The 72,089-nt window shown below is 44.1% G+C and overlaps 3 protein-coding genes and 1 pseudogene across 8 annotated transcripts; 2 read left to right on the top strand and 2 right to left on the bottom strand.

Moving 5' to 3' along the window:
• The first annotated feature begins 97 nt into the window (after positions 1 to 97).
• LOC136503151 (pre-mRNA-splicing factor cwc22-like) lies at positions 98 to 1,744 on the top strand. The gene has a single exon (XM_066498320.1). It carries the CDS (start codon positions 98 to 100, stop codon positions 1,742 to 1,744), a length of 1,647 nt encoding a protein of 548 aa, XP_066354417.1.
• A 17,989-nt stretch (positions 1,745 to 19,733) lies between these two features.
• LOC136505072 (uncharacterized) lies at positions 19,734 to 26,971 on the bottom strand (annotated as a pseudogene).
• Positions 26,972 to 28,946: 1,975 nt separating this feature from the next.
• Positions 28,947 to 35,918, top strand: LOC136504442 (pentatricopeptide repeat-containing protein At5g65560-like). 6 transcript variants are annotated; one of them, XM_066499383.1, is made up of 6 exons: positions 28,947 to 32,015; positions 33,625 to 33,816; positions 34,020 to 34,124; positions 34,227 to 34,433; positions 34,598 to 34,893; positions 34,959 to 35,918. In XM_066499383.1, the coding sequence occupies exon 1, from the start codon at positions 29,040 to 29,042 to the stop codon at positions 32,007 to 32,009; it is 2,970 nt and encodes a 989-aa protein (XP_066355480.1). In that variant the 5' UTR covers positions 28,947 to 29,039; the 3' UTR covers positions 32,010 to 32,015; positions 33,625 to 33,816; positions 34,020 to 34,124; positions 34,227 to 34,433; positions 34,598 to 34,893; positions 34,959 to 35,918. The 6 variants fall into 6 exon arrangements, with proteins under 6 accessions (XP_066355480.1, XP_066355476.1, XP_066355479.1 ...); XM_066499379.1 differs by having other exon boundaries at positions 33,611 to 33,816; XM_066499382.1 differs by having other exon boundaries at positions 28,947 to 32,119.
• A 479-nt stretch (positions 35,919 to 36,397) lies between these two features.
• On the bottom strand, positions 36,398 to 43,243 carry LOC136504441 (glycine dehydrogenase (decarboxylating), mitochondrial-like). The gene is made up of 15 exons (XM_066499376.1): positions 41,700 to 43,243; positions 41,323 to 41,568; positions 41,133 to 41,210; positions 40,755 to 40,855; positions 40,468 to 40,663; positions 40,252 to 40,377; positions 39,981 to 40,166; positions 39,359 to 39,472; positions 38,753 to 38,905; positions 37,937 to 38,125; positions 37,766 to 37,843; positions 37,558 to 37,683; positions 37,361 to 37,459; positions 36,947 to 37,064; positions 36,398 to 36,843 (listed from the first exon to the last, which is right to left on the bottom strand). The coding sequence occupies exons 1-15, from the start codon at positions 42,909 to 42,911 to the stop codon at positions 36,746 to 36,748; spliced, it is 3,120 nt and encodes a 1,039-aa protein (XP_066355473.1). The 5' UTR covers positions 42,912 to 43,243; the 3' UTR covers positions 36,398 to 36,745.
• Positions 43,244 to 72,089: the final 28,846 nt, after the last annotated feature.

Below are 72,089 nucleotides of genomic sequence, written 5' to 3'. Positions count from 1 at the left end.
GGCAGATTTCCCTTCCTATTCCTATATATATCGGATGGAGGCTTGGAGCAAGTCGTAGCAATCTCATCTTGGTAAACACCAACAGGAGGAGGGGCACATGGAGCGCAGAGGCGACGCGAGCCGCAAGCGTCCGAGCACGGGCGACGAGGAACAGATCGCGCGCCCGTCAAGCAAGCGCCGCGGCGGCATCTACGTCCCTCCGTACCGGGCCATCGCTGAAGACGACGACGCCGGCGAGTTTGGCAGCGCCGAATACCAGCGCCGCAACTGGAATGCGCTGAGGAAGAGCATCACCGGCCTCGTCAACAAGGCCACCGCTGCCAACGTCCGGCACGTGGCGCCGGAGCTGCTTGCCGAGAACCTGGTGCGCGGGCGCGGCCTCCTCTGCCGCGCCCTCCTCAGGTCCCAGGCGGCCTGCCCGGACTTCACGGACGTCTTCGCCGCGCTCGCGGCGGTCGTGAACGCCAGGCTCCCCTGCGTCGGCCGGCTGCTCCTCGTCCGCCTCGTGCTCCGCGTCAGGCGCGCCCACGCCAGCGGCAACAGGCACCAGCTGGCGGCCGCGGCCGCGTTCGTGGCGCACCTGGTGAACCAGGGCGTGGCGCACGACCTGCTGGCGCTCGAGCTCCTCGCGCTGCTTCTCGATCGGCCGACGGACGGCACCGTGGAGGTCGCCGTGGGCTTCGCCAGGGAGTGCGGCGCCGCGCTCGGCGAGTCGTGCCCGCGAGGGCTCGACGCCGTGTTCGACAACCTGCGCGGCATCCTACACGACGGCGACATCGACAAACGCGTCCAGTTCATGATCGAGGATCTCTTTGCCATCCGGAAAGCGCGGTTCCGGGGTCACCCTCCCGTCCGGGCAGAGCTGGATCTCATCGAGGCAGACGACCAGGTGACTCATCAGGTGGAGCTCTCCTCGTCGCTCGAGCATGGTGATGAGCTCGATCCGGAGGTCCATCTTGACGTGTTTGAGCCCAGCCCTTCCTTCGCGCAAGACGAGGCAGCGTACGAGGACCTCAAGAGAACCATACTCGGATCAGCCGGAGACGAAAATCTGGATCAGGATCAGGATCAGTGCAGCGACGACGACGACGAAGCATCAGGTGACGAGTCCGCCGAAACCGAGCTGACCATCCGCGATGACACCGACACCGATCTAATCAACCTCCGGCGGACCATATACCTCACACTCATGTCGAGCGTCGGGTCCGAGGAAGCCGGGCACAAGCTCCTGTCCGTCGTGCGACCCGGCCAGGAGCTGGAGCTCTGCACCATGCTCGTCGAGTGCTGCAAGAAGGAGAAGTCGTACACGAGCTACTACGGCCGCCTCGCCCAGCGGCTGTGCGCCATCGACCGCGCGTACCAGGCCGGCTTCGAGGCCTGCTTCGCCGGGCAATACTCGGCAGCGCACCGCATGGCGACCGACGAGCTGCGCGCCTCCGCCAGGCTCTACGCGCACCTGCTGGCGGCCGACGCGCTCCCGTGGCACGCCATTCTTGGGCGCGTCAGGGTCACGGAGGACGACACCACGTCGTCGTCACGCATCTTCATCAAGATGCTGTTCCAGGACCTCGCGGAGCAGCTCGGGATACGGGCGCTTAGCAACAAGATGAACGGCGAGGACACCGCGGTGCGAGACGCCCTCTTCCCCAGAGACTGCGCCAAGAACACGCGCTTTGCCATTAATTTCTTCACCGCAATCGGCCTGGGAGGGGTCACCGAAGCCGCCAGGAAGCTCATTGTGTAGTGGTCTAGTGCAGCACCTTTTTACTACTTGTGGTCACTGTCTAATTCCAAATTCGTTGTGTAGAATATTCTGGTGGATCAAAGATTACGCCAAGAATTGACACGCTTTTCCAAATTGATGAATAAGATTAAGCCTTTGCATGCACTATCGAATTGCATCCAGTAGTGAGTCTCTTGAGTGGTTTTTATATCTCGATCATTTGCAAGTGATATCATTTGTTTTGTCCTGCTGTAGTAAGATTTCTCTTAGGTCCCGTTTGCATCATTCATTTGGAGCAGAAACCATAGAACTGGAATTGATTCCACAATCATGTTTGGCTTGCCACCCTCTAGAACTGAAATAGGAGATTCCATCCTGAATCTAGGCGTGAGCTAGTCTCTCCTAGCCTATATTCATCTTTGTACTATGTCATTTTTCTGGAAATGGAGCCCACTCCAACGCTATCGACCCTTGTCAAGTCGTGGTAGAGATATAGATTTTCATAAAAAAACATTTTGGATCTAGATTCTTGCAGGAAACGTTTATAACGGTGAACCAAAATCATTTCATAGAATCGTTTGGCTAGTAGGTTGGAATTTGATTAACGAAAAACTGTTTTTTTCAAAAAAAATTAAGAACTTTTTGTGGGCAAAGACCAACTTAAATACAATCCCTTTAAGCTTCTTGCACTAAAAATGAATTGCCTAAAAAATATACGATTGCTAGTATACAGGAGAAGTCAGAAACAGAATCATGCAAAACCACTCCATGGCCATTTCCCATGTGTAGGTAAAAAAAACAGAGAAACGTTTCAATTGTTTATGGACAGAAACCGTTTTGCTCTTTTTACCGTTTGGAAGTGATTCTAGTATTTCTAGATAGAATCTGAAACGTTTCGACCCATGTTGCTCTCCTCGAGCTATGAGGTCTTCCATCTTTCCTCTTCTGTCCCTTACCGACCGTTGCGCTGTAGTCGGTGAATCCATATAGAAAATGAGAATCCAATTTCTCCTATTTTTATTACTCCGTGATATAGAAATGGAAAAAAAATCTAGTTCTTCAAATTCTTAGCATCCAAATAGGGCATAAGAGCATCTCCAAGAGTACTCAATATTTTCTTCCTAAAAACATGAAGTTTTACAACTCTTAAAAAAGTATCAGAAGGCATAAAGAAGGCCATCTCCAAGAGTTTGTAATAATCCACTCCTAAAATATAGAAGATAATTTTACATAAAGATCATATACCATTTCTAAATTATCCTAACCACTTTTATATATTCTTTCTCTCTTGTATATTTGCATCAAGAACCATTTCCTACTCTTTATTCTTTCCACGACCTTCCACCTCTAGATTGGCCGATAAACACGCGCGGGAGAGAAGATATGCGCAGACTCGAAAGCGCGTAACTTTGCACGGAACATGTTGACTTTTCCTAAGTTCTAGAAGATTAGAAGGGTAGAGTAGGTGTTATTGGAGAGGGGTTTTTTCTCATCTTACTAAAAACCAAGGATTATGAGATGCTCTAAGTGCATCTCCAAGAGTTTCCTAAACCCTTTCCTAATCCTTGATTTTTAGAAAGATAAGAAAAAAATTCCTCTCCAACAACTCCTAATACTTCCTCCTAAAATTTACGCATTTGAAAAATCCACCCCGTTCCGTGTAACTTTGGGCGGCTCCTCCGTCACGCAGATACTGCTTTCCGTGCGTATCGGTCGGTCAATCTAAAGGTGGAAGGATGTGAGAAAGAATAAGGAGTAGAAAAATGTTTCTGATGTAAATGTACGATAGACAAAGAATATATAAAAGTGGTTACGATAATTTAGAAATGTTATAGGATTCCTGATATAAAATTGTCTTTTATTTTTTAGAAGTGGATTATTAGAAACTCTTAGAGACGACCTTCTCTTTTTCTTCCGATATCTTTTTAGAAGTTGTAAAACTATTTATTTTTAGAAGTAAAAAATAGGATACTTTTAAAGATGCTCTAAGAGTCTCCCGAAGCAAGCAATAATGTACAGTAAGAGTACGGTTGTAATTCGTTCGCTCACACTCCAAAATTTATAGATTTTGTTGGGATGTGATTGGGAAACAGATAAAAGAAACGTTTTTCTAAGTTTTAAAAGTTTCTATCAACAATTAGCTAAATATTGTAACTTTTCGTTGAAGAGAATAATTATTTTATACTTCCTCCGTTCCAAATTATTCGTTGGTTTGGCTTTCTAGATACGTAACTTTTATTATGTATGTAGACATATTGTATATCTAGGTGTAGGTGTGTAACAAAAGTTAAGTATTAAAAAAGCCAAAATGATCTATAATTCAGGACAAAGTGTGGTAGATTAAGGGCCTATTTGGATCCCCACCTCTAAACTTCAGAGCTAAAATCTTCAAATAGGTGGTCTAAAGTTAGCTGTAAACTTTAGCTCACATTATATTAGAGTTTTAGATCTCAAAAGTCAAAACTGAATTAAAGTGCTCTAAAGCTTTTAGAGCTCTAAAGTTTAGAGAATGGATCAAACAAGTCATGAAACAAGAGAACCATATGTTAGATAGATGCTTGAAATGCTTTATTTTGGTTTCTTAGAATAGATTGTTTGATTTATCTTTGCGTTAGGAAAACATTTGAATGAGTTTCTGTAACTTTTTGTTTTTTAAAAAAATGCTTTTTATTTCAGCTTCTGTTCAGCCTAGCTTTTCGGGCCGCGACCCTGAGTTCTTGGGCTTGCGCCTCCTGTTGTTTCTCGGAAAGGACCGTGGCCCATGACCTCGCGGAGCAGCTCGGGATACGGGCGCTTAGCAACAAGATGAACGACGAGGACACCAAGGTGCGAGACGCCCTCTTCCGCAGAGACTGCGCCAAGAACACGCGCTTTGCCATTAATTTCTTCACCGCAATCGGGCCTGGGAGGGGTCACCGAAGCCGCCAGGGAGCTCATTGTGTAGTACTAGTCATTTACTAATTTTTACTCTTGCGTTCACTGTCCAATTCCTTTATTTACCTCAGGTTTTTATTGCCATTACAAACAACAACACATGCACTCAAAATGCATGCAACACATGCACCCTCACACCTATAAACATATTCGAAGACAAGGCCGGTAAATCTTCAAGTTTGACAAAGTCACCATAGACGTCTCGCTGTTTACGGAAATGTCGCCTCGCTCCCACAGGAAGTCACCATAGACAAGCTTTGCTAGCGCCTGTGTCCGCATGAGTGCCGCTGCCGTCCGCATAAGCACGAGCATCAAGCGCCACCGCTAGCTGCGTACGAACGAGCTCCATCGGGCGCGCTACACCGCCCGCCCCTGGTGAGGGAGACTGCTGCCACCTCCACCATAGGGGACGGATGCCTGCTCGGCGGCTAGGAAGACCTCCGCCTCTGTATGCCCAGCTTGTTGCGGCCAGGTGTGGAGCTCACCCATGTGTAGTTCACTGCAGCCCGAGCGGAGCCCGCCCACGCGCACATCTCGCGCCCGCCTATCTAGTTCGCCATGGCCGGGGCGGAACTCACCCGCATGCAGCCCGCGACAGCCGGGATAGAACTCCGCACGTCGACGATGATCCATTATGCCAAGCAGCAAGGAGATATTTGCGCTAAAACTACATGTTGCAAGCGTCTATTCCAAGTGTTTCAAATATTTCAAAGGTATGTTGTAAGTGTTTTATATCGATGTTGCACAAGTAGATCGGGATATTGCACATGTTGCAATGGTGTTTTTAAGTGTATGTCCTAATTGTTTTATCTATTTCAGACGTATGTGCAAGTGCTTCATCTGGATGTTGCATATACATGCATGTTGTAAGCATATATTTCGTGTTTCAGATGTTTCATACTGTAAGGATCCTTGCTAAGCCTAGAGGGGGGGGGGGTTTGAATAGGCAATCTAAAAACTTAACACAAACTAAAACAAAATTTTCTTCCTTAGAATGTTCAGGTGCTTAGTCAATCTTTCAAGAGAAGCCAGAAGACCTTGTGTTTTGGCTTACAGAAGCACTTCCACAACCATTTTTATACCTGGTGTACATGTCTAACCAATCAAGAAGTTATATGTCTTCGATGCTAAGAAGTCTCCCCATAGTGATGTCCATCTATACTTTTCTGGCTGGTCAAGCAATCTTGGTACAACTTATAAACCACGCTAAAGGTATTTTCTTGGCCTATATAAACATGTAGGGTGCAATGCTTTTGTCCCTGGAAATCTCACAAGCGTATCAACACTAGACGAGCTCCAACGCCATCATGCGTGTTTAAGAGGAATCCATGCCGTTGACGTCGGAAGTAATTCAAATCACACACCAGTAGGGCCTTGGATGCCCGGGCTGCTACGGGCCAAAGAACACAGTGAGGATATCACTCTTTTGTGGTGAAGAACGAAGAGGTTTATAGGCAAACCACCAAAGGATAGTCAACGTGCTTACGTGACGAAGAACCGGCTAGTTTTCTGGTAAATTAGCAAAGAAACCACCGAAGCTCTCGCCCAAGAGGGACTCCGTCAGGGCAAGGACGTCGTTGGGTGGCCCTAGGTCGGCTAGCAAGCCTAGAGCGTCATCCTTGGTCGTCGGATCAAGGGATGAACAACATGGGGGTTGAGAATAGTTTAAAAGGATTGGAGTAGATGTAGTAGATTGATTTGTTTGTTGATTGGATAGATGGGAACTCAATCGGCCACGATCCTCTCATATATAGAGAGGGGGTGGTCTTATCCCAGTAGAAAAATCTCTCCAAGCCTTATTTTCCAAGTTTTTCACGAGTTTGGAACAGTTCGGATCGAAATCCAAAAGGCCAGATCCGAACAGGATTGTCTATTAGGTCTGTCGAAACTCCCAACGTGTGTCGGAAGTCTCGACTTGGGTCGAAACTCCTAACAATGGAGCACCTTTCCAAGGGCATAACTCCTTCATCCGGACACCAAATTAGACATTCCATATATGTTTTTTTAACCGTCTCGATGAGAGGAATGCAATGGTGAAGTCCATTTCACATTTTGACAACTTCAGAAAATAGACAATTTTGGTTGTCATATGCCCCCTGTTTTCAGGTGAATGATGCATGAACTTGAAAACACCTGTCAAAACAAAACCAAACAACGACTATACCCATCTCATCGGCTGCTTAGTCACTAAGGGCGATGTATACATCGGCCATTGCTTGGAGAGCACTTAGGCTTCTTGCCAAACACATGGAAAATACTTTTTCAAATACCTCCTATTGATTGCTCTTATGAAATGTTCACCTTGCAATGTCTCTAGCATATAAGAATTTCCAAATATGTCTTTGATCACTTTGTAAGGACCCTTCCAATTTGGTGACCACTTGCCAAACTGATTGCTCTTTGATCCAATTGGTAGTATAGTTTTCCACACTAATTCTCCCACTTGGAAGGATTTGCTCTTGACTTTCTTGTTGTATGCTTTGACGACTCCAGCTTTATCTTCCTCTATTTCCTTGAGAGCTTTTAATCTCACATCAGTTTCCTCAGCGATGTTATCCATCATCAAATCATGATACACAACAGCTCATAGATCATTTTGTTTAGCAAGCCTGTATGCATCCAAATTCACTTTGACAGGCAACACGACCTCTTGACCATGAGATTTTTTAACTTTTTGCCATGGTTACGAATTCCACTCCTTTGTTTTCTAGCTTTGTGCGCGCTCCTACACAATTGCCATCATAAACAGTAAACCGCATACGTTTTTGCCATTTTCGCTGACGTGGCACGACATCTCAGTGTGCAAGCGTGGAAGTTGATGTCTCCATTAGTCTACCTCCAACAGCGTCAACAGCCAGCCGTCAGCACTCTCTCTCTATTGAATGGGGCCCAGCTATCAGCATCTTGTCCAAGCTCCTGTCATGTGTACTGTTCATCTTCTTTATTGAGACATGGCGGTGGCCCACTGATTCTGGCCGGTGAGGTCTCCTTTGGCAGCGGGTAAGGGACTAGGGAGCATACTGGTGGGCAGGCGCGTACCTGGGCGCTCACAACATGACTTGAGGTGGCTCATGGTGCCTTGGCCACATGTGTGGCGGCCACCATGGTGATGACACCTGTGGCGATGCGTCCTCCAGCGGCAGACGAGGGCATAGTGGGGCTACGTGTCCAACCCGGGGCCTACACATACCTAGTGGTGGCTGTAGTTGGCCCTGTGGTGCCTAGAGGCCCACTAACCTCGTGCGTCGGTGGCTCGAGTTGAGTGGCCCGGCGGCAGCCCCTAGCAGCGCGATGCCATGGTAGGCGAGCGAGAAGGATGGAGGGTTGGCCCGTGATGCCGTGGCGACAGCGAAGGAGCTCGATGGGAAGCTGCTCCATCTTCGACCGCAAGCGACGATGGCAGGACTCCACGGCATCTAAGGCAGTGGCAGGTCATGGAGAAGGAAGAGGCAGGGTCGTCAGACCTCCGCGCATGCACGGGCTCCATGAGCATGCCCCAGAGCAAGCCGACGCTGGACCTCAGCGCGTGCACGAGCATGCCGACGGCGTCGTTAAGGAAGGTGAGGAGGAGGCAGGTGAGCGCGGAGCCGAGGAGTTGGGCAGACATGTAGAGAGAGGACTGAAACCGCTCTTGTGGCCCTGGCAAGTGTTGGCATTCCTTAGCGTCACTACTAAGAATATAGTTTTAAATCTATCCCTAGCAATAGTGCTAGGAATGCTCTTGGTATTTATTAACATGTCACTTGGTTGAAATACGTAGCCACCTATAATAAACCTATATCTCCTATAATAACTAGGTTGTCATCCCTAGTATGAATGTAAGAGATATGTTTGGATACTACCTAGAATAATACTAAGCAATTATTACTAATGCAAGTGACTAGAGAGAGAATATATATAAATATGAATATTAGGTATCTGCAAGCTCATAGATAATTATACCATTGTAGCATTTTACCCAAGAGTATTCTAGGGTTGTCGATTTATATTTTACCACTGGGAAGGGGTGGCTTATATAGGAATATGATGATTCACTTGCACATGCAATGGAGAGTTAACCATGTATGATCCATTTACTCATAACATGGATAAGTCATAATATAAATGATAATGAATGATAGATAACAAGTCATATATAATGTAATTCACTTAGAGCACTCCCCATCTAGGCATTAGCATAGACTAGGCAGAAATAGAGAAATATTCCTAAGTCATTCTAAATCATATGTCAAAGTATACTAAGATTAGTGCAACTACACCTAGCAATCATGGCAAGAATACTCTATATCTACACACAAGGGACATTACTAAGGAAGATCATGAACATAGCAAGTCTTCCTTCGGAACCGGGTCCTACTTTACCTATATTCGAGGAGTGGACTACAAAGAACTCAACAGGAGTGTCACTTCCACTATCTACCACATGACCCGGAATATAGGGTGCATTTATAGGCAAACAACGTATAAGCACCACGCTTACACAATGTCGACCACTCACCCATGAATTCAAAGATTGAGCGTTATATGATCTTATGCTTGAATATAAAGGCATTCTAACTATACTAGCATATAATCAAAGTAGACAATGAACAATATAATTGAGAACATAAACAATATATAGAGCAATGTCAAATCCATTGTAACTAGCAAATAAATACAGAAAGATACAAAGGAGAACTTATAGAAAGGCCTTGACAAGCCACACTCCTGACACGATCAGGAATCCAAGCGAAGCTTGCCTCCCTCTACTTCTAACCTATGTAGCTATGCCCTAGAATATGGTGGAGCTCTAAGGAAAACTAGGGTTTCTTGCTATGATGACTTGATCAAATGACTTCTATATGATGGGATGCCCTAATTCCAGGGGGTAGGGTTGTGCTTATATAGGCCGGTGGGATGAACCAGAGCCCTCAGATCAAACCGGCCTTGATCAACGGTGAATATGCAAACCCTAAGGCGGTGGAAGAACCAACGTAGAAGACGGTAGCTGACAGGTGGGGCCCAGGGTCGGCTGACCTAGGGTGGGGTCGGCCGACCCACCTCACTACCAGGTGGGCCCCAACTTTGGTGGCTCACCTTCTCGTGTCTTCTAGATTCTTCTCAACTTGGTTTCGCGGTAGAATATGCTTTTTATCCTGACATCCTTGATATCTTTCCTCCTTTTCCTGATAAACCCCTGCAGAAACACAGATTCACCAAAACCTATGGAATTCTATCAGTTTAAACCCTAATTCTATGTTGGAGATTGATTTATGCCCTTTTTCATGTTTGGGTGATGGTTTAAAATGAACAATAACTACCGTCAACAGCAAGGCAGCTCGTGTTCCTGTGGAGCTTGAGCATGTGGTCGCGATGCTTGCTGCCGACACATCATCCATGGTCGCATCCTGGGCAGACGGCGAGCTCAGTGGAGATGGAACCAACGAAGAAGAAGAAGGTGGCATTGATCTAGCAAACAGAGGCATCTAGGGACATCAAGTTCCACGCTAGCACGCTGAGATGTCGTGCCACATCAGCGAAAATGGCAAAAACATAGGTGATTTACTGTTTACGATGGCAGTTATGTAGGAGAGCGTATAAAGCTGGCAAACGAAGGAGTGTCATTCGTAACGATGGCAAAAAGTTAAAAATCCCCTTGACCATATACTAACTCAAAAGAAGTAACCTTTGTAGCACCATATCTTGAAATACGATGTGCCCATAGAGCCTCAAACAAAACTTCATGCCATCTTCTTGGATTCTCCCCAATCTTCTTTTTGATGAACTTTATCAAAGTCTTATTACTAGACTCAGCTTGGCCATTAGCTTGAGCATAGTATGGAGATGAGTTGATCAACTTGATCTTATATAATTCAGCAAATTCCCTCACCTCTTTGGACACAAAGATGTCCCTTGATCTATAGTTAATGTTTGAGGGATGTCAAATCTATGGATAATATGCTCAGTGATGAACTCAATTACCTCCTTATGTGTCATATTCTTCAAAGGAACTACTTCATTCCACTTAGTAAAGTAATCCATAGCAACCAATACAAATCAATGTCCCTTCGAAGATGGGGGTGTATTTGGCCAATAAAGTCTAACCCAACCATGAAAAGGCCATGGTTTGATGATAGGATGAAGCATAGCAGTAGGCACAAGCTGAATATTTCCAAACTTTTGGCACTCTTTGCAACAATCGGCCACCATAGTAGGCCAATAGAAACTGGCTCTATGCAATAACCACTTCATCTTTGGAGCCGATTGATGCATACCACAAATGCCTTCATGGACTTCTCTCATTACCACTCTTGCCTGATCTGACCCCAAGCACTTCAGTAGCAAGTCTTCGGCGATTCTTCGATAGAGTTCATCATTATGCAATACATATTTGAAAGTGCTCCACCGAACACTTTTATCAATTTTGGTACTTGGATCATGTAGATATCTCAACAAGGGAGTCATCCAATCTTCTAAATCGGTCCCAACATCACTAGAAGTTACATCAGGCCGATTTGATAGCTTCTTGAGCGAATTGACCGGGCTGATCATAGGCAAGTTGGCTGAGCCAATAGGGGCGGTCGGCTTAGCTGGTTTTGCCACAGCAGAAGAGTAGTCGGGTGAGCCGACTTGGCTAGTCCGCTTAGTCAACTGGTCTATACCTGCATTGGAAAAATTGAAATCTTCATGCATCGGTTGTTCTTGAATATGGAAGTTATGCCCACCAACATCATAGCCTGATGCTTGTTGAGCTAACATGTTGGCCTTTTGATTTTCATGCCTTGGAATATGCCGAATTCCGAATTCAGCAAAATAGTCAAGAATATTAAAGCAATCATTAATACAAGCTCTTAGTGATCCCTCTAAGCATTGAAATTCATCAGCAACTTGTTGCACCACTAGCAAAGAATCACCATATGCTTCAACATGTTTTACCTCCATGGAACGCAACATGGCCAAGCCAAATAAGAAAACTTCACATTCGGCTTAAATGTTGGTGTAGATATAATTTTAATCGGCTTGGTATCTCCAATAGCACTATTGTGAGAAATAACGATTATACCAACACCTTGACCTTATTTGCAAACCGATTAATCATATTGTCACATCCATGAAGTAAATCAAAATGCATATATCATGCCCCCCGATCCTTAAAGCCATCAAAGTTAATTCCATGGGGCTTTCTAATAGCACGATGGTTGCAAGCATTCATCAGCTATATTTCTATGCTAAGGGCGATATCAAAATATCGGCCATATGAATTCATCCACACGAGCATGGATAAATATTTCGGCTCTTGATCATCGATAATCAAAATAATTTGGCAACCCTCCATAACATAAAAGTCCACACCAAGGATCAAAATTAGAAGCTGAGGGATAACCATGCATACCAGGAGATGAATTCCACATAGGCATAGGTAGAGAGTATGGATGATGCCATGACCAATGACTTTGATAATTCGGCACAAACCTCCAACTTGATAATTGTTTCTTGAATCTCCTTCTTTCTTTTGCCTTTGTTGCACCACTTGCTTGAGCATCATCCTTCTGAGCTTGAATACTTCCTTTAGGAACCCATGCCAAGTCCTTTTCTTTCAGCTTCTCTGCACTAAGCTTCTATAATTTCTTTTCATTCCACTTTGGTAAACCGATTGAGCATATCAGTTTTATTTCTGTTTTGGATAGCAGCAGATCTTTCTTGATTTTGGGCACTGTCACCTTCTTTTGTTCAGATTTGGTACCTAGAGTATCAATAGATAATTTCCCCATGTCTTTGCCATCAATATCTTGATTTTTCAACAACGTAATCAGTATTCCATTAGTTGAATTTAAATCTGAACTTTTCTTCTTTCGGCCATCATACTTCACACGGTAAACTTGCTTGACCACTTTCTTCTTTGGTTGAGCTCCAGATTGATATTGATCAAAATGGTCTTTACAAGATGATGATCTCTCTAAATGTCTAGGAGCTGCATACTCTACATATTGTGGCTCAAACTATGGTGAAACATGTGCCTCTTGATCAAACCAGCCCCAAGATGAATAAGGATGAAAATATGTGGGTTCTCCTTGCTCAACGGAATCAATCAGCTTTTGCTATAGTTGGAGAGATTTCACCTGGCCCCTAGTGTCTCCTGGAACTGTGGTAACTTTATCGTCCTCTGAAATATCTTCTATTTGCATTTCATGGACAACAACCTTGTATTCACATGAGGGCTCCACATCTCTCTTGGGCATTGAAGCCTTGATCTTTGAGTGAATCGGCTAATGCAAGCTGATCCAAAACCTATTTGCCATCACGACCAATTGAATCCAATTGGTCCATTTGTTGAGCTTTAGAAAAATTTAATCGTCCTTTATCAATGGCCGATTAGATCACTCGATGAAACATATTGCAATCAGAAGTATTATGATCAAAAGAATTATGCCACTTGCAATATGTAAGCTCTTCTAAATTTTGAACAGATGTCAAAGCATTGTGATCAATGATTCTAATAAAATTATTCTTGAGCAAGATATCAAAGACATGATCACAAAAACTAAAGTCAAAGGTGTACTTTGATTTCCTTAGCCGATTCTTTTGTGGAGTCGGCTTTAATGATAGGCAAATGAATGGATCAGATTTGACATCAATACATTCGGCCACACCTTTGCAACTGCTTCTGAGAAGCTTTAGCTTTGACGAACTACCACTATCGTCCTTGCCATATGGAACAATGTGTTGGCCGATAGAATTTGAATTTATTTTATCACCTACAAATAAAATATCTTTCTTAATCGGTCTTTTACAACTATTAGCAAGGATATCTCTAGTAGATGTAAAAATTGAAATAGTATGACCGGGTTGGAATTTGAGCAAAATATTTGTGTTTTCTACATTGTTGATCATGTTGGAGTTCACGTCCTTGATTTGAATGATGTTACTCTTCATCTCTAGAGAACGATCAACAATAGGTGTCGAATCATCTAAAGATGCATCGGCGGCTGCCAAAACCAAGAAAGTCAACTTAGCCAACTGAAAGTCGGCTAGGCCGACTTGGGCACTAGCAGGGCAGTTGGCCTAGCCGACTAGGAAGTTAGCCTAGCCATCTTAGGGCAGGTGGCAGAGGTAATCGGCATGGTGAAAGGTCCTAAATGGTTAGAGGGGGGTGAATAACCTAATAAAAATTTCTACAACAACACTTAAAACAAATAGTTAGTCAATAAGATGGTGGAGCAAATTTTGCGCTAGCACTAACTTGGGGTTGCAAGCCACCTACCCAATTCTACTTTTTATGATCACTAGTATATCACACAAGTCTATATCACTAATAGAAACCTAGGTGATCAAACTAATGTAAGCAAGATAGATAAGCAATTAACTATCTAATCTTAACTACCACAAGCTCTAAGTATGTAAATACACAAGATGTACAAGAACATGATTGAGAGGTATACCAGCGAGGCAAGTGATCAATAAGCGAATACCATGAATACAAAGAGACAATTAAGACAATGATTTATCCCGAGGTTCACTTGCTTGCTGGCAAGCTAGTCCCCGTTGTGGCGATACACTCACTTGGAGGTTCACGCGCTAATTGGCATCACATGCCAAACCCTCGATAGGGTGCCACACAACCAACACAAGATGAGGATCACATAAGCCACGGGCAATCCACTAGAGTACCTTTTGGCTCTCCACCGAAAAAAGATCAAGAACCCCTCACAATCACCACGATTAGAGCTAAAGATAATCACCTTCCTCCACTTGACGATCCACCAATCATCGGACTATCTAGGTGTTGGCAAACACCAAGAGTAACAAGAACTCTACCAGCTCAAATCGCCCAACTAGTGCCACAAGATGCTAGAACACTAAACAATGGCACTCCAATCTCACTCAAGATGATGAAATCAAGTATGCAAGTGAGTGGAGTGATGTGCTCAGCTCTCAAAGGGTGTATGCAGCTATTAGAAGTGCCAAGAGAGTGGCCAAGGCTGGCCACACCCTCTATTTATAGGCCCATAAGCAAATAGAGTTGTTACCCTTTGGAGCACCTTTCTGCGAGGTCACCAGACATGTCGGTGTGGCATCAAACATGGGGTGGTGGTGCCCCTTCAACGATCATCACTAGCCGTTGGGGCATCGGACAAGCAGCGGTGGCACCGCCCTAGGGGTGGTGGTGCCCACCCCGGTTTTCCTTGCTCTTTGGAATAAAATGGTGGTGGCACCGGACACACATAGCGGTGCCAAGGGTGGTGCACCACCCTATGCACGGCAGTGCACACCAGATGCAGTGGTGACTGCTTTCTTCTTGGCTACTCTCGGCCAAGTCCAGGTGGGCACTACCCTAGGGGTGACATAGTGGCGGTGCCCCCTCCAAAACATGTCCCTCTTGGTTGCCACTACCGATCACTGCCACAGGGGTGGTGGTGCACCGTCACCAGGGTGTCGGTGCCCTTGGGGTAGCAACACAAGTCCGGCTACGCCTCCTTTTCTTCACCTTTCTCACCACCTTTGCAAATGTGCTAACACTTCAAGTGTTCCACCATCACGTGCAAGTGTGTTAGCATTTTCACAAACATTTTTCAAAGGTTAATCACTTCTCACCGAATATGTACTAGGTCTAAAATGCAATGCAAGTTTTTCAACACTTAGTGGCATTAGATGATCGAGTTGTCCGATAAGAGCTCCCCTCTTAATAGTACGACTGTCGGTGCGAAAAGTGGCCAACAAGTACATATTTGTAGTTTTGACATACGTTGTGATCGGACGTGGCCTAGCACTCAATGACACAGGGTTTATACTGGTTCAGGCAACGTGCCCTATGTTCAGTCTGAGTTGGTCGGAGACTTTATTCCTAAGCCTAGGTGCTCAAAGTTTGCTATGGGGTTACAAACGAATGGAATAAGATGGGGGTGCAAGAGGTCCGGTCGGACTCTGGACTGAAGGGCCAAGAGTGACGGGAGCTCCTACGTGCGCTAAGTATTGGAACATGTAGCTTTAGAGTTCTAGAGGAGTTGTTCGAGTGCTCTGAGTATCTAAAGCTAGTCGAGAGAGAGTCAAAATGAATTGTCCTTGTTGAGAGAGAGCGCATCCCCTTTTATAGATGAAGGGGACAGCCTTACAAGTTTTAAGAGAGAGAGAGAGAGTTTCTTAGTCTTGTTGCCCACATCGTCGGGTACAAGAAGGTCATCGGCGCCCGCAACACTGTTTATGTCAGACGTATGTGGCAAGCTTTACCATGTTTGCCTGGTATGGCAAAGGACGGTGCCCATAACACTGTAGGGTAAACATCGGTGCCCACAACACTGTTTGGGTTCTGACATGGCTGGAAGGTTGTAGAGCCACCAGAAGACATGCCTAGAAGGTTTTAGAGCACCCTTCTGGCGGTAATGTCTTGTAGGTGTGCAGGGTATAGTCCTTGGTTTCCCTTATCTGCTCCGCCTGACTCTTGGGTCCCCACCGAGCGGGCGTCCTCGATCGGTCATTCCTAGTTGACTTCGACTGCGCTGGTCGGAGAAGAGCCGTAAGCAGAGGTTCGGTGTATTCCAGTTGAAGAAGAGGGTTGGAGTCGGAAGCGAGCCAGGCCTTCCAGTCGGAGAAGCGGGTCGGAGTCAGAAGCGAGCTAGGCCTTCTGGCCAGAAGAAGCGGGTCGGAGTCGAGAGTCGGAAGCGAGTGTCGCCCTCTCCTTGCCCAGGCCTCTAGGTTAGAGAAACCGGGTCAGAGTCGGAAGCGAGCGTCGTCCCCTCATCAGCCAGGCCTCCCGATCGGAGAACTAGGTCGGAGTCAGAAGCGAGCGTCATTACCTCCTTGGCCAGGCCTTCCGGTCGGAGAGAGCGGGTCGCTGTTCTAGCCTGTCGTTAGGTAGCTGGGCCGGCCTAGGAGTTGTGTGTTGTTCGCAATGCCGTTCGCTGGGCCGGACTTTTGCTGGGAAGCAGGCCCATCGGGGACCCTAGGTTTATGAACCCGACAACGACCATCTATCCTAAATGTGATCACACTCGCTAAGTGTCTTGATCACTAAAATAAAATAGTTCCTACCACTTATACCTTTGTCTTGAGCCTTTTGTTTTTCTCTTTCTTCTTTTTCCAAGCCCGAGCATTTAATCACTTATGGTCACACCACCATCTTGATTATCTTTATCCTTGCTCATCACTTGGAATGTGCCACCTATCTCATAATCACTTAGATAAACTAGGTTAGCACTTAGGGTTTCATCAATTCACCAAAACCAAACTAGAGCTTTCACCTGGCCGATTGGGAAGTCGGCCTAGCTGAATCAGGGAAGGCAGCAATCAGCTCAATCGATTTTAAAGTTGGCTTAGCCGATTCTGAGTAGGCAAGCAACCCTCCTTTGTTGCTTGTAGGGGCTTGATCTCCATCATTGATGCGGTAATCACTAGATAAGTGTACAACCCCTTTAGCTCCTGAAAAATCAAGTCTAGCTATTTTCTTGCGCTTCTCATGCTTTTCTGTAGCAAGACTTGTTTCTTGATATGTGGCTGATTCAGAAAGGATATTATGTTGTTCGGCTTTTGTAGTCGAACCTTTGCTTCTATCCGAATCAATTCTTTCTTTCATGCCCACTAGCAATTCTATTTTAGCCGATGACTCGATTGTGATCAGCCTTTTCTCATTAGTCTTTCCAAAATATTCGTAGAATTGCTCCTCTAATTGAGACCATGAACCAATAGTACATCAGGGTAAAGATGTAAACCATGCAAAGGCAATACCGGCGAGGGATAAAGAAAAATTTCATACTCTCATATAGTCTTCTTTATCGACAAAACCTAGCTGTGAGAGATATATACTAATGTGTTCCATAGCGGTTTTATCATCTTCACCACTAAATTCATAAAAATCTGGTACCCACCATCCATCAGGAGTTTTTAAGTAATCAATGCATAACGGGTACAATATATGATACGCGGGCACCTTCCATTTAGAGGAGCCATATGGATTTCTAGTATGGGTTAAATCTTCATCGATTCAGCTTGATTTGAGAGTATCATATAAAGTCGAATCATGATTGCATGTGCACATAATGCTAAATTTTCATTGATTTGGCTATAATTATTAGCAATATGTGGAGCTGAATCATGAGAATTAGGACTCGAATGCCTTGCTAAAATTTCACTAATTCGGTTGTGGTCATGAGCAAAATACGAAGCCGAATTGTGGGCATTGATCTTTGCATAAGGTGCTGAATTTTTATTAATTCGGCTATGATTACTAGTAACACGTGAAGCCCAATCATGACTATTAGCACTTAAATACCTTGCTGAATTTTCATTAATTCAGCTCGAGTTGGGAGTAACATGTGAAGCCGAATTATAAATATTAACATTGGCATATGGTGCTAAATTTTGAGAGCAATTGACTAAATAATTAGCATTATCATAGCCAATTCTCTCATTCATCGGCATGTCATGTGGTGGAACCACATATTGTGAACTTATAGCCAATGAATAAGGATTTACATGTTGTATGTTGCTAGTAGCATCAAAACTCGAAGAATTTACGATTGACATTGGCTCTTGACCATAATATTCATAATCATGATGTGTATTATGAGGAGAATTAACAAAAGTATTAGCCGATGTAACATATCTAGTATCATTACAGCTAGCAACACCAATATGAGAGCTCATAGAACTTGCAAAATAACTATTGGAATCATAAGATGCATTTGCAAGTTGTACCTTAGGATGATTGTAGTAATATTGTGATGCAACACCTTGGTACTTCATGGTTTATAACTTAACTGCCTTGTTGAATTTTTCAATAAGCAGTGCAACTTGTTGCAAAGTCGCAAACGAGATCACAAGGGGTCAAAACCAGATGCGATCGGCCTTTTGGATCAGATGCAACGGTAATGACAAGCACAAAAAGATAGATCAACGAGGAGTAAGGCTAGGTTAGAGATATCAACTATAAGAGATAGTCGAACCAATCTTCCCAGCGAAGTCGCCAAAAAGTATGTTGACATCGGAAGTGATCCGAATCACACACCAGCAGGGCCTCGGACACCTGGGCCGCTACGGGCCAAAGAACGCAGTGAGGATGTCACTCTTTCATGGTGAAGAACGGAGAGGTTTACAAGCAAACCACCAAAGAATAATCAATGTGCTTGCGTGACGAAGAACCAGCTAGTTTCTAGGCAAACTAGCAAAGAAACCGTCAAAGCTCTCGCCAGGAAGGGACCCGTCAGGGCAAGGACGTCGCTGGGTTGCCCTAGGTCGGCTGGCAAGCCTAGGACGCCATTCTTGGTCGTCGGATCAAGGGATGAACAACATGGGGTTGGAGAAGAGGATAAAAGGGCGACAGGGCCTCTAACCTAGTGGTTAGAGCACCTCAGTAGCATCCAGTAGGTCTGGGTTTGACTCCCCGTCGGAGCGAATTAAAAGGGCCTGGAATAAAAAAATTAAAAAATAGGTTGGGATTTCCTTTGCTGACTTCGGTCAAAAAAAGAAGAAGGTAAAAGGGTTGGAGTAGAGGTAGTAGATTGATTTGTTCGTCGATTGGATCGATGGGAACTCAATCGGCCATGATCCCTCATATATATAGAGAGGGGGTGGTCTTATTCTAGTAGAAAACCTTTCCAAGACTTATTTTCTAAGTTTTTCACGAGTTTGGAACAGTTCAGATCGGAATCCGAAAGACCAGATCCGAACAGGATTTTCTGTTAGGTCTATCGAAAGTCTTGTCCGGACTCTCGACAGTTAGAAGTCTTGACTTGGGTCGGAACTCTCGACAATAGAGTACCTTTCCGGAGGCATAACTCCTTCATCCGGACTCGGAATTAGACATTCTATATATGTTTTTGACCGTCTCTACGAGAAGAACGTAATGGTGAAGTTCGTTCCACATTTTAACAAATTCACAAAATGACCAATTTTGGTTGTCAACACATGCTAAGTTATTCTACATCTTTATTGTATAAACTTGGGGTGCGTTTGGATCATATATTTTGTAGTAATTTTCGGACCTCCAAGGACACCAAAAATGGAAGGCGGCTGGCCTACTCTGTACAGTTCTAGTCAGGAAGGAAAAAGGGTATTTATGGTGTAATTTGTAAATGTGGCACAATAAGAAAACCCACAGCTTAAATGTTTATACACCAACGGTACCCTTAAGAAAATTGCTAGTGTAAATATACGATTTACATCGGCGGTCACTTAAGATAACAGTGTAAAATCAAATTTTTTTACACTGGCGGCAGTGCTAAAACAACAACCAGTATAATAAATCATATATTTATACTAGCGGTTCACTTAACACTGTTTAAAGAGACCCATGGGGATATACACACAAACAACTCAACCTTGGAAGACTTTAACGGATTCATATTATTCTCGTCTGAGGAGCATCAGAAGTTCAGAACCGCTAACACAAATATATACTGTACTCTGTAACTCGCTCAGGGAGTTGTTTGTGTCTATATCCTCTGATGAAAAACTTTGCCATGTAACACTCAACTTTACTTCCGTACCAAGCATTATATCATGTCACTCAAAGACAGATATTTCACCAGTCCAGCTACAAGAAGCAATCACATTTGGCATTACTGGGTGGTAAGCAACATCAGTGCATGCTTCTTTGAAGGCTTCTATTTTCCTTAAAAGCCTTGCGGACTTGTAATCATAAAAGTAAATACATCCATTGGATGAACCAGATGCAAGTTCTCTTCCGTTCAGGGAAAAGTTGCACTTTACAGGGAAACCCCACACTCCATGTCCTTCAAACCGCATATACTTGTTCAGCTTGAAGGGTGGCCTTGCTGAAAAAATAGCAATGTAGTTCCCATTGGATTGTGCAACAAAAGATGCTTCACGTGGGTGGTATCTTACACACGGGCATGTGAATGCTTCAGTGTAAACCTGTAATACACAAATGGTGAATTCTGTTAACTTCCATCCTGCTGGTAGGAGGCCAATCCCTGTTACTGAAAAATACGCTCCCTGGACTAACGACGGAAGAAATAGACTACAGCGTGATGTTTATCTAAAAAGAAAAAAGAAAAAAAGAAAAAAAAAAACAAGAAAAGGACCGAACATAGAAATTGAGCGTGATGTTTATCTATATAAAAAGTAAAGAAAAAGAAAGAAAAAAAGAAAAAAAAACAAGAAAAGGACCAAACATAGAAACTCTTCGTGGTTTAATATTAGGGTAAGATAAAATTTTACATTTCAGTCTTCAAAACGTGACTTTGATTGTTACTTATTATCTGTAACTTTACAACATTGTGACTTATAAAATTTAGTTTAAAATTAAATTTAACAACAAATATAGTAATGGCATTTTCATACATCCAACTTTGACAATTTTAAATATGTTGATGTTCCGATAATGTTTGACCACAGAGATTTGCCAACTTTAAATAAAACTGAAAGGAGATAGTACTACAAAGGCACAGATATAATATGGAACTAACAGTAATAGACTAATCATGTTGGTAATTTGGGGTACCTACTTCAGCAGATACAGCATGGGTTATGAAACAAAGAATTGTAAATTCATTTTTTTTTGCAAGAATTGGCAGAACAGATATTCAACAATGAGCAACTTGTAAATCTATACAAACAAACTGCTAAATTAGAAGTTCAGTGCAACATACGGTCACAACTTATGATGGTTTCTAGAATATGCTCTGATACAATGCTCCAGTCCCATTAGTGTTGCAGCATGATTAGACGGGTTTTACTTCTCTCATGAATATCCTGAAATACTATGTTCAACTTCTACATATCACAACAGATATATCCAAGTGGAAATTGTAAAAATATAATCTCTAACAGGGCTGATATAACAAAACAATAACCAGGTTTCAAATTTTGACCTTTTTTTAAAGTGTTGTACCACATGTTGACTGCATGCAAATAGAAGCAACATGTGAATAAGGTACTAACAAAGATGGCATCAGAACCACATACACTTACGGACTAATATAGAGCTATACGCCTATTACCTGGTTAGATAAAGGAACTTGTCGCATGACATCCCAAACAATTATAGTGTTCTCACTAATATTGCTTCTGGTTGTGTCAGTTGAAGAGATAAATTGTCTCCCATCAGCACTGAAGTCAATGTCAAGGATGGTTCCAAGGTTTCTATGAAATTCTTTTGTTACCAGACCACATCGAATATCCCAGAGTCTAAGGGAACCCTTGGACCCACCAGATAGGAAGATATCGGGGTTGCTTGGATTGAACTTGATAACCTCCACAGCTTGATCCTCCTTGAATACTTTCATTACTTTTCCCTCAACAACATCGACTAGCTGTACGGAACAATCAAGCCCTCCAGAAAGTAAAAAGGGCCTATGAAGGGACCACCTTACATCCTTTACAGCAGCAGTGTGATGTTTCAAAACACGAGCAGTGGTATTCCCTTTGTCCCATACGTTCCATACATGAACCGTGTGATCCATTCCAGCAGAAGCAAGAAGATGCCCTGCAGATACTTTTCTTTGTGAATGTCTACTGAGTGAGACTAATTTAAATAAAAGCTATGCAAAATCATCATGGGTATTTTGTACTGTATGTCAAAAGCAATATCTCAATTAACCAACCAACAAAATTTGAAGCTGGTGATTCTATGAAACAACTCATCTCATGCATTGGTACTTCCTATCAAGTCGACATGTGCACCATATTATTAATAGTGTTAGTTAAAAGTGAAGCACGAAGAATAACAAGGAAAATTCCATGAAGATATTGCCAATGTAATATTTCAAAAGCATCCCTATTTGACATCAAATTACCAAGAAACATGGATTGTAAGCATTTCCATAGAAGATTAGAAGTACAAAATCGAAGGTGAAGATAAGGGAACAGTGGAGGTGATATATCTTGGTTTGCAAAAGATCAGAATTTCAGAATGGTCAGTTCAGTCCTGATAGCCTTCTCTAAAGAGTTAATATAAACATTCAAAAGAAAAAAGGTGAAAATTCCCTACATGACAACCTTTTGTAGTTTTCTTATAGACTTACAATATTACCGTGTACCTTCACAGCATCATCATCCGTACTGTGAGTTTAGATGGCTCAGTGCTAATCTACTAGGGCCAGTAGCCAGATTGTTGAGAACATTGAGAATGCCAGAAGAACATGTCAAACATGTTAGTAGAGAAATCCATGTTTGTAGAGTGGAAGGACAACCCAGTGCAACGTCTAAGATTGCCATTTTCTTGTAGAATAGGGGAAAAAACTTCTCATAGCCAAAATTTATAGATAATACTCTGCCAGTTTCAATTTTAATGTTGGTAACAACATCAATACCAGCACAGCACCGGGCACCCACTTTGTTTCCTGGTTACTATAAGAGAAGTAGAGAAACGTATCATGTTGAACCACCTTATTGTATCTCAAATTGCATACCCCAAATCCCCATGACGGTTGTAAAACCAATGCATTGTCTTGATTAGAAGAGGGAGAATTCTGCGTTCTCTTAATATCCTAATGCACGACCCTAGAGAATGGCTAACTCATAAAGATCTAAGAACATTTGCTCATTAATAACATAAGTCAAACAGAATAGTAAAGATCGTGGAAGCAGAACTATGTAAGAATAATTACTAACCATGACTTGGTGACCAATCTACACAGTTGATTGCCTTAGTGTGACCCTTCAAACAAACTGAGAGCTTCAAAGGGAAACTTGTGCTTGGTCCAGGCTTTGGTTGGCATCGCAAGGAATGCAAAATGTCCAGCTCGTAGATTTGTATAGGTGATAGAGCCATCTGTAACAACATGTTCACTGTTACAGAAATACAGAAGGTAGAAAATGGGCTGCTCAAGCAACATATAAAAATACTACTAAAGTACAGATGTGTCACTCCCTAAACTAGTTCCTCGTGAAATCATCATGATAACAGAAAACAGGACCATTGAAACAAAGCACTTCGGTTTTCTCACACAACAATTGGATATTACGAAACAAGCTTTTTATCAGCCTTTATCCGAGACCCCTGAACATTGTTCTTCAAACAGTTTAAACCATTTCAGACATCTAATCATGGAAGATTAAATTCATCCTGGGATCCACTACACTATTACAAATCAATTTATCAGAACTAATCACATAAAACTATCCTGAACCCAGCCAGCAGTCTGGTGAAGCTGGTGTCTTCCCATGGGAGCAGCTAACCAGCAACCCGGGACGAATTTTATGCTAGGATAATCACCATCTTTGAATCTGCTGCAATGGGGGCCCAAAAAACTCACCTGCGCAATCAAACTCCGTACTCGTCAGCTGGGGCAGGGGTGATCCAGATTCTACATGTGCCTGTGATGAAGCCAGGAGAGCACGCTCCCTCTTGGAAATGTACCTGCCACTGGATGGAGATGCCAACGGCGTCGCTGCGTTGAGCAGGGGCTGTTGCGGGAAGGAGTGGGTTGGAGGGAGGTATTGGTGAGATTCCCACCGCGGCCGCTTCAGGGGAGGTGGAGCGAAGGAGGCGGACCCAGTGGCAACCGGTGCGGAGGAGGGTGGGCCAGTAGCATCCTCATCATCAGAGGTAGCGCCGTATGCAGTGGAGAGGAGATCCATCTGCAGTCAGGGTTTTGAGTATTCCCTCTGTCCAAGACTGCAGGGGTGTTCGGCAAGCTGGCTCCAATAGCCAAGCTAGCAGCAGCTGCAACCAGCCACAGCAGACAGACAATGGCTTTTTTCACCTTCATCAATTTAAACGTGACAGGAACAAACGGTCAAATGGAGGCAATTCAATATTGCTGCATTAACGTCTTAGCAGACCAAAAGCAGATGATTCACAATGGCAGCAGAATTATTAATTTGTTGATATTGTAACTCGAGATGAAAGGTCCATGCATCAGGTCTTGCAATGATGGTTTCCAGTTATGGAAAATTTATGCACTCAAGGGTCGATGACCTCTTAGCGAGCAGGAAAGCTCATGTTATTTAAACAGAAGGTAATTCAATTCAGGTTTGTTAAATAGCAAAAGGGTTTATAAATTGAATAATGGATCTGAAATTATGGTAGGCAGTTTTAGCATAAGGTATCCACATTCGTAGTTTAACATACATTTTAAATCTCTCATACTTTGGTTTATTCAAATTTGTATCACCTTAGTTCTAGGCCATTTTTGAGCTTAAAAGTTACTACAAGCAACAAAATTAAACTGTAGGCAAGGAACAAGGCGCTGAGTTGTGTACAATAAGGACAGATAATAAAGCTAATCAGAGTTCACCTTAAGTATAAGTCTTTGATAGAAGAAGTTTTCCGTATGTATATTCTACGGAATCAAAATGCTCAAGTTTTTCACGAGTCTATGATGCAGTGCACAATTAAATACTAGTCGATAGTAGTACATTTTCGCAGTTAGTAATAGACATAAAAGTAGATTTCTATACCATATATGGGATTATTAGAGTAGACTAGCATGGTAGTGACAATAATCCTCCAGATAATTAATTGTTGTCACTGTACAAGCAAAACAAATTATAGAACGTAACATACTCTGATTTTGCGGTGACAGGGCTACTGGCACTGACTTTTTGGATAAGACCAGGATCAAACCTGATAATAGCGAATTGCCAATGAGTAGTTAGAAAAAAGGAACTGATGAGCATCACAAGCAATGTTTTCAAGTCGTCCAGTCGAACCTAGTCGCCATGGGACCGACCAGGCAACTAATCGTGATTAGTCGTCGACCAGGCCGATTAGTCGAGCAGACAAAGCAAAGATAGGAGGGAGGAGGCAGTGAGCAGAGGAGATAGGAGCAGGTAAGCATTGGAGGGCAGACCTGCGGTAGCAGCCGAGCAGGGGACGTGCTTACCTGCGGGAGCAGCTGCCTGGCGGGGAGGGGAGCGGCCGGCGGGAACAGACGTGCAGCTGCCCGGTGGGGAGGGAGACCGGCAGGGAGGAGGAAGACCGGTGGAGGCGGGCGCTGGGGTCCTTGGGGCGGACTGGGCCGTCTGGCCAGGCCCAATGGCCCATCACAGATCCATTTAGGAGGCCTTAGGGCAAGCAGGGCCAGGTGGCAGGGCACACATCCGATCGGAGGCGACAGCGTGTGGGCTCGGCTTCGGGCGTTTGGCGGCATGCGGCACTCGGCGGCTTGGCCGCTTGGGCGCGGTGGCCGGCGTGCGGGCTGCGGCGGGTGGTGGCTCTCCTCCGGTCCTCACAGATCCCAGCGGCCGACGGGGTGGCGGCTGGCGGCTCTCCTCTGGTCCTCCCAGATCCCGGCGGGCGGCGGGTAGCTGTGCTGCACCGCGGACGGCAGCAGCAGACAGCAGCCACAGGCGGCACTCGCGGCGCGCCTGCGGCGTGCCCTTCAGGCGGCGGCTCGCCCTACATCCTTTCTTGAGCTGGGTCCGCCAGTGGTACTTTTCCTCTGTGCGTCTTCTCGAGTATCTGCACGCGCTCTCCCTCTTATCCTTCCCGCGCGCTCTTCCTTCGTGCTTTTCGCGGACTGCGGCCCGCCTGCCCGCTCTTCGGCCGCCAAAAATCGGCAGGCTCGTGTTTTTTCCGCCGGTGCGTGTTTTTTTCGGCCGCCAAACTGGTTTTCCCTGTCCTGGTCGGACGACTAATCGTGACTAGTCATCGACTAATCGGACGACCAGCTTTCTAGTCGAGCTGATCGCCTCGGTGCCCCAAAACGGTCACTAGGGACCGATAGGGACGATTGGTCGTGATTAATCGGACGACTTGAAAACATTGATCACAAGTAGTATATAATCGTCAAATGTACTAGTCCCATCAGTTCATAAGCTGGTAATTCAATTCTATTCTTAAAATAATCATGCTCTTTAGGAGTGCATATAGGCAGTTGTACGGATCCATTATAGATAAAATTATGTTGGAGTAGTCATCTATGAAGGTATGTGTATGCTGCATGCATGAATAAGTAAGCTGCAGCTAGTTGCATATTTGACAATAGATACAATTATGTCGGAGTAGTCATCAGCCAGTGATATGAAATGCAAGAAATGATGAGGCTCGTCTGGGCGAATAAGCGTGCTCACCGAGCGGGTCTATGCGGACGGTGACGGCTTGACGGTGGTGGCCGTTGACAGTGTGAAAACGGGTCAGGCGATGTTCAGGCAGTGGTGGCCTCAGATCCACACCGGCCCGCCGCTGAGCTTCCGCCTTGTGTGAACGCGAAGGTGAAGACGGGAGCGGCGTGGTGGGGAAGATGGCGCAGCCGTCCTCCCCTCCAAGTCGGGGAAGCGGCCGCAACAGATCGATTCTCGGGCGTTGCGGGAGGAGGCGACGACGGCGCTGCAGCGGCAGCGGAGGGCGGCGGGAGACGGGGAGAGGAGGGCGCTGATAGAGGCGACGGCGCAGCGGGAGGGAGAGGCCACCGGCCGCCAGACCCGAATCCTACGGAGTCGACGGGATTGAGCGTACCCTTTTTATAAGTGAGAACCGTTATAAAAGATCATAACTCAAAAAATTCGATAGATTTTAACACTACTACTTTTTTTTTTATCCTTCATGCCGCTACCGTTAGTGTATACATAAAAAGTCAAAAATATTTTTCGGTCTAAATATGTTATTAATTTTTTAACATCTTAACGACTTTAAATAAAAAACTCAAAACTAGAAAGTTGTAGGTCTCGTCGAGATCTACAATTTTTATATAAAAATTATCTTTATTTAATATTATAAAAAATATATGATTGTTCTAAGATATATTAATCATATCAATTCATTTTTTTTGCGGAAATATATTGTCGGTGTAGAAAATGATTATTAAGTAAATATTTATAGTTTTGCCGTACGTTATGATCGGAGGTGGCCTAACACTCAATGACACAGGGGTTATACTAGTTCAGACAACGTGCCCTACGTCTAGTTTGAGTCGGTCGGTGACTTTATTCCTGAGCCCAGGTGCTCGAAGTTTGAGTGGGGTTATAAACGAGAAGGAGAAAGATTGGGGGTACAAAAGATTCGGTCGGACTTCAGTCGGAAGGCTCGAGAATGACGAGAGCCTCGCTATGAGCTAAGTGTTTAAGCGTGTGCTTGTGATTTGAATCTGATGGTTCTGTGGTTATATACTAGTGAACTTGATCGGTCTGAATCTATCTGTCTGTTGGAAGAGAGCGCATTATGTACTAGTGAACTTGATCGATCTGAATCTATCTGTCTGTTGGAAGAGAGCGCATCCCCTTTTATAGATGAAGATGATGGCCTTACAAGTAAGAGAAAAGGAGTACGTTTGCTGCTAAGTCTTGCTTCCCACACTGACGGATATAAGATGATGGTAGGCGTCCACAACACTGTGGGATGTCAGATGCACGTGGAAGGTTGTGTTGTTTTCTTCGGATATGGCAGACGTCGCAGCCTGCCACACTGTTGATACATGGAGGCTTGTAAGGGGTTTTACCATGTTCGCCTGGTACGATAAATGTCGACGCCCACAACACTGTCGATGCCTAGAGATATTTTGGGGGAGCCTTACCGTATGAGAGTTAATGACGCCCAATACTGTAGGAGAAAACGTCGACATCTACAACACTGTTTGGGTTATGTCGTACTAGGAAGGCCGCAGAGTACTGTCTGGCAGGTGCACAGGGTACGATCCCTGGTATTGCGGTTTGACTTGTGCGCCCTGCCTTACTTTCTCCGTTCGTTTCCTGGTCCTTATCGAGCGGGCGTCCTCGGTCTGTGAGTCCTAGTCAACTCTGAATGCGCCAGTTGGAGAAGAGCAGTGAGCAAAGGTCTGGTGCATCCCCAGTCGGAGACACGAATCGAAGTCAAAAGTAGTGCTTTGGCCAGACCTTCCGGTCAGAGAGGCCGCCTGGAGGCGGGCTGGAGACCGAAGCAAGCGCTACGGTCGGAGAGGTGGGCCAGAGTCAGAAACGGGCGCCGTTCCTCCTCGGCTAGGCCTTTCCGGTCGATGATTGGATCGTCCTTCTGGCCTGTTGTTTAGGTATTTGGACCGGTCCATAAGTTGTGCATTGTTTGCAACGTTGCCTGTTGGGACGAGTCTCTGTTGGAAAACCGGTCTGCGAGGGACCCCGGGTTTATAAACCCGACATATATGAAGATAATTTTTATATGAAAATTTTAGATCTCGACGAGGCCTATAGAGTTTTTTTTTTCATTTGAATTCGTTAAGATGCTTAAAATAATTGATGGCATATTTAGATTTAAGGATATTTTTAGCTTTTCACACATGTAGTTTGACACCATTAAAGTCTAATCTGACGGTAGTGGTATGGAGGGAAAAAAAATAATGATGCTGCCGTCAAACTTTTTTTTTATGACTCATAAGTAATTGCGATATTTTTACGATGGCTCAGAATTCTCTCTTTTTATAATGGCATATCGTGGAGTATTAGAGAGAGCGACAGGAATTAGAGTCGGGCCATTCGTTCCGCTTCGCCGCGGCCGCCGCCTCCGTGTCGCCTCCGCCCCGCAGAACCCTGAACCCTAAAGGCCGCCGCCACCATGCGCCGCCTCCCGCCCGTCCCCAGCTCCGCCGCCGCCGCCGCCGTCGCCTCCACATCCACCCCGGACATCGTCGCGGAGCTCGGCCGCGTCATCTCCACGCGTCGCTGGAACAAGGGCCGCGCCTTCAAGCGGCTGGCCCCCTCCGTGACGGCCGCGCACGTGGCCGACCTCTTCCGCGCCCAGGTGACCCCCCTCGACCCGGCCACCGCTCTGGCCTTCTTCGAGTGGGTCGCGCGCCGCCCCGGGTTCCGCCACACCGCCGCCTCCCACGCCGCGCTGCTCCAGCTCCTCGCCCGCCGCCGCGCGCCCGCTAACTACGACAAGCTCGTCGTCTCCATGATCAGCTGCTCCGGCACCGCAGAGGACATGCGCGAGGCCGTCGACGCAATTCAGGCAATCCGTCGAGTGGGTGGTAAGCGACTCGTGCTGTCCCCAAAGTGCTACAACTTGGCGCTCAGATCGTTGCTTCGATTCGACATGACGGAGTATATGGGGAAGTTGTACTCGCACCTCGTGCAGGAGGGATTGTTGCCAGACACAGTGACTTACAACACTATGATCATGGCATACTGCAAGAAGCGCAGTCTCGCCATAGCACACCGGTATTTCCGTCTGTTGAGGGAGTCTGGGATGGAGATGGATACATACACATGTAATGCATTGTTGCTGGGGTACTGCCGAACAGGTGACTTGAGAAAGGCTTGCTGGCTACTTATGATGATGCCGCTGATGGGTTGCAGGAGGAACGAGTACTCCTACACCATTCTGATTCAGGGGCTCTGTGAAGTACGGTGTGTAAGGGAGGCACTTGTGCTTCTGGTCATGATGGTACAAGATGGGTGCTCCCTGAATCTGCACACATATACACTCTTGATCAAAGGTCTTTGTAAGGAGGGTAGGATTCATGATGCCAGGAGGTTGCTTGATGAAATGCCTCTGAGAGGGGTGGTTCCAAGTGTTTGGACGTATAATGCAATGATTGATGGGTACTGTAAGTCAGGAAGGATGAAGGATGCATTGGGGATTAAGGCACTGATGGAACGAAATGGGTGTAATCCAGATGACTGGACATACAACACTCTGATTTATGGCCTATGTGGTGGGAAGCCTGACGAAGCTGAAGAATTGCTGAATGGCGCTATTGCGAGGGGCTTCACGCCTACAGTTATCACATTCACTAACATTATTAATGGGTATTGCAAGGTTGAAAGGATTGATGATGCACTCAGGGTAAAGAGTAGCATGATATCAAGCAAATGCAAACTTGATTTACAGGCATATGGAGTGTTGATCAATGTCCTCATCAAGAAGCATAGATTAAAAGAAACTAAAGAGACGCTGAACGAGATGTTTGCAAATGGTTTAGCTCCTAATGTTGTCATCTACACCTCTATAATTGATGGGTATTGCAAGGTTGGGAAGGTTGGTGCTGCACTAGAGGTCTTCAAATTGATGGAACATGAAGGTTGCCGTCCAAATGCCTGGACTTACAGTTCTTTGATATATGGGTTAATTCAGGATCAAAAGCTTCATAAGGCAATGGCTTTAATAACTAAAATGCAAGAGGATGGGATAACTCCTGGTGTTATCACTTATACTACTCTGATTCAAGGCCAGTGCAAAAAACATGAATTTGATAATGCTTTCAGGTTATTTGAAATGATGGAGCAGAATGGCGTGACACCTGATGAGCAAGGATACAATGTCCTAACTGATGCACTATGCAAGTCTGGAAGAGCTGAAGAAGCTTATTCATTTCTTGTCAGGAAGGGAGTCGTCCTCACAAAGGTAATATATACATCCTTAGTTGATGGTTTTAGCAGGGCAGGCAATACTGACTTTGCTGCCGTCCTTATAGAGAAGATGGTCAATGAGGGTTGTAAGGCAGATTCGTACACATATAGTGTACTGTTGCAGGCTTTATGTAAACAAAAGAAGTTGAATGAAGCTTTGTCTATACTGGATCAGATGACCCTAAGTGGAGTCAAGTGTAACATTGTTGCTTATACAATAATCATCAGTGAAATGACCAAAGAAGGGAAGCATGACCATGCTAAGAGCTTGTTCAATGAAATGATTTCATCAGGACATAAGCCTAGTGCAATCACATATACTGTATTCATTAACTCGTACTGCAAGATAGGTCGAATAGAGGAGGCTGAGCATCTAATTGGGGAAATGGAAAGAGACGGTGTCGCACCTGATGTGGTAACCTATAATGTATTCATTAATGGTTGTGGGCATATGGGATATATGGATCGTGCATTTTCTACTCTGAAGCGCATGATAGATGCATCATGTGAGCCAAATTACTGGACTTATTGGCTTTTGCTCAAGCATTTTCTAAACATGAGTTTGGTTAATGCTCATTATGTAGACACATCTGGCATGTGGAACTGGATTGAGCTGGACACAGTTTGGCAGCTTCTTGAAAGGATGGTGAAGCATGGCTTAAATCCTACAGCAGTGACATACAGTTCTATCATTGCAGGATTCTGCAAAGCAACACGTCTAGAAGAAGCATGTGTGCTTCTTGATCATATGCGTGGAAAAGATATATCTCCCAATGAAGAGATATACACAATGCTTATCAAGTGTTGTTGTGATATCAAGCTCTTTGAAAAGGCCGTGTCATTTGTTTCCGACATGATAGAATTTGGGTTTCAGCCTCATCTCGAGTCCTACCACTATCTTATTATAGGGCTCTGTGATGAGGGGGACTATGACCAGGCTAAATCACTGTTCTGTGACTTACTAGGAATGGACTATAATCATAATGAAGTTGCATGGAAAATTTTGAATGATGGTTTGCTCAAAGCTGGCCATGTGGATTTTTGTTCACAGTTGCTGTCTGCTATGGAGAATAGACATTGTCGGATTGACTCTGAGACATATTCAATGGTGACTGATAACATTCATGAGGTTTCTGGCAGTGTGGTTAATGAACTCAGAGGAGAAGCTGCCTGACCGATGGTAAATTTCATTTTCTATTCTTTCCCACGGTGCGCAACTGTTTTCTGTGTGCCAGGCTCAACATTTTGAAATCATCCATTTCATCTGGGTCATCTGATATAATGGTTAGTGGTCCCACAGATCATGTGGAGTATGCTGTTCATACCATATTTTATCAAAATGCGTGTTGCCTCAAAACTGGAACAACATAGCTTCTTTCATCCATTTTGTTCATGATTCCATTGAAGCTCAAGCTTGGGAATATTCCAATTCTTATTGGTCTGTATATCAATCGATAATTCAACCTTAGGTAATGTTTTGCTTGGCTGTTAGTCTTGTAAAAGTGTATGCAAAAGCCTTCGGTGGACAACTAGTCTGAGTAGATTATTCCTTCTCTATGGTTGTGTCATTCTAGTGCAAGTGGTAATCAGATACTGAAATTCTACTGCTTACGATTTGATGTTTACTACTTAGCTTTATCATATTCATGTTGATTTGATAAACAACCAGGTGGTGAAAAGTTTTGATGACATAACTTGGTAATTCTAGGCAATCATGTTCTTCTTTCCCTGACAATCCCTCCAGCGTGTAATGTCTACTTCAGTAATTTTTTTTAAAAAAAACAAACTTCCTGTTTAGTGCTTATGTTTGTAGTTTTGCACGGTTCTTTTATACGCTGATGGATCTAACAAGAATTGTTTCGCTCTGTAGCTGTGTCCTGATAGATTGTGCCTAAGTTCTTGTTTGCTAGTAATTGTGCACGTGTCTTGCAGATGAAGCTAAAACAAAGAGTAGTATTCCATGTCATGAAATGATTTTAGATACTGTCGAATACTTTAAGTTTAAATACTCCTCATTAATATTTATGGCACACAGCTGAACCAAACAGACCCATAGTATGCTTCCTGACATGAAGTTAGGCTTTACCATTTATTCTGGGTGACATTTCTCTCTCTTGTAGCTACAATGCTCAATATTTATAGCAGTTCTATTCTCTTTTTTTTTCAACAGGTCACGACTGAATAAGCTATCATTTGCCAATTTTCATTACTGTGTACAGCCTGTATAAAATGATAGCTAATGTGTGATACTTAGGCTCTGTTTATTTCAGCCAGTTTCTGCCTTTTGCCTAAGCAGAAAGCTGAAGCAAACAGCTAGCTTTTGAAATCGGCTTTTGGGAAGCAACACTTTGTTTTTATTAGAAATTTAGAAGCTAGAAGGTGGTCTGTAGGAACTTATGTTGACTTCTAAGTTCTAAGGGATTATAATCTGAGGGGTATTACATATATTATACATTTCAAGAAACAGGTTTTCTAGAAGCAGTGACATCATTTAAAAGCCAGTTTTTGAAAAGCATCAGCACAAACCAACATGACCTTAGATATGGTGCTATTGTTTATTAGTGTGCCAGTGCTAACTGTGATGTACCGTTTTGATATACTTGCTTTAGAAGTTTCTTGGTAGTGTTGGGCATGGCAGCCTGCCTTTTCTGTTTCTTTTTTCTTTTTAAAAAAACTTGGGAGTCGAGCATCTGATTATCCCTTTTTGAAGATTAAACTACTCCAGAGCAATGAAGCCTCAGTTTCATTAATTTTATAGACTTGTTGATTCCTCAGGTATTTATGAACAGGGGCATTGCTTAGGAGTGAAAGTAAGAACTTACCACTGCTACAATTCAATCAGGACAGGAGGAAGCCATTTCATCAATTGATCATCATTTTCCAGGAAATGACAATGCTAATAAGGGTGATTTAGTTCAAAATGACTTTCATAGATGTCCTGATCCTGATCTAAATCAGATTTCTGGCCGGCATTTTCTCAAGTATGCCTACCCCCAATTCTGATGTCTCTCTCGCTCCTCTCTCCCCCTCCCCCCTTCCTTTCCCCCCTTCCTCTCTCCATTACAGGCATGTGTGTACACAGGCTTTAGTTACTTTGATACACTGGGACCTTCTCACACATTATTACAGCCAGTGTTTCATTTGAATGGATAAATAACTTAATCCTGCTTTTTTCCCCATGTAGCATGGATGGTTACTGCTGCTATATTTATCCTGTCATTGAGAAATTGTTGCAAGGTTTGTGGAGTAATAACTTGGAGCAAACTAATACAGAAAAATGGTTATCATGGTAAATTCCTGCTGCCTCCTTCATGTCAATTAAACAGAATCCATTGCCAGTTTCTTTTTTTCGCATCTAAAAATCAACTTTATTTTCTCCCAATTTGAGTAGGAGAGTTATCTTGCTCTCTTCATGATGAGGACCTTGGTGGTTCGTCAGCAAAACTTGGGAATTAGCAGACAAAGCTGCCCTGGATCAAGCCTGTAAAGCAAAATCATCAGATACTCTCAAGCATTCACCTGATGATGAAATAGAAGGGGATAGTTTATTTACAATCCAGGCTACTCGACATTATTATTTCTATGAAGCAGGGACATGGTAAGTTTTCATTTGTCATGTACATTATTATTCCTTATGCAGCCATACAAGATGGTTTTGGTTGTTGCCCGCTTTATTAATTCCCTTGCTGCTGCAGTACTATTTTAATAATTAGTCTTCACAGTGCTAAAATGAACTGGTTAGATGTGTTTATATTTCTTCAGCTTTCTGAATCGAAATTTCAGTCCGTCTTATATCTTGCGGAAGATTTGATACTCAAGGTTGTCCGGAATATTTCTTATGAGTTGGATTCTTTCAACAAAAAAAGAAAATGGGATCATATCATTGTGAATCAGTTTCTTCATGATCTGAGGGAAGCTAAGAAGCGCGAAACTCAGAGAGGAGACACAAGGAAGCTCTAGCTATCCTGGCTGCAACTGCACCTTCTGTTGTACCGATCTCACGAAATGCAACAGTGAGGAAAGAGACAGAAAACAATGTGACATCTGCTAAACGAGAGGTTATCACTGTGCTTTGCTTGTTCAGTTGTTTCTTGTTTTTTTATTGACTTCTGTTTCTTTCCAGAATATGCCAGAAGCAATGCTGGATCCTCAAGAGTTGGCCAACTATCTTCATCACCACAAGCAAAGGATTTATCATTTTCCAATAGCAAATTCTCAGAAGAAATTAACTTTGGCATCTTCGATTTGGCTAAATTCTCCTTGAAAAGTGTTCTACCCTGTGATATATGCATGTGATGTGAGTATTGAACCGTATTTTTGTCTGCTCCGCCTGCAAGGTGATTTGCAAGTACCTTGCTCACCGGGCTGTGCTTGCCGCCCACTCGCCGGTCTTCAAGGCGCAACTCCTGGGCTCCATGGCAGAAGCGGACATGTCATCCATCATCTTGCATGACATTGCGCCGGCGACGTTCAAAGTCATGCTTCGGTTCATGTACACTGATGCTTGTCCTGCCGATGACGAGATCGGGGACTCCCTGGGCCCCGGAGGATGGCATGTTTTGGCACTTCTAGCTGCAGCAGACCGGTTCGCATTGGATTGCCTCGAGATTTTGTGTGCTGTAAAGCTGTGGGATAATATATCAGTGCACACAGTTGCTGCCACTTGGATCTGTGCTGAAACATAGAACTGCCGGCGGCTGAAAAAGAAGTGCATTGACTTTATTGCGAGATTCTTGATGAGTTGAGGGAGAAGGTTGGAGCATAGAGGCCGGCAGCATGCCGGCATATGTACACGCATGCTATCTAAATATTGAAAAGTGCTTGAATTTTCGGTTTGTAAGAGTCGCTACTATTACGTTACTACTATCATGCAGACTTTTTATTATCCAATCAACAATTTTGGTAGTGAAGTCATTATTGTACTATCTTATTCGTATTGGGTGTCTTGCATATTAGTTTCACAATGCAAGTCCGTATGTATGTGTCATATGTTTTTCTTAAATTTGTAAACTCACTCTGCACGACAGAAAGATTTGAGCTGTGTTGATAGAAACATCTGAAGAAACGTATGAGATTGTAGGTCTTCTAGGAGTAATGTTTTTAACCATGCTCAAGTACGTCTGGAATGTTACCTCTATGCTAAGGAGTAGTACCACAATACCCATTGCACTATAGTTATCCCATTGTAGTAGGGTCGGCGCATGCTATGTATGGCCTACGGTCCATGATACATAAAACTTTATTATTGTAAGAGTAAGTGTGTTTTCGTTATCAATAAATCTCAAAAGTTTTTTTTTATCAGTATGTGTAAATCTATATGCATATTTGGAATCGATTCCGAGAGCCCGACATATTCTTTGGTGGTTGTAAACCAATGCGACTTGAACTTTTTAAACTTGCAACATGCATGACTATAAAAAATTAGGTGATGGATGGTTTCTTTGTTGATGCAAAAGCAACAGTTTGAGTCCAATATGAGGGGTAAAATATACTTTTTTCCATCATTTTATATACACAATAAATTGGGCCTCAATTAGTTTGAGGCCAAATATGAAGTCTAACTTGAGTCCAAACTGAATCCAATTTATTGCCTCTTTGGCATATTTCCAGCAATCTCCATTTCGCCCAGTTTTGATATGAACATATCAAGACATACTTCCGTGTCAACTACTTGACTGTTCGGAAAAGAGCAGCTATTCTAGTCAATAAAAAGCTATTTTTAATGTACATGGGAATGGAGAAGCAATGAAGTGCAGAATTACAAGGTGGCAGCTTTATGGGGGATCAGGAGCTGCCATGGGCAAGTATATACATTGCAGAAAGGACGGGGAGCAAGACGATACTTCCCTCCGACAGGAAGCAGGCATTACAGGCTGTTTTGCACACTGCGATCGTGGTTTTACGATGAGATTACGCAGTTGCTGCAGCTGCGGCTTCCTCGGCCACCTGGGACGCCTGTTGTAGCGTGCAGATGAGGTTGCGGTCCCCGTAGACGTTGTCCACCCGACCTGGCAAGAGCGCAACAGGGGAAGCAGAGATTAGATTAGCCTCGCTCGAAGTGTTAAGAGACGAGAAGGCTCGCCCTGGAGACGACGGTTGAGCTATTCGTACCTGTTGTTGGCCAGAACTTGGCGCCCCGGAGCCATGCCGCGGGGAACGCAGCGTACTCCCTGGAATACGGCTTGCTCCATGTGTCACCCATCAAGAGTTGCGGTGGGTGAGGAGCGCCCTGCACAATCAAAGCAAAAGCACAAAACACCTGTGATCCTCTCTCTGTAAACATGCAAGAGGTGTCCTGGCTGTGTGCAAAACCATCTCATTGTGCAAACCTTATAGTAGCATGCTAAATGACACGTACTCTTTATAGTTAGTGATGACTTCTTTCTTTAAAGTTATTCAGACCCAATAGGCAAGGAATATGATTCAGAAGGGCCTAGGAAGCGCTGACTATGTAGAGATATGGCTTGATATGGTGAAAAATTGCTACCTGGCTGATACCATTTTTTGACACTAATGATATATTACCTTCAGGACATTGTTGAGCACATCTGCTTTGCCATTTTCTATCTCTGCAATCTCTTCCCTGATGGAGATAAGAGCATCACAGAACCTGTCCAGCTCGGCCTGCCAAGACAAAATGTTATGAATATCATAAGCTAATGTGAAATCAACTAACTGATATAATGGGAAGCAAAAGAGTGCCCAAAGCTACATATGCTTACCTTGCTCTCACTTTCAGTTGGTTCAATCATAAGTGTGCCAGGAACAGGCCATGACATAGTTGGTGAGTGAAACCCGTAGTCCATCAGGCGCTTTGCCACGTCCTCTGGCTCTATACCAGCAGTCGTCTGACAAAGTTCCAGGAGCCGGTTAGAGACTGCAATGCATCGCTGCATGGTTCAATTGCTAATATGATTCAGATATAAGTACCTTAAATCCTCTTAAGTCAATGATGAATTCATGGGCAACTGTTCCGTTGACTCCACGGAACAGAACTGGGTAGTGTTTCTGCAAAAAGATCATTACCAAGTAAATTTTATAAACTAATTTGATGAATATAACAAATGTCACTAAGGTATGCTATCATGAATGAAAAAGTACCTCTAGACGTTTTGCCATGTAGTTTGCATTCAAGATCGCGATCTTTGAAGCATCAGTGAGTCCCTGTGAACCCATCATGGCTATATATGCATAGGAAATTGGCAGAATCAAGGCAGATCCCCATGGAGCACCAGAAATGGTACCAAGAGGGTCGGTTTTCTCAGGGAGAGGAAAGCCACCAGTGGGAATCTGATAATAACCGGATTAATCAGATGATGTGGTTGTATTTTCTTTTGGATGAAATGATGGAAGCATGCAGAAATTATGAATATTTTTTCTGGTTCACTGCTCTGCATTTATAGAACGGTATGATTTGTTAACACATCACCACTAAATAGTACTTACAGTAGTATCGCCTGCGGCAATGCTTTCAACATGAAAGAAAATGCTGCAAACACTTTCTTGCTTCACTAGTTTAGGACAGGACATGAAAATAAGTCCTTAGGTTGCAGAATACGATAGGACAACAAGGGTTCTAGTCTTGAAAGAATAATGTAAGATTGGTCGTAGCATAGAGAAACACTTGGGGAATCTATCTTAATCTTCAATTTGAACATCTTAGGAAACTGTTCTTGGAAGTTAAACATGGTTATAGTAATCTGTTTTGTGTTGTATGAACATGGAACTTTACAAGCTCGTAAAATTAGAGTGCAAGGTCATGACACTTTCTATAATACTAAACTTGTGTCACAAATCAAGTTAAGCTCTGAATAATGGGCAGTACTAATATGCCTCAAATCTGAATATATGCCTCAGATTGGAATATGAATTTTTACGGATTGACAAACAAGAAGATAAAGAATTAAGGGAACCTACCACTGGGTGAGATGGTAAAAACGGTGCCAAATGCTTCTTAACCCCAATAGGACCCATGCCGGGACCACCTCCACCATGTGGAATGCAAAATGTCTTGTGAAGGTTAAGGTGACAAACATCAGCTCCAATAAAACCAGGGCTTGTTAACCCAACCTGTAAAAAGAAAACTTTTGTAAGCTCAAGGAAATTTCTAGTGAACCGATTATTTTGGCAATAGCTATCCAATAAGGGGCATTTAAGTCCTGTACTAGGTTCAGGTGAACTAGGAGAAAATACTTTTGTTATAGAACAAAAAGGAGTTAGGAACATACAGTTTGATAGATTATACACAAAATCTAATCACTAAATATTTTCAAGAGAACCACAGAATTACTTATCTTGCTAATGCTAAGTACTGAACTCTAATAGATTTGTCTCGTAAGTTCACTACACAAGTATTTTATTTTCAAAATAAGAAGAATCAACTTCATCGCATTGTTGGAATGCCATCTACACATAGCAATATAAATGTGTCCCATCATTTTTTAGAATAATAATTTCTTGAAGAGATTGCTTGCATAATGAACAAAGTACAGAAGATGGAATAGCAAACTGTGAAACAGTAACCTGAGCATTCATGTTAGCCCCGTCCATGTAGACCTGTCCGCCATTTTCATGAATGATCCTGCAGATCTCATCAATGCCTTCTTCATAGACTCCGTGAGTTGAAGGGTAGGTAACCTGAAAATAAGTCAATATTGTAATACTCTGTTATTCTCGGCATACAGCAAAAATAATTTCAAAAGTTTCTTTTGAAAACAACAAATTCCATCCTAATTGAATTTTTCATTTTCCTTAAAAAAATCCTAATTGAATTTTCACATTTCCATGGTTCAACAATATTCACTCTAATCCACCAATTATCTGTACATCAATAAACGAAGTGGTGGGCACCTCTTTCTATTCCTCCTATTGTATATGTTATGTATGAGAAGTACCATTAGATGAAGTATTATGAGGCAGATGTGATTGCAAAAGTCATCTAACTTACACCATAACACTAAATAAAGCAAGAAGGCTACACAGTGATAATCTTTCTAAATAGCATAAAAATGAACTAAATAAAGGTGAGCTTTTTTTTCAAAAAGCCATGGGCGAGAGAATCGCCAGGCATATATTAATAGAGATGAAAGAGTAAATGTCCAATGTAAATCTAAATATTAAAAGAGCATAACAAGAGCAAGAGTACCATCAGAGCAGCCAAGTTGTCCTTGTTTGCTTCTGCAGCTTTCCTCAATTCCTCGATGTTTATGTTACCCTTGGAATCAGTTCCAACAGCAACAATCTTCATTCCAACCATAGCAGCACTTGCAGGATTTGTGCCGTGTGCTGAGACAGGAATGATGCAGACATCACGGTGGTGGTCTCCTCTGGACTGCATTTTATCAGCATAATTATTTAACAAAGATTACTAGAAAAGCAAGAGAGGAAAAGGCTAGGCCACATAGATCATGACATACGTTGTGGTATGCACGGATAACCATCAATCCAGCATACTCTCCTGCAGCACCAGCATTTGGTTGCAAAGAGAAAGAATCAAAACCAGTAATCGTGCATAACAGGTTGCCCAGGTCGTCAAACATTTCCTATGACAGAAAACAAGTTACTTCAGATGTTTGGAAATTCATGCTGCGGATACTTTGCCATTAGGATAGAAACTGAATCATGGTCCTTACATGGTACCCTGCAGCCTGATCAGTAGGGGCAAATGGGTGCAGGTTCGCGAAGTTGGGATATGTAACAGGCATCATCTCAACGGTAGCGTTTAGCTTCATTGTGCAAGAACCAAGAGGGATCATACTGTGGCACATTGAGAGATCCTTGGACTGCAACTTATGCAGGTAACGAAGAAGCTCATGCTCTGTGTGGTACCTGCAAGTCCACAGCAGCATGGCAAATCAGGAACGTTCCAACAAAACAAATTAGTGGAGCAGACGTGCAAGCATTTAGCAGAGCCATGTACATGTTGAAGACTGGATGCGTTAGGTAGGGGCTCTCGCGAGCAAGGCTTCTAGGAATTGAGCTTGAGACCTCTGGTGCGAGCGATTCAGCTGTGAAGCTGGCCTGAAAGTGTTTGCAACGGCACACTATTTAATTTTAATATTTGTGTCTAATTTCACATCATCACTTAATAAAAACTCGATCCACGGTGGCTAGACAGCCCCGGGTATTCCGGCTTAAGAAGAAGATCTTCTCACACAGATCGAGAAAACCCTAACCCTTGTCCCACCCATACACAGCGGCACCGCAACTCTGTGAGATGAGCTGGCCACAGACCTGTGCTTTGGATGCGGGGAACACACGCACATTATATTTTTGCAGTAACTGAATGGGTACTTACTGATTTGCCATTGTTGAACACCTTAAACAGCTTGTCAACATCCTCCAGTGTGGAGGTCTCATCAAATGCTACGGTTATCTATAGGAATGCATCACAATTAGGAGTTAATAAATGCTCAGCTCTGAAAATCATCGCGACGAGCTGGAATGAAATAGGGACATATATAGTGATCAATCAAATAAAATCGCACCGTGTTGGCGTCGACAACCCGGAGGTTCATCTCGTTTTTGACAGCTTCCTTGGCAATTGCACGTGCATCAGAGCACGTGACCTTGACCGTGTCGAAGAAGGGCAGGTCCTGCACGGTCACTGTCCCGAGCTTCTTGAGGCCGTGGGCGAAGGTGCCAGCCAGGCCATGAACCCGGTCAGCGATCGCCTTCAGCCCCGCTGGACCATGGTAGACAGCGTACATGGCAGCCATGTTGGCGAGCAAGGCCTGTCAACCAGAAGTGTCCTTGTCACTAACTACTACTCTATCACTAACACACTAGTGTACGATCGATCGGGTCACTGTCAGGCAATTTGGTGAGCGGGGGGGTGGGTGGAGTGCGCTGCGCCGAGAGGTACCTGTGCAGTGCAGATGTTGCTGGTGGCCTTGTCCCGGCGGATGTGCTGCTCCCGGGTCTGCATCGCCATGCGGAGAGCGGGCTTGCCGGTGGAATCGACGCTAACTCCGATGATCCGGCCGGGCATGAGTCGCTTGTACTCCTGGGACGTGGCGAGGAACGCGGCGTGCGGGCCACCGTAGCCCATGGGCACGCCGAAGCGCTGCGCGGAGCCGACGGCGATGTCGGCGCCGATCTCGCCGGGCGGACGCAGCGTGGTGAGCGCGAGCAGGTCGGTGGCCATGACGACCTTGACGCCGTGGGCGTGCGCGTCCTTGACGAACTGGGCGTAGTCGAGCACCTCGCCCTCGGTCCCCGGGTACTGCACGAGCACGCCGCAGACGTCGCCGCTGCCGTAGTCGAAGTCCTTGGCGTCGGCGACGACGACCCTGATGTCGAAGCCGTCGGCGCGCGTCCGGCACACGTCGATGGTCTGCGGGTGGCAGTTGGAGGCGATGAGGAACGTCTTCTTCTTTCCCCTGAGGATGCCGTTGCACATGGCCATGGCCTCGGCGGCGGCGGTGGCCTCGTCGAGCAGGGAGGCGTTGGACATGGGCAGGCCGGTGAGGTCGGCGACCATGGTCTGGTAGTTGAGCAGCGACTCGAGGCGGCCCTGCGCGATCTCCGCCTGGTACGGGGTGTACTGGGTGTACCACGCCGGGTTCTCCATGAGGTTGCGCAGCACCACGCCGGGGACGTGCGTGCCGTAGTACCCCATCCCGATGAAGGACTTGTAGGCCTTGTTCATGGACGCCAGGCGCTGCATGTGGTCCAGCATCTGCGACTCGGTGAACCCGGCGTCGAACCTGCCGGAGAACCGCATCGGCGGGGCGCGGATGGCGGCCGGCACCGTCACGTCGATCAGCGCGTCGAGGCCGTCGAACCCGCAGACGGACGCCATGGCCGCCTGCTCGGCGGGCGTGGCCGAGTTGTGCCGCTGCGGGAACGTGTCGCTCGGCTGCAGCGCCGACACCGACACCGGCCGCCCCTGCGCGTGCTGGTGGGGAGGAGGCCGGGGTGGGCGGCGCTGCTGTCTCCCCGCGGGCGCCGCCGGCGACAGGGTGGAGATGCCGCGGGCCGACGTGGCTGGGGACGACGTGGTGGGCGAGGCCGCGGCCGCCGCGAGCAGGCGGCGCAGCAGCGCGCGGCTGGCGTGGCGGCGTGCGCGCTCCATCTGGTTGTTGGGTGGGGAGGGGGGGGGGCGACGCGAGGCAGGCGCAGGAATGGGAAGTGGCCCGCCCCGCGGTGGGAGAGGACTCGGCTTCCGCTCCTGCCGAGAAGAGCGGGCGGCGGCTGGGGTGCTGCCTGCCTGGCTTGGCTAGTAATGCATGCAGGAGAGCAGCTGTCAGCCTGCCTGGCTGCGCCAAGCTGCTGCTAGTATAGTGGAGGTGGAGTCAGCACGCACGCGACTGATCGGCAACGGGAGGCGGAGCGTGCGGATGGCGTTTGGATGGACGTGGAGCGTGGCAGGTAGCGGAGGCCCAGCCACAGAAATCGGCGATCGACGGCTGGCACGATGGCCCTCTGCTCCGGCGGCTGCAGAAGATTTTGCCCGAGCGCCTTGGCGTTGTGTAATTTTTGCGGCGCCCGCTGCCTCGTCGCTGATGGCGACCGCGACGGGACGGGGATCTGGGGACCGGATTCTAGCCCCCGGCGCAGCACGTTGGGTGGCGGCAGCGGCAGGTGGACGGATTCGGTGATGGGCCCCGCGGATTGGGTATGTTGCGTCAGACTGACTTCAACGAGAATCTATATAGGCACCTAAACTAGCAAGAGAATTAAAATCAGCCTTCAATATAGTATATAATATAGTATATATATAGAAGACCTATTTTGGGTGAGAGGTACAATCTAAATATAAGTATCATTTCTCCTGAAAATCTATTTATAGAATTTTTTTTAAGTCTTGTTATTAAAGAAAATGTTAAATAGGTATTGAATCTTTTATCTATAGTGCTATTCCAATACGAATGAGTATTCTATTTTAGGTGGCGTGGTCGGAGCCTGAGTCGGTCAGTGGTTTCCGGTGGGACAGGATTTTTGTTGGGATCCATCACCTACCGCCAAAGAATCTCTGGGAACCCCTGGGGGTCGTTGGAGGAGCGGGACGGATGTCTCCTTGTTCCACCAACCGCATAGAGCAGTTTAGCACACCTCGTTCCAACAATCTCAGCTCCCCGCTCGAGATCGGAACACAAGGAGTATATGTTCACGAGAACAAAAAAAAAAAAAGTGCGGTGTTTTGATTTTTTTTAGGTACATAGTTTTTTTTATATACTCTTAGATATACGCTACGTTCAAATGCAAATAAGAATTCAAATGAGGCTGCTAACAATTAGCTTATTAGTTAGTGGAGGGGTGATAATAGTTCATACACGTCTGTGGTGACTTTGTCGATCTCTGAGAATTACTGGCTTAGTCTTTGAATATGCTCACGGGGATATGGTTTGCATGCATACGTTTATAGAGATGAGTATACTTGTGTTGTCAATGTCTCCATTATACCGTGTAATAGCAAAAAAATTAAGATCCCGTTTAATTCACTAAATTAATTATTAGTGGTATTAACTAAAAACAATCAGCTAATAGCTAGCTGTTAGCTAGCTGCCAGGTAAGACCTTAGGTGACTTAGGCCTTGTTTAGTTTCTCTCCCTAAAATTTACTCCCTATCACGTCGGATATTTGGACATATGCATGGAGTATTAAATATAAACTCAAAAAAATAATTAATTATACAGATTGCGACTAATTTGCAAGATGAATTTTTAAAGCTTAATTAGTCCATAATTTGACAATGTGGTGCTACAATAAACAATTGCTAATGATGAATTAATTAGGCTTAATAAATTCGTCTCGCGGATTACTCAGGACTTCTGTAATTTATTTTATTATTACTATTTGAACACTCCCATGTGACATTCCGATATGATACCCGATGTGGCATCCCTAAACTTTACTCCCTGAATTTAAACACCACCTTATTAGCTCACGATCCAAATATAACCTTGGACAATTTTAGCATCTACTTATATTAGTTACATACGATTCAATACCCTAATTATCCAACCACCTAGGAGGTGCATCCAAACGGACCCCAGCTATTCAACCACCTAGTTCATAGCTATTAGCTGCTAACTATTAGTTATTAGTTAACTATTTGTGAAGCTCCTCAAGGATGCTAAAAAACACTAGTTCCAGTTTCTAATCGTCATATAGAGCTAGAAACAAACTATCCGGCACTCAATAATTACACATGTCATATTTCTTTACACCAATTTAGGTTTTCGGGCCTTCAACTCTCTCCTTGTTCGACAATGACATCATCCCTAGTGCCGACTCCTTTCAATATAGCCGCCAAGGGCTCTTCACCAATGAGGTGACCACTGGGATGGATTGAACTGGTGATCCTCCATCGGTCAACACCGTTTTTCTATCCACAACGCTGTCGTTGCAGTTCCTCTCAACACCCAAAGGGCCTTCACACAAGGCCGACATTGATTGCTTTATTCTCCCATCGCACTGCCACCAAATATTGGGCTTGCTCAGCCAAGCCATGACCACTAGTTGCCAGCTCAGGCCTGATCGTTGCCTCTATCGCCCCAGCTAGCTAGCCTCGACTAGGGGCTACCCTGTGTCCAGGGTCGGTCACAGCCACCCAGTCCACTACTAGGCAAGCCTTTGCCAACTAAGGACCATTAGTGATCTTTAGCAATAGGGATCATAGTGATTCGTAAGGATTCTCTTAAATATCTTGAAAGTTAAATTTTCCCTCAAGGGCATGTGCATCCTTTTGTAGTGCACACATTCCATATATATCTAATGAAAAAAGTCTACTTAACCCCCCATCTATCATACTTGGTCTACTTCACCCCCCAACTATGAAACCGTCTGTTTTACTCCCTAAACTATCTAAAACCGTCTGTTTTACCCCTGGGCGGTTTTCAGCGGCGATTTGCTACAGTAACAGAGGGTTGCTACAGTACCCGTGGTTTTGAATTTCCTTTTTTTTATTTATTTTCGGTGAATTTTTGAAAAATCATAGTAAATCATAGAAAAATCATAAAATAAAAAATCTAATTTTATTGGACTCCACATGAGTAGATCTACATAGTGAATATATAATACGGTATACTTTAGTATAAAATTTTTACTGTAGCCTTAGATTAATTAGAAAATCTAATTTTATCTATAATTAATTGGAATAATTCATAGCTGCAGCTTCTATGGTCCAATTGTGGTGAAATTTTTATGGTACACTAATTATTGTATGCTTGAACTATAGTAAAAATTTCGTACTCATTGGACTATGTATAACTTAGTTATAGATAAATTCTAATTAATTACAGACAAAATTAGATTTTATAATTAATCTAAAGCTACAAAAAAAAATTGTACTAAAACATACCGTATTATATATTTACTGTGTAGATCTACTCATGTGGAGTCCAATAAAATTAGATTTTTCATTTTATGATTTTTCTATGATTTTCAAAAATTCACCGAAAATAAATAAAGAAAAGGAAATTCAAAACCACGGGCACTGTAGCAAACCCACCGCTACTGTAGCAACCCCACTGTTACTGTACTAAAACCGCCGCTGAAAACCGCCCAGAAGGTAAAACAGACGGTTTTAGATAGTTCAGGGGGTAAAACAGACGGTTTCATAGTTGGGGGTGAAGTAAACCAAGTATGATAGATGGGAGGTTAAGTAGACTTTTTCCTATATCTAATGGTGACGTACAATGAGCACATGCCCTTGAGAGTAAAAAAACTATGCTCCTAAAGCCTTTAGCAAGTTGTCTGTATGCAGTATGCTTGTCATCGGACAACATCAGTTCAGCCAAATGTAATACACTATGGGCTCATTTGTATGAAGCACTGGATAGAAATTGCCTAGTTAAAGAGGTGCCTAGGTATGCCTATGCATCGTTTGGTTGGAACCCTATTTTCAGCCTATTCGCTTGTTGGTTTCAGCTAGCCCAAACCAGCCAGCCAATAGTGTTTTTCTCTCATAATAAATCAGCACCAGCCAACCCAAACTAGCCCAGAAACCAACCAACGAACAGGCCGTTTGTTGCCTGGCAAGGGCATGCTGTTGAGGCCTAGGATAGCACCCCTTGTACTCTAATAGAGCTTTAATGGTGTGTTTTCGACCAAACAATATTTGTCCATGCTTGCTCCAACATATTTATATCCTTGTTCAGGAGAGCTTTTTACGTCCATTGCATAATGTGTTCATGTTGACATTAAAGTTATCAATTTTAGAGACCTTTTTGTAATAATACCATAAGCGTTTTTTGACCAAAATATATGCATATTGCAAAGAATTTGTTTTCATTTACATTACAACTTTTACATTTCATTTATAAACAAATGCTACAAATGCCAAACCACCACCATACATCATTGTAGGCCCATATAACGTTATTTGCATGAAAAGCTCTGTTCTTAGAGCTCAAGGTATGTTGTAACCGAACAAGTGGACCTACTTTAGGGTGAAGCCACAACTTCAATATATATAGTGGATATGCCCTGTAACACCCTGGTGTTATGCCTGTATTTAGGCACTGCAAATCATACATATCATGCATCATCAAGCATCCTAATCATACATGCATAATCATGTAAATAACAATTGAAACACTGCTTCGAAACATTTGAAACATGTTGTGAAACCTGAATGTTGCATACCTTAGTTAGAATTGTTTTGCCCTGATTTTGCTTGCTAGGTTAGTAAAACATGTTTGGCTACTATTGTAAATCATCTAGGATTATTTAGTTCAATTTTTGGAGCAAGGTTTGTATTCAAATTAATTCAAAATTTTGCTTCCAAAGTAATTTCCCAAAAATTAGGGTTTTGAGTTAAACATGGACTTTGATTTTACAATTCAAAATCTAGAAAGAATTTGGCTTTGATCATAAAAGCAAAGTTGTAGAGAATTAAATTCTAATCAACTTTCATTTTTGGTACATTTTCAAAAGATGTCATTTTCTTGCTCAAAATAATATTTGAAAGCTGGCATTTAAAAATTTCTTAAAAATATAAATGAAAAAGGGTTTTTCTCATTCGCGGGCCGCCGCCTCGCTTCTGGCCCACGGCCGAAGCCGGCCCGGCCAGCCTCCTACCGCGCCGCGCGCCTCGCCTTGGCCCAGCCCAGCCCAGCGCCGCGCCTGGCCTGCCTCCGCGCTCGCCTGCCCGCTAACGCGCCGCGCCGCGCCCGACCGCTGCAGAGCTCGCCCGCCGCGTGGCGGCCATGCGCCGTCGACGCCGCCGCGCGTCGCAGCCAGCCTGCGCCCGCGCCCACGCGCCCGCCTACTCCTGCTGAAGCCGATGCGCTCGCTTGCTCACTCCCACGCTGCCTCTCCTCCCGCAAGCACCGAGCGCCCCACTCTTCCCCTCGCCGCGCCACCGCACCCGCCGGCCAAATCCACCGCGCCTTCTCCACCTTGGCCAGCGACCGTGCGCCCGTAGCTCCACCTCGCTCTCCGGCACGTCGTGCTCATGCCTGTGCCGACTGATTGAGCTCAGGTAGCGCTGTCTCGAGCCTCGCCACCGTCGGCCATGGCGCCGCCGTGCTCGGCCGCCATGGAAGGCACCTTCCTCCTCTTCTCCAACCCTACCTAGCTACCTTCCCGCCTTCGCTAGCCTCTCACGAACCTCATGCTCCTGCTAGCTCGCCCTGTCACGGCCAGCAATGGCCGCCGGCCTCGTGGCCAAGCCATGCCGCCGCGACGTCGCATCGCCGGCGTGGCATTCGCCTCGGCTGAGCCAGGCCGTGGGCCGACGCCCTCCTAGGCCGTCTCCCCCTTCCCTTCGCTCGGGCCGCGCAGGCCAAATGTGGCAGTGGGCCGAGTGCTTCCAGCAGGCTGGCCCAGTAGCGATAGGATGAATTGTTTTTAATTTTTCTTTATTATTTGAAAATAGAAATGGTTTGGAAAATGTTTGGGTACTCAAATTTGCTCCAAAACGGTTGAAATAAATTTTCCTAAGTTCCTTATCATCAGATCTACTTGGGAAAATTATTGCATATCATTTTTGAAATACTTTTCTGTAGAACTTTATTTAATCATGTATATTGCTGATAACTTGAAAAATGTGTAGAAAAATCTATATGCTTCAGAAAAATATGATTCTAAGTTTGTTAATCTTCTTATGTAATGTACTTCCTAGGAAAAATATGTTTCATGCATGTGCTGTGGGAAAATCTTGAGGTGTAGTTCAAGTACCTTTAATGGCTGATTTTTGTTATTTTTGGTAGAGAGCAAACTTTGTATAAAACATGCATGTGATAATTTTTGTACAGTCATTGTATGCTATGAAAAACCTAGGAAAAATACTAACTCTGCTGTTTGACACTTTTCACAGTTCAAAGTATTTTTATGTTCATAATCATGCCATAGCTTGTTATTTTTGTGTAGGCTAATCCACTCATTCAAATACCATGAAAATCTGATAGTAGACTACTTAGGGTAGTACTTTGCTGTAGTAATTTTCTAAGATTTTTCTAAGCAAGAAAAATAGATATTGCTATTCAAACCTATTATTAATTAGGTTTTAATTAAGTGTTGCTTTTTGTGGGATTAAGAAATTAGTAAAGCTTTGGTGTATCTTTGAAGCATTTAATAAAATGTGTTGACTTAACATATTAGTAGTAGAAGAGAATGCAGTAGATGACATGTGCTTGTAGTATATTTTCTTGGATGATGTTGACTACCTTGCATTCAAGCATATCCATTGTATTCATCTCATCCGATGCACCGATTGCATAAGCACTTACGCACATTGCATCATACAGGATCGCAAACCGAAAACCCAGTCATCATACCCGAGGAGTTTGAGGAGCAGCTCGAGGTGTAGCCGTAGGAAGTGCCCGAAGCCGACGAGGAGGACGTTGAGGAACTTCCGGAGTGCCCCAATCACCGCCCGAGCTCCTTCGAGAGAGGCAAGCCCCGGAGCATTTTCTCCCAGTTTGCAATTATTAATTCAATGCTTTACTTTAATTGATGCATTACGTTCAGGAGTTGTTTGCAACCGTTGCTGTATTATACCTTTGTTATACTATATCCTTGTTACCCTGGTATCCGCAGTCGAGTCAATGCTTAGCTGGCTTAGACCAATAGAAGTCGGGTGATTTCCTGTCACCTACGAGCTATAGGTGGTTACCTGGATCTGCTTGGATGACTATGAAGTTATGGTATAACTAAGTGTTAAATGAAGTTGAGACCGGATGAAGACTTGCAGAGTTTTGACTGTAGTGCTTTCCATCTATGTCGATTAAGGACCGACCATTGTTGGGCCTCAAGTCATGTTGAACGCATGCCTTACATTTAGCTGGCCAGATAAAGTACCTTCTGACCGCGAAGCTAGGAGATTATTCAGGCCGAGTAGATTGCCCACAGCGCACTGTGCCGAAGCAGGTGTGGTAGGACACGGGGGCGAGATGATAAGACCAAAGTGCAGTCGGTCGGCCCCCGAGTACATGTGGTTCTTGGCAAACTCGAGATTCCTGCATAGTTGACTCGGTGATCAATATCTCACTTTAGCGGGTGAGTGAGGTTTGTGTAAGGAATAAATCACCAGCTGGTTAGGAATCGATTCGAATCGCCATCGCTCCTGGATAGTGAGCACTTGACTTGAGTTACTTCATCGTAGTAAATGTTTATAGAACACTTGGACAGTTATAATGAATATGACAGCATGGAAGTTGTTTAATGATCATTGGTTATCATTATCTGCTTAATCACATGTTTGCTCTAGTATAGGTGCAAATCTAGTCGACAGGTTAATAACAATTAACTTGACAATAATGCTTTTAAAAAGGGTCATGAAATGCTAAAAATGCTTCTTTTGCAAATGAGTCAGCTACCCTACTATAAAGCCCTTTATAATCCTTGGTGTCACTTATTTTCGGTTATGTCGGGTAAGTCTAGCTGAGTACCTTCTCGTACTCAAGGTTTTATTCCCACTTGTTGCAGATGGACAGATGTATTACGGCTACTGTATCAACTGTCTTTATCCTGCGATGGGTGATGCTTAGGACCATGGGCATGGTCATTCCTTACGTCTCGTCTGATGCTTTTGTTGGAGATGATTATTTGCTGGCACTGTATTTAAACTCCGTGTGAATGTGTGTTGTTTGAACAAATGACTTCCGCTACTTTTATTCGAACTTGTTTTGTAATAACTATGTTGAAACTCTGATGTATCTGAGATTGCGAACTTTTATGTAATATGTGATGGTGACCGCTAAACTTATTACGATCTTGGCTGGAATGGAATTTGGTTTGAAATCCTTCGTGATTTCATGGACTACCGGGTTATACGGGCTTAAGTTTGCTAAATCGTCTGCTCTGGCGGATGATTTTCTTACTTAATTTTGTATAATTGGTCGGTTCTGTTACATGCCCCCATGATGTAGTTGGTGGAGTGGAACTAGTTTCTGTAGGGTGAAAACTAATAAATAAAATGTTAACCTTTGGTTATTGCTAATCTTGATAGGCCAGAGATGAAAATGAAAAATATACTATGCTCAGCTGCAAAAAGTCGATCTTTGCAACATGTCAACAATATATACTCATAGGTGGAAGCAATCAAGAGCCTTTCATCTTAAATTGAAAAATAGCGCACTATGAATGGATTATCGTAATCCCATGTTTTCAATAATTTTGCCATTGTTGAATATAATAATGTGCCCATACAAATGTGCTGCTGTTTATAGTATGCTTTTTAATCTAACATTTCATCTTAAAGTGAAAAATAGCACACTATGAATGGATTCTCGCAATCCCATGTTTTCAATAATTTTGCCATTGTTGAATATAATAATGTGCCCATACAAAATGTGCCAATGTTTATAGTATGCTTTTCAATCTTACATGCCACCAATATAGTTAGCAAGTACTAATACAACAATAAATTGTTAGATGCCCCAAGTTTTTTGAGCCAAATATATGTTTAGGCCTCTTGTTTTCAGAAAATAGCATAATACAAAAAGAACCTTGCAATCTCTTTGTTTTCATATCATATTTACTAGTATTGATCGTATCATTTCACCAAATCATGCCACACAAAATCATGTCAATGTTTTTTTTCACTAGTGCGATGTCAATGAGAAACTTTAACATACTTAGACATGTACAGTGGGTGGAGCTTGGCCATGAATGGACAGTGGGGCAATATGATATAAAATACAAGAAGACGAGGATATATTAACATTTCATTAGTAATTAAAGTAGTAAAGCTAAGAGCCTAAGACCTTCATTAAGAATTGATCAAGCTTAGGGGGCTATGGCCCACTATGGCCCTCACTAAGCTCGGTGGACATGTACAAACATCAGACTGAGGTATGATTCTAGCAAATTGATGGCAACTTTAAGGCCATTTTTTTCTAAATATTCCATGTTAATGGTCTGTTATATAATGTTGTATAATATACTATTAAAATGTAACAAGCCACCTTGTTAGGTCGCACGCATAAAGATCAAACTACAAAAACAACCACGTGTGGCACACTTAAAAGATATCCAAGTGTTTTTTCTCTACAGATCCAACTAATATGTTTGGTTGAATGCTTACCAACTACCAAGTGTTGCTACCCGCCATAATCGTGATGTGAGTGATAGACCTAAAATAGGATCACTAGCTATAGATCTAGCATGTCTACTTGCTTTTGATTTAAACAGTGAGTCTTAGAACATCTACTAGTACAGGATAAGAGATAGAGTGTGTGTGTGTGTGTGTGTGTGAGAAAGAGGGGTGAAGGGGTGCAAACCATCGGCCACCTTGGAGGAAGATGGGCTCGCCATCACGGTGCTTGGTGAAGACCCGATGGCGGTGCAGTGGCGACGTTGGCCAATGGCGGCGCTTCTCGTCACTGGCAGTGCTCCCTCTGTGATCGGTTAGGGTTTAGGACTGTAGGTGGGGTGATAGGTGGCTAAGGCGAACCTCGTGCTTGACGCCTCGCCCCCCACCTCCTATTTATGGCGCTGTGCGATGGGGGCCCACCAACCATATTAGGGTTGGGGCCCCTCGATCAGGGCGCGGATCCAAGGGCCCAATTGGCCGTCGGGCCAATTGGTGGAGATCAAGCCCGACGCCGTAGTTGTCGGAGTCAAGCTAGTGCTCGACTACGTCGACCTGGAGGTGGCTCCTCAGCCCGACGACAAGCCGCCGTGTCCAGACACCTTCATCGATAGGTGCAAGGCAGCGTGGGAGAACTTCAAAAGCTTCAACCGCGACGCCACCGTCACCGCTGTTACACACGCCCTAGCGGTGGTCCAGTCCCACTACCCAGCCATTGACCTTCTAGTGATAGGGGCCCAATTCGCTAGAGGGACAGAGGCGATGGAGCATCAGTAGCTGGAAGATGAGGTGGAAGACGTGGTGAAGAAACTGGCTGGCGACATCGACCTGCTCGGTGAGATGGACAACGATGGCGAAGCCCCATGATCTGCTTGGAGAAAATTATGTAATAACTAGAGAGAGTAGTTAAAACACGCAAGGGCGCAGACAAACATTTATATATATGTATAAATCTTGTAAAGTGACATGTGCATGTTTATGCAGTTTGCTAGTATTGCGGTGAAAAAATCATTGTAGTGTTAACCCTAACGCAATTATACATAGTATAAGTAGCATCCGAGCAGTTAGTTCGTTACTGAACTCTTGGCCTTGGCTAGCCCATAGTCCATAACGTCGAGCGCGGAGCCCGTGCACGTGTAGGAGGAACAGGCGTGACCAAAGAACCACAGCCGACCACCCATAACGCAGAGCGTAGAGCCCGTAGCACGTGTAGGGAGAGATCGGAGACTGGGTCTTCTCCATAGAGAACAAAGCGGAACATGTGATGCTCGGTGGTTGGCGAAATAGCTTGGAGATATACATAGTATAAGTAACGTCCGAGCAGTTGGTTCTTTACTGGACTCTTGGCCTTGGCTAGCCCATAGTCCATAACGTCGAGCGTGGAGCCCGTGCACATGTAGGAGGAACAAGCGTGACCAAGGAACCGCAGTCGACCACCCATAACGTAGAGCGTGGAGCTCGTAGCACATGTAGGGAGAGATCGAAGACTGGGTCTTCTCCATAGAGCATAGAACAGAACGTGTGTTGCTCGGCGGTCGGCGAAATATCTTGGAGATATGGAGAAACATGGTGGAGCGTTTATGGAGATCACATATTGGAGTTTGTTAAGTAGTAGCTTAGAGCTGGCGACCACAAATGGAGATAAAACCATAATGGAGATATAATGGAGACAAATTATGATGACCAAAACTTCATTCATTATGGAGTGGAGAATACATATCTGGAGCGTTTCAAGGATAGAAACGTATAAGGTGCTTAATATGCCATGAGTTGGGGATATTGATTCCGTCCAAGTCGCATAGCCGGTAAGACCTTGGTCGAGTAACCTCTTTGACCACATAAGTCCCTTCCTAGGGGGAGAAGAGCTTGTGCTTCCCTTCGGTTTTCTATTTTCTACAGAGAACAAGGTCGCCAACAGCAAATGAATGACCTTTGATGTTGTGGTTGTAGTATCTCCGCAAGCCTTCTAGGTATTTAGCTATGCAGGCATAGGTGATCAGGCGTTCTTCCTCAGCCCTGTTGACGTCCTCTGTCCAAACAACTGTGGCTTGCTCTTCATCACAGTATTCCACCCTAGGTGCTCGGAAGGCAATGTCCGCTGGTAGTATGGCTTTAGAGCCGTAGACCGAGAAATATGGAGACAGACAGGTGCTACGACTAGCTTGAGTGCGCAGTCCCCATACCATAGTTGGTAGCTCTTTGAGCCATCTGCCTCGATGCTTTTCCTCTTTCTGATATAGCCTCTTCTTTAGGGCATCAAGAATCATGCCGTTCGCCCGTTCGACCTGGCCATTGGCTCTAGGATGAGCAACGGAGACGTATTTGACGAAGATGCAACGGTCTTCACAGAAGTTCCAAAAATGATGACTAGTAAATGTAGTTCCGAGGTCGGTGATAATGCTGTTTGGGAGACCGAATCTATGGATGATATCTTCGAAGAGCTCGACTGCCTTCTTAGCAGTAGCCGAAACAAGCGGTTTGTATTCGATCCACTTGGAGAATTTGTCGATGGCGACGTACACGTACCGAAAACCACCCGGCGCTGGTTTGAAAGACCCGATCGTGTCCAGTCCCCAGCATGCAAAAGGCTAGGAAGCTGGGATGGTCTGTAGTTCTTGTGCCGACACATATATTTGCTTGGCGAAAAATTGACATCCTTCACAATATCGGACGAGGTCTTCTGCATCGGAGATGGCTATAGGCCAGTAAAAACTAGCTTGGAAAGCTTTGCCTACCAGGTTTCTCGAGGCCACATGGTTGCCGTAGGAACCAGAGTGAATTTCTAGAAGTAGTTCTCCATATAAATGTGTAGAGAAAAAAAAATAAAAAGACTGTACCTGATCATGGAAAAACATGAGAGAGCTAATTGAAAAGAACATGTATGGTAATCAAATTTCGTGGGAGGATTTTTTTTTTCTTTGAAGGGCTGCAAAGATTTTTCAGGTTTAGTATATACTCACTCAGTACTGAATACGAGGTATGGAAGGTTCAAATTTTATCTCAGATTATTAGGTAGTTTAGAGCATCTCCAAGAGTTTCCACAGCCCACTCCCAATCTTGAGTTTTTGGCGAGATTGAAAAGAACTGCTCCCAAACAACTCCCGGTCTTTTCTGCACTTGGGAAAATCCACCCAGTCCTGCGGAAATATATGTGCGCGTATTGATAGCGGTTAGGATGATTTAGAAATAGTCCAGAATTTCTAATGCAAAATTATCTTCCATATTTTAGGAATGGGGTTTTAGACACTTGGAGGGGCTTAACAAATATACTCCCAACTTTTTTTAGCCACTCAGAAACTCATTGATTTAGCAATTCATTTTTTGGAAACTATTTGGAGATGCTCACATTGCTTAACTCCATCCATACGTGTCTGCCGTTTAAACCTCATCCATGCATACATTCATGTATGTCTTGTAAACATAAATGACTCATGTAATCGTAGCCGAAATCAATGACATGCATACATGTCTTTTTAAACTATGTCTTAATAGAAAATTAAGCAAGTTAACAACCCAACTAATTAATTAGTGATGGGCAAATTAGACTTTTGCTAGATTCCTTATTTGGTCCTAAAATTGTTTACATAACTTGTATTTTAGGATCGAGGAATATATATAGTTAATTTACAAAATACACTAAAAAAATGCTCTCCACATTTGACTTTGTATACTGTCTTTGATGTATATATTTTTTTAATCACAATACTGACACAAACGCTCACAGTTCTAGATATAAGAAAGTAAAATAAATATGCATAAGTAGAAAGTCCAAGGGTTACACGTAAAAACATCATAAATCTACAGTATCCAGATAGTATAGTGTAAGGAGATTGATCCTAGGCCTATTTACTTTGAATTTTGGTGTTTGATGACCAACATAACTAAATTGGACTAATGAATTTACAAGTGATTGTTTTGTAGTTTAATAGAGTGCAAAACATGACTTGGACGAATGCGACGTGATGATCCGATGATCAACACCATAAGTAAGACCCTAGGAGCACAAGAGAAGACCTAAGATATCAAGCAAAGTCCAAGCACGAAGATAGGAACCAAGCCGTACGCAAGATCGCGAAGAAACGAGCTCACAGAGATGACCGGACGCCGGAGGAAAGTGACCGGACGCTCCGATCAAGAGGTTCGGCAACAGCAGGCGTCAGCAGCAGCGACCAGACGCACCGATGGCACTGTTCATCATTCCGGTAACACATTCAGCATTGACCGGACGTTGGCAACAAATCGACCAGACGCAGGACAACAACGTCCGATCGAGTATAGAGAGGTTACAGAGCGGCGAATTTGCGACCGGACGCGTCCGGTGGCATATGACTGGACGCTGGCAGCGTCCGATCAGTTGATCGCGGCTCTAACGGTCGGGACGACCGGACGCGTCCGGTCAGTAGCAGAAAAGTGGGATTTCGTCCCCAACGGCTACTTTCTCAGTGGGTCTTATAAATACAACCCCCAATCGACCAAATGAAAAAATAGAGCTGAGAAAACATACCAAAGGTGTTGATACACCATTTTAGTGATCTCCATATGCATAGTGCTTAGTGTTTCATTAGGTGATTAGCATAGGTGCTTTGCGAAGTGCTTAGTTTGATTAGACCACCGCTTATGCGCTTGCTCTAGGTTTAGGCCTAGTGTTTAGTGAGGTTTGCATACCTCTTATCACTCAGTGCTTGCGCGCACTATTGTTGTACATCGGAGGGGCTTGTAGTCTTGCGAGATCACACCAACCGCGTTTGTGGTGTGGCCGCCACCGTATACCGGAGGGAACAAGGTCCGCGGCGTTTTGGACGGAAGCTTGATAGTGAAGACGGCGGGGAGCATCCAGGAGAGGCTTGCCGGAAGGCACGTCGAAGACCCATTTGCGCGTGGGGAAGGCCCGAGGCTATCCACGGAGTTACCCGACCGGGAGCTTGGCCCTTGCGAGAGATTCCTTGCGAGGGGCTCCAACGAGGACTAGGGGAAAGCTTGCGTGCTTCTCGATACCTCGGTAAAAATACCAGAGTCATCGACGGGAGTTTGCATATATCTACCTTGCTCTTTAGCTTCCGCATTTACATTGATTGTATTACTTCTTTTGCGGTAGAGATAGCAATACACTAGCAAAATCATAGTTGCTCATTTAGATAGTTTATCTTTTGCATAAATTTTGCTAGGGTTACAAAAAGGATGCCATAGTTTAGAATTATAATTTTAAGTTGCCTAATTCACCTTTTTCTCTTAGGCGTCACAGCCCCCTACATATAGGACCTATTCTGCAAGAATAATATATGTATATGTAGATTTTGTAAGGACACATAGAAGAGTTATACTTTTTTCTCGAACATATATATGCACGAGTGCACTCGGCGACTAGTACGCGTGGCATACCAAACTCGTCCTCGTTGGTACCACGCAGGTGTGGAGTGTAGAGCTCGGTCGCCGCAGCTGACTACCTGTGCACTAGCCGACTAGCAACGCCGGCGAGTTGGAGCGCGAGCGCGTGTGCAGGCACCGGCGGCAGCAGCGTATGGGTCGTGCCGTGTTGTTGTACACATCGCAGAATGAGAAGGAAACAAGGGCGCGCCGCGCAACAAACCTAGGCCGCCGCTATCGGACTGGACTGGATCGATGATGGACCGGGCTAAATAGCGTCGCAGGAACCGAGCATGCTTCCATTGCCAACGTTTGCAGCCTGTTGGTTTAGGCTGGATCGGCTTATAAGCCATAACTGAAAGTACTGCTGGTTAGTTTTGTGTGAGAGAAAAATACTATTTGTTGGCTGATAAGCTAAGGCTTATAAGCCGAATACGAGCGGTCGAACAGACTGTCGATTAGCACGGTTGTCCGACAATAAATCTTCAGTAACGTTAGGATCAGGGCGTCCGTGCTTCACGTCATTCACAAATATCTGATACTCCAAGCTGTCTTCAAAATAAAAAAATCTCTCACTCCACAAGCTGCTAACCGTAAGCCGCACACACGTTCTGCTCCAGATCCAGTCCATGGCCTTCGCCACCCCCACACCGTTGTGACCACAGTATCCGCTGCCACGAGGCCGCTCTCCAAACTCCCCCAAGCCTGTGATGTTGCTCATATCCTCGGATGACTTTCGCTACGGGTACCAGTACCAGGTCCCTCTCCCGTACATCAGTCGCCTCATCGTCGGCGCCGGCACCAGCGTCCACCTCATCACTTCCTCCTGTGGCTAGAGACGACAAGGGTGTCGTGGCCGTGCCGTACTTCGCAACCGCATCGAGACTCGCCAGACATGGCGGTCGCTGTCCACTAGAGTGTCACGTTTGACATGTTGCAAGCGTATGTTTCAAGTGTTCCATGGGTTTCATATGCATGTTATAAATGTTTCATGTGGATATTGCATATATATGTTGCAATGGCTATACACGTATGTTGCAGGCATCTATTCCAAAATTTTCATCTGTTTTTTCAGGCGTACGTTGCATATGTTTAAGACATTGCAAGTATTTTATCTTGATGTTGCATATGCTTTGCAATAGCTTTTCAAGTGTTTCAGGTTATTTTGCAAGTGTTTCAGACGCATGTTTTAAGTGTTTCATCTTTCTTCAGATGAATATTACAAATTTTTTATCTGCATGTTTCAAAAGTAGGCTGGGTGTTGCATCTCCCTCCTCATCTTCTCCTGCCTCTCCTCGGTGTCTCCTCCGTCTGGCGTCGGCTGGGCATCCGCTGCCCCTCCCCCTCTTCTCAATGCTCCAAATGTTTCAGCTATTTCAGACGCATGTATCATGTGTTTCATTTAGATGTTACAATGACTATACAGGTATGTTTCAAGAGTATACTGTATATGTTGCAACGGTTGGACAGATGTTGTAGAAGAGATGAGATGTTAGGACGGAGGAAGGGGAGTGGCCGAGACAGAGCGTGGCAAATGACGGGGGGCGCGGCGGGGATGGCACCGCGACGGGGGGGGGGGGCAGCTAGGATGGGATCGAGTTGCGGGTGGCTGGAGGTGATCGCTGGTGCAAGATCCACCGCGGGCGGCCGAACACGATTCGTTAGCGCGGCATCTGATGCGAGCACAGGTGCGCCCGATGCGACGCGGGTGCAGGTGTCGGAGGCTAGCGTCTGGATATCCGAGAGCTAACCACGCCGTTAAATCTTTGACCACCGAACTATTAATATCGGACAAATACAACCACGTAGCTCATTTCAATGGCCAGCGATCCCTTTTTTTCCCTAATCGTGTGACGAGATTCCGCTGAACTATACCCTCAGTTTTCACAAGCTCAGATGGAAAGGTCACATGTCTAATTTTTAAGTCCCGTTGATTTGAATATATAAAGTTGAAAATTTTGAACCGGCTCAGCATGCTCACAAACGACAAAGTCCATTTTCATATGGGCTGGGCTGCACACGCCCACAATACCCATACTTATTATTGCTATAGGTGCAATGGGTTTTATTCCCCGTATGACATATTGATAGAAGATTGAATCAATTTAAATGGGTAAATCTTTTATGCACCTATTGTGAGGTCGAAAGAGGTAGAAGGCGAGACAAAAACAACATTCAAAACACAAGTGCTTAGTTGGTTTATCTTTATGATAGGACAAAAGCAACATATTCCGATACCTTGCCAATTGATGTGTTTGGCTAAGTTATCTTTTTATGAGCACTACTCTGCTATGATACCATAAAAGAACCTTGATTCTTAATAGGGCCTTTTACTTTACGCTAGGGTCTGTTTAGATTTGGGATATCTATTACATATTAGTGCTTGGTAGTGAGGTTTAATTGTCCATTTGGATTAAAGTTTCAGCTGAAGGGGACCGTGACGCCTAAGAGGGGGGTGAATTAGGCAACTTAAAAATCTACTTCTTAACTATGGCCTCTTTTTCTAACCTTAGCAAAACTTATGCAATAGATAAACTATCTAAATGTGCAACTACGATTTTGCTAGTGTGTTGCTATCTCTACCGCAAAAAGGAGTAGTACAATCAATGTAAATGTGGAAGCTAAAGAGCAAGGTAGAGATATACAAACTCCCATCGATGATTCCAGTATTTTTGCCGAGGTATCGAGTAGCGCGCAAGCTTCCCCCTAGTCCTCGTTGAAGCCCCTCACAAGGAATCCCTTGAAAGGGCCAAGCTCCTGGTCGGGTAACTCCGTGGATAGCCTCGGACCTTCCCCACGCGTAAGTGGGTCTCCGACGTACCTTATGGCAAGCCTCTCCCGGATGCTCTCCGCCATCTTCACTATCAAGCTTCCAGCCGAAACGCCACGGGCCTTGTTTCCTCCGGTACACGATGGCGGCCAAACCACAAACGCGGTTGGTGTGATCTCGCAAGACTACAAGCCCCTCTGATGTACAACAATGGTGCGCGAAGCACCGAGTGGTAAGAGGTATGCAAACCTCACTAAACACTAGGCCTAAACCTAGAGCAAGTGCATAAGCGATGGTCTAATCAACCTAAGCACTTCGCAAAGCACCTATGCTAATCACCTAATGAATCACTAAGCATAATGCAAGTGGAGATCACTAAAATGGTGTATCAACACCCTTGATATGTTTCCTTAGCTCCACACCTTTCATTTTGCCGGTTGGAGGGTCTATTTATAAGCCCCACTGAGAAAGTAGCCGTTGGAAATAAAATCCTGCATTTCTGCTACTGACCGGATGCTCAGGTCGTCCTGATCGGACGCGTCCGATCGTCCCGACCGTTAGAGCCGGGATCAACTGATCGACGCTGCCAGCGTCCGGTCACATGCCACCGGACGCGTCCGGTCGCAATTTCGCCGCTCTAGAACCTTTCTATACTCGATCGGATGCTGTTGTCCTGCGTCTTGTCAATTTTGCTATGCAGCGTTTGGTCGTTGCTGCTGCCGAACCTCTTGATCGGAGCGTCCGGTCACTGTGCTACCAGCGTCCGGTCCAGTGTCCGGTCACCTCTATGAGCTCGTTTCTTTGTGATCTTGCGTCTGGCTTGGTTCCTATCTTTGTGCTTGGACTTTGCTTGATATCTTGGATCTTCTCTTATGCTTCTAAGGTCTTGCTTAAGGTGTTTGATCATCGGATCATCACGTCGCCTTCATCCAAGTCACGTCTTGCACCCTATTGAACTACAAAACAAACACTTGCAAATTCATTAGTCCAACTTGGTTGTGTTGGTCATCAAATACCAAAATCCAAAGTAAATGGGCCTAGGGTCCTTTTTTCTTATAATCTCCCCTTTTTGGTGATTGATGACAACACGACCAAAGCAAGCAAATAATAGAATTTTGAAATTTGAAAACTACCTACTTTGCTAGGATGCAATGCAAGGGGCAAGGTTATATGATGCTAAAAGATACTACTTATAAAACTAAAGGATACCACTAAAAACTTATCTTGCCCTTGCAAATGTCCCCTTGTGGCATTATGGATTTAAGCCTTGCTTCCTATAAATTTTCCCAATTACATAGACTAATCCATAATCCACTATCCTCCCTTTCTCAGACCATTACCACTTATAGACCATTTCCACTTGTAAATTACTATGATCTAGCTTTTGGTTCTACAAATTAATGCTTGCTTTTGGTCCTCTAAATTCTCCCTCTTTGGAATCAAACACCGAAAAGGAAGACATTAGTAGCACAAGTGAGGGTCAAACTTTGTGATCCTTTGTTTGTAGAGTGGAATAGGTCACAAAATTTGATTCTCTCATTATATAGACTAAGCTCCCCCTAAATATATGCATACATATGGTAGAAGGCAAATCATATGCATAATTGGTAAATTTTTGCTCAAGGAAATTTAATCTATATAATGCATGGAGAAAGCATATAAATATCAAAATAAAATCAACATGATGATATTGGTTTAGAAATACCACATGTGGAAACCAATTTGTTTTCTACCACTTGCAATAGGTGGTGGATATTTAAAGTATGATGCTTAACTCCGGGGACTCTATTTTCCTTGCAATGAGACTACTACACACATGATAAGCTTGAAAAGGTGTTAGTCTCAAAGCATCCAACTTGTAGAGTAACCTCCCCCTAAATTTGTGCACACAAGTATGGAATATTTGTAGGAAACATGCACATTGATTTTGGAATAAAAAATACCACTTTGAAAGATGACATCACATGAATGTGAGAGTCATTTTTGAAAGCGATATTCAGGAGAAATTATCTACAATTTGGACTTTGGCACATATTAGATGAACAATTGAAAGACAAGCTATGTGCCATGCTCCTAAACAATTTTAAACCATGTAGAATTGCTCCAAGGAATAAGAATGAAACCAAGCAAGCCTACCATAAGATATAACTAGTGTGTGCATGACAAAAGATATAAGCATGTAAATGCAAACCTAGGCATGAAGAGTAACTAGATGCTTAAAGATGCCACTTGTAGGAGATTAAATCTAGTACCACTTGAAGCAAATTGAATCTAGTTACCTAACATGGGAAGTGTAGGGAAAATGGACCCTTGGCCTATTTACTTTGGATTTTGGTGTTTGATGACCAACACAACCAAATTAGACTAATGAATTTGCAAGTGATTGTTTTATGGTTCAATAGGATGCAAGACGTGACTTGGACAAAGGCGACGTGATGATCCGATGATCAACACCTCAAGCAAGACCTTAAAAGCACAAGAGAAGACCCAATATATCAAGCAAAGTCCAAGCATGAAGATAGGAACCAAGCCGCACGCAAGATCACGAAGAAATGAGCTCGCAGCAGCGACCGGACGCTGGCAGCAAACCGACTGGACGCAGGACAGCAGCGTCCGATCGAGTATAGAGAGGTTCCAGAGTGGCGGATTTGCGACTAGATGCGTCCGGTGGCAAGTGACCGAACGCTGGCAGCGTCCGATTAGTTGTTTGCGGCTCCAACGGTCGGGACGACAGGACGTGTCCGATCAGGACGACTCCAGCGTCCGGCCAGTAGCAGAAAAGCGGGATTTCGTCCCCAATGGCTACATTCTCAGTGGGGCTTATAAATACAACCCCCAACCGGCCAAATGAGGTGTGTGGAGTTGAGGAAACATACCAAGGGTGTTGATACACTATTTTAGTGATCTCCACTTGCATAGTGCTTAGTTTTTCATTAGGTGATTAGCATAGGTGCTTTGTGAAGTGCTTAGGTTGATTAGACCACCGCTTATGCACTTGCTCTAGATTTAGGCCTAGTGTTTAGTGAGGTTTGCATACCTCTTACCACTCGGTGCTTGCGCGTACTATTGTTGTACATCGGAGGGGCTTGTAGTCTTGTGAGATCACACCAACCCCGTTTGTGGTGTGGCCGCCACCGTGTACCGGAGGGAACAAGGCCCGCGGCGTTTCAGCCGGAAGCTTGATAGTGAAGACAGCGGGGAGCATCTAGGAGAGGCTTGCCAGAAGGCACATCAGAGACCCACTTGCGTGTGGGGAAGGCCCGAGGCTATCCACGGAGTTACCCGACCAGGAGCTTGGCCCTTGCTAGGGATTCCTTATGAGGGGCTCCAACGAGGACTAGGGAGAAGCTTGAGCGCTTCTCGATACCTCGGTAAAAATACTAGAGTCGTCGACGGGAGTTTGCATATATCTACCTTGCTCTTTAGCTTTCGCATTTACATTGATTGTATTACTCCTTTTTGTGGTAGAGATAGCAACACTCTAGCAAAACCATAGTTGCACATTTAGATAGTTTATCATTTGCATAGGTTTTGCTAGGTTTAGAAAAAGAGGCCATAGTTTAGAGTTAGATTTTCAAGTTGCCTAATTCATCCCCCCCTCTCAGGCGTCACGGTCCCCTTCAATTGGTATTAGAGACAGGTTGGCTCAATTTAGACCTTTGGCTTAACCACCGTTGAGCCGACGCTAATTAGAGTGGTTGGGATGGATACCTCTAGGCCTCCGCACTTTGATGGCACTAACTTCTCCTACTATAGAGCTAGAATGGCTTGCTACCTTGAGGCGGTTGATTTGGGAGTTTGGAGAGTCACTCGTGACGGGATGAAACCCATTAAGAATCCTGAAAAACCCATAAAGAGTGATGAAAAAGAAATTCATTTCAATGCTAGAGCAAAAAATTGCTTGTTTGAATCTTTTAGCATGGATGTGTTTAACCAAGTGTTCACTTTAAATACGGCACATGAAATTTGGTTAAAGCTTCAAGAGCTCCATGACGGCACAAGTAATGTCCGTGAGCAAAAACATTGTCTAGCTAAACAAAATTATGATTCCTTTACAATGAATGATGATGAGCTTGTTCGTGACATGTATTCTCATTTGAATCTAATTATCAATGAGCTCCATTCAATAGGATTAACAAAGCTAGATGATGCGGACATCGTGAGGAAGATCATCTCCGTGCTACCACAAAAGAAATATGTAAGCATCATCACCATCCTTCACAACATGAAGAACTTGAGCACCATGACCCCGGCCATTGTCATTGGCAAGATAGTGGCATTTGAAATGTCACGCAAAATGGGTCAAGAAGAAGCCTCTTCATCAAGCAAAGGCAAAGCTCTCGCATATAGCGAGAAAAAGAAGATGAAGAGCAAGCAAGTTGAGACAAGCTCAACCTCAAGCTCCTCAAGTGAAGAGGAAGAAGAAGAAGATGATGATGATGATGATGATGAAGACTCTAGTGATGATGATCAATCTTCCTCCTCCACCTCTGACCTTGATGAAGAATCAATCAAACTAATCAACAAGGTGGAGAAGATGATCCAAAAGCTCAATGTCAAGGGTGTGCCCATCCAAATCTAAGATCTCATTTTCACCAATAAAAGAAATGAACAAAGAAAGAGAGTATGCTATGGATGCGGCGAGTTGGGGCATTTTGTTGAGATTTGTCCAAATAAGCCCACACCCAAGACAAAGAAGAAGGCGTGCAAGAACCAAGCCCTCACATCAATAAGATCATGGGATGATTCTTCAAGTGAAGAAGAACATCATCACAAGAGGCGAGGGCGCAAGCACTCATCATCAAGCTCTTCTCGTGTGTGCCTTATGGCATGAGGTAACAAAATCTCATCCTCTAGTGAGAGTGATAGTGATGATGAAATGCCTTCGTATGAAAAAATTGTGCAACAAAATCTTAATTATGCTAAAGTTTGCACTAGTCAACAAAAGAAGCTCGGAAAGATTAAAGAAAAGCTAGATAGTTCACAAGAAGCGTACAAAACTTTGCTTGAACAATATGAGAACTTTGCTAATCTTAATGTTGAACTATATACTAAAATTGAGCGACTTGAGGCTAGTGCAACAACAAATGCATGCACAATCAATGATGAGGAACTTGTAAAGAAAAATGAAAAATTAAAAGAAAAGTTAGCTAGCTCACAAGATGCTTATAAAAGTTTGCTTGCTAAAATAGAAACCAAGTGCAAACATTGTGATGAGCTAACTAATAAAGTTGCTAATCTTGAAGCCGTTAGTACAACTCCCACTAAGGCATCCAAAAGGAAAAGATCTAACATATCTAGAAATGATGCCTCTACTTCTTGCAATGATTTATGTTTAGACTCATCTTTGTACAACCAAGTTTGTGTTGAGAAAAGTTGTTGTAGATACATGCACACAAGAGGTTGCAAAGGAAAATGATCAACTCAAGCAAGAAGTAGCTCGCCTCACCAAGGACTTGACTCAAGTGAAAGGCAAGGCGAAGCAAGCACAACTTCATCAAGATAACACCGTCAAGGGAGTGAGGAAGCTTGATGAAGGACAAACCATGGTTTGCTATGTGTGCCACAAGAAAGGCCACAAGTCCTATGAGTGCAAGGTGAAGAATGGGGGAGGAGCAAAGAAGAAGGAGAAAAAGCAAACAAGCAAGCTCTCCAACACCTACCCCAACAAGGTGGACAAGAAGGCCTCCACACCTTATCTCTTGAAGAAGAAGAAAAATGACAAGGTGGTGTCCATCAAGGTGAACAAGCAAGCTAATAATGGGGTCAAACGCTTTTAGGTGCCAAAGGAAATCATCTCCAATATGAAGAGCACCAAAAAGGTTTGGATCCCGAAAGGGAAGTGAGAAGTCCAATGGACATCGGGGAATTTGGAGACTTGGCAAAGTATGGATGCATTTCATGGGGTGCATCATGATGGACAAAATCATTGCCAAGTGGGTTAGTGAATACTATGGACCCAAATTCCCCTTCCCATGGTAGGTAACTAGATTCAATTTACTTCAATTGGTATTTGATTTATATTTTCCCACAATTGGTATCTCTTAGCATCTAGTTACTATTTATGCCTAGGTTTGCATTTGCATGCTTATATCTTTTGTCATGCACACACTAGGTATTTCATATGGTAGGCTTGCTCGGTTTCATTCTTATTCCTTGGAGCAATCCTACATGGTTTAAAATTGTTTAGGAGCACGACACATAGCTTGTCCTTCAATTGTTCATCTAATATGTGCCAAAGTCCAAATTGTAATAATTTCTCCTGAATATCATCTTCGAAAATGATTCTCACATTCATGAGATATCATCTTTCAAGTGAAATATTTTTTTTTATTCTAAAATCAATGTGCATGTTTCCAACAAGTATTCCATACTTGTGTGCACAAATTTAGGGGGAGGTTACTCTACAAGTTGGATGCTTTGAGACTAACACCTTTTCAAGCTTATCATGTATGTAGTAGTCTCATTGCAAGGAAAATGGAGTCCCCGGAGTTAAGCATCATACTTTAAAGATCCACCACCGGTTGCAAGTGGTAGAAATTAAATTGGTTTCCACATGTGGTATTTCTAAACCAATATCATCATGTTGATTTCATTTTGATATTTATATGCTTTCTCCATGCATTATATAGATTAAAATCCCATGAGCAAAAATTTGCCAATTATGCATATGCTTTGCACTCTATCATATGTATGCATATATTTAGGGAGAGCCTTGTCTATATAATGTGAGAGTCAAATTTTGTGATCTATTTCACTCTACACACAAAGGATCACAAAGTTTGACCCTCCCTTGTGCTACTAATGTCTTCCTTTTTTGTGTTTGATTCCAAAGGGGGAGAATTTAGAGGACCAAAAGCAAGCATTGATTTATAGTAATGGTCCAAGAAAGGGAGGATAGTGAATTATAGATTAGCCTAAGTAATGGGAAAACTTGTAGGAAGCAAGGCTTAAATCCATAATACCACATGGGGACATTTGCAAGGGCAAGATAAGTTTGTATATAATCTTACAAGTAGTATCTTTTAACATCATATAATCTTGCCCCTTGCATTGCATCCTAGCAAGTAGGTAGTTTTTAAAATTTCAAAATTCTATCATTTGCTTGCTTTGGTCGTGTTGTCATCAATCACCAAAAAGGGGGAGATTGTAAGGAAAATGGACCCTTGGCCCATTTACTTTGGATTTTGGTGTTTGATGACCAACACAACCAAATTAGACTAATGAATTTGCAAGTGATTGTTTTGTAGTTCAATAGGATGCAAGACGTGACTTGGACAAAGGCGACGTGATGATCTGATGATCAACACCTCAAGCAAGACCTTAAAAGCACAAGAGAAGACCCAAGATATCAAGCAAAGTCCAAGTATGAAGATAGGAACCAAGCCATACGCAAGATCGCGAAGAAACGAGCTCGCAGCAGTGACGGGACGCTGGCAGCAAACCGACCCGACGTAGGATAGCAGCGTCCGATCGAGTATAGAGAGGTTCTAGAGTGGCGGATTTGCGACCGGACGCGTTTGATGGCAAGTGACCGGACGCTGGCAGCGTCCGATCAGTTGTTCGTGGCTCCAACGGTCGGGACAACCGGACGCGTCCGATCAGGACGACTCCAGCGTCCGGTTAGTAGCAGAAAAGCGGGATTTCATCCCCAACGGCTACTTTCTCAATGAGGCTTATAAATACAACCCCCAACCGACCAAATGAGGTGTGTGGAGCTGAGGAAACATACCAAGGGTGTTGATACACTATTTTAGTGATCTCCACTTGCATAGTGCTTAGTTTTTCATTAGGTGATTAGCATAGGTGCTTTGCGAAGTGCTTAGGTTGATTAGACCACCGCTTATGCACTTGCTCTAGGTTTAGGCCTAGTGTTTAGTGAGGTTTGCATACCTCTTACCACTCGGTGCTTGCGCACACTATTGTTGTACATCGGAGGGGTTTGTAGTCTTGCGAGATCACACCAACCCCGTTTGTGGTGTGGCCGCCACCGTGTACCAGAGGGAACAAGGCCCGTGACGTTTTGGCTAGAAGCTTGATAGTGAAGACGGCGAGGAGCATCCAGGATAGGCTTGCCGGAAGGCACATCGGAGACCCACTTGCGCGTGGGGAAGGCCCGAGGCTATCCACGGAGTTACCCGACCGGGAGCTTGGCCCTTGCGAGGGATTCCTTGCGAGGGGCTCCAACAAGGACTAGGGGGAAGCTTGAGCGCTTCTCGATATCTCGATAAAAATACCAGAGTCATCGATGGGAGTTTGCATATCTCTACCTTGCTCTTTAGCTTCGCATTTACATTAATTGTATTACTCCTTTTTGTGGTAGAGATAGCAACACTCTAGCAAAACCGTAGTTGCACATTTAGATAGTTTATCATTTGCATAGGTTTTGCTAGGTTTAGAAAAAGAGGCCATAGTTTAGAGTTAGATTTTTAAGTTGCCTAATTCACCCCCCCCCTCTTAGGCATCACGGTCCCCTTCAGGAAGGGGAATTTGGGTCCATAGTATTCACTAACCCACTTAGCAATGATCTTGTCCATCATGATGCACCCTATGAAATGCACTCATACTTTGCCAAGTCTCTAAATTCCCCGATGTCCATTGGACTTCTCACTTCCCTTTTGGGATCCAAACCTTCTTGGTGCTCTTCATGTTGAAAATGATTTCCTTTGGCACCCAAAAACGTTTGACCCCATTGTTGGCTTGCTTGTTCACATTGATGGCCACCACCTTATCATTTTTCTTCTTCTTTAACAAATATGGTGTGGAGGTCTTCTTGTCCACCTTGTTGGTGTAGGTGTTGGAGAGCTTGCTTGTTTGCTTTTTCTCTTTCTTCTTTGCTCCTCCCCCATTCTTCACCTTGCACTCATAGGACTTGTGACCTTCCTTATGGCATACGTAGCAAACCACGGTTTGTCCTTCATCAAGCTTCTTCACTCCCTTGACGGTGTTATCTTGATGAAGTTGGGCTTGCTTCGCCTTGCCTTTTACTTGAGTCAAGTCCTTGGTGAGGTGAGCTACTTCTTGCTTGAGTTGCTCATTCTCCTTTACAACCTCTTGTGTGCATGTATCTACAACAACTTTTTCAACACAAACTTGGTTGCACAAAGATGAGTCTAAACATAAATCATTACAAGAAGTAGATGCATCCTTTTTAGACATGTTAAAGATAGAACTTTTCTTTTTAGATGCCTTGGTGGGGGTTGTCCTAACGGCTTCAAGATTAGCAACTTTATTAGTTAGCTCATCATAATGTTTGCACATGGTTTCCATTTTGGCAAGCAAACTTTTATAAGCATCTTGTGAGCTAGCTAACTTTTCTTTTAATTTTTTATTTTTCTTTATAAGTTGCTCATCATTGATTGTGCTTGCATTTGCTGTTGCACTAGCCTCAAGTTGCTCAATTTTAGTAGATAGTTCAACATTGAGATTAGCAAAGTTCTCATATTGTTCAAGCAATGTTTTGTATGCTTCTTGTGAACTATCTAGCTTTTCTTTTAATTTTTCGAGCTTCTTTTGTTGACTAGTGCAAACTTTAGCATAATTAAGATTTTGTTGCACAATTTCATCATAAGAAGGCATTTTATCATCACTATCACTCTCACTAGAGGATGAGCTTTCGTTACCTCGTGCCATAAGGTACATACGAGAAGAGCTTGATGATAAGTGCTTGCGGCCCAGCCTCTTGTGATGGTGTTCTTCTTCACTTCAAGAATCATCCCATGATCTTATTGATGTGAGGGCTTGGTTCTTACATGCCTTCTTCTTTGTCTTGGGTGTGGGCTTATTTGGAAAAACTTCCACAAAGTGCCCCAACTCGCTGCATCCATAGCGTCCTCTCTTTCTTTGTTCATTTCTTTGATTGGTGAAAATGAGATCTTGAATTTAGATGGGCACACCCTTGACATTGAGCCTTTGGATCATCTTCTCCACCTTGTTGATAAGTTTGATTGATTCTTTATCAAGGTTGGAGGTGGAGGAGGAAGATTAATCATCATCACTTGAATCTTCTTCTTCATCATCATCCTCATCTTCTTCTTTATCTTCACTTGAGGAGCTTGAGCTTGAGCTTGTCTCAACTAGCTTGCCCTTCATCTTCTTTTCTCGCTGCATGCGAGAGCTTTGCCTTTGTTTGATGAAGAGGCTTCTTCTTGACCAATCTTGCGTGGCATTTCAAATGCCACTATCTTGCTAATGACTATGGCCGGGGTCATGGTGCTCAAGTCCTCCATCTTGTGAAGGATGGTGATGATGCTTGTATATTTCTTTTGTGGTAGCACGGAGATGATCTTCCTCACGATGTCCGCATCATCTAGCTTTGTTAATCCTATAGAATGGAGCTCATTGATAATTAGATTCAAACGAGAATACATATCATGAACAAACTCATCATCATTCATTTCGAAGGAATCATAATTTTGTTTAGCTAGACAATGTTTTTGCTCATGGACATTACTTGTGCCATCACGGAGCTCTTGAAGTTTTAGCCAAATTTCATGTGCCGTATTTAAAGTGAACACTTGGTTAAACACATCCATGCTAAAAGATTCAAACAAGCAATTTTTAGCTCTAGCATTGAAATGCAGTTCTTTTTCTTTGCTCTTTGTTTGTTTATCGGGATTCTTAATGGGTTTTATCCCGTCATGAGTGACTCTCCAAACACCCAAATCAACTGCCTCAAGATGACAAGCCATTCTAGCTTTATAGTAAGGGAAGTTAGTTCCGTCAAAGTGTGGAGGCCTAGAGGTATCCATCCCAACCACTCTAAATAGCGTCAGCTCAACGGCGGTTAAGGCAAAGGTCCAAATTGAGCCAACCGTCTCTGATACCACTTGAAGGGGACCGTGATGCTGAAGAGGGGGGTGAATTAGGCAACTTAAAAATCTACTTCTTAACTATGACCTCTTTTTCTAACCCTAGCAAAACCTATACAATAGATAAACTATCTAAATGTGCAACTACGGTTTTACTAGTGTGTTGCTATCTCTACCGCAAAAAGGAGTAATACAATCAATATAAATGCGGAAGCTAAAGAGCAAGGTAGAGATATGCAAACTCACATCGACGACTCTAGTATTTTTATCGAGGTATCGAGAAGCGTGCAAGCTTCCCCCTAGTCCTCGTTGGAGCCCCACACAAGAAATCCCTCGCAAGGGCCAAGCTCTCGGTCGAGTAACTCCATGGATAGCCTCGGGCCTTCCCCACGCATAACTGGGTCTCCGACGTGCCTTACGGCAAGGCTCTCTGGATGCTCCCCACTGTCTTCACTATCAAGCTTCTGGCCAAAACGCTGCGGGCCTTGTTCCCTCTGGTACACGGTGGTGGCCACACCACAAACACGGTTGGTGTGATCTCGTAAGACTACAAGCCCCTCTGATGTACAACAATGGTGCGCGCAAGCACTGAGTGGTAAGAGGTATGCAAACCTCACTAAACACTAGGCCTAAACCTAGAGCAAGGCATAAGCGGTGGTCTAATCGACCTAAACACTTCACAAAGCACCCATGTTAATCACCTAATGAATCACTAAGCACTATGAAAGTGGAGATCACTAAAATGATGTATCAACACCCTTGATATGTTTCCTCAGCTCCACACCTTTCATTTTGCCAGTTGGGGGTCTATTTATAAGCCCCACT

This window comes from Miscanthus floridulus, chromosome 14 (genome assembly GCF_019320115.1).
Source record: "Miscanthus floridulus cultivar M001 chromosome 14, ASM1932011v1, whole genome shotgun sequence".
NCBI lineage: Eukaryota > Viridiplantae > Streptophyta > Magnoliopsida > Poales > Poaceae > Miscanthus > Miscanthus floridulus.
This window is presented reverse-complemented; position numbering and strand designations above follow the sequence as displayed.

What these genes read in the sequence shown, in the direction of transcription:
- LOC136503151 (XM_066498320.1), top strand. Translation starts at nt 98, where the DNA reads ATGGAGCGCAGAGGCGACGCGAGCCGCAAGCGTCCGAGCACGGGCGAC.
- LOC136504442 (XM_066499383.1), top strand. Translation starts at nt 29,040, where the DNA reads ATGCGCCGCCTCCCGCCCGTCCCCAGCTCCGCCGCCGCCGCCGCCGTC.
- LOC136504441 (XM_066499376.1), bottom strand. Translation starts at nt 42,911, where the DNA reads ATGGAGCGCGCACGCCGCCACGCCAGCCGCGCGCTGCTGCGCCGCCTG. An exon ending in ACATGGCAAAACGTCTAGAG is followed by an intron (nt 37,844 to 37,936) that starts GTACTTTTTCAT and finishes ATCTTTTTGCAG; the next exon opens with AAACACTACCCAGTTCTGTT. An exon ending in CAAGTTCTGGCCAACAACAG is followed by an intron (nt 36,844 to 36,946) that starts GTACGAATAGCT and finishes CGCTCTTGCCAG; the next exon opens with GTCGGGTGGACAACGTCTAC.